This window comes from Wolffia australiana, chromosome 1, assembly GCF_029677425.1.
Source record: "Wolffia australiana isolate 7733 chromosome 1, ASM2967742v1".
NCBI lineage: Eukaryota > Viridiplantae > Streptophyta > Magnoliopsida > Alismatales > Araceae > Wolffia > Wolffia australiana.
Genome location: NC_135835.1, coordinates 26,285,288 through 26,357,376, shown reverse-complemented (window position 1 = coordinate 26,357,376; position 72,089 = coordinate 26,285,288). Strand labels below are relative to the sequence as shown.

At 41.8% G+C, this 72,089-nt stretch overlaps 1 protein-coding gene across 1 annotated transcript; it reads left to right on the top strand.

Annotated features, from left to right (window-relative positions):
- Window positions 1–16,028: 16,028 nt before the first annotated feature.
- LOC144712758 (Carbohydrate-binding-like fold) lies at window positions 16,029–64,424 on the top strand. The gene is made up of 27 exons (XM_078587061.1): window positions 16,029–16,284; window positions 16,401–16,466; window positions 16,712–16,798; window positions 19,842–19,898; window positions 19,989–20,053; window positions 20,138–20,307; window positions 33,178–33,239; window positions 33,310–33,393; window positions 34,561–34,720; window positions 40,154–40,269; window positions 42,289–42,417; window positions 43,951–44,022; window positions 44,098–44,193; window positions 44,330–44,407; window positions 51,881–52,009; window positions 52,127–52,303; window positions 53,257–53,454; window positions 53,608–53,721; window positions 53,802–54,049; window positions 58,273–58,318; window positions 58,414–58,662; window positions 59,877–60,107; window positions 60,211–60,302; window positions 61,774–62,002; window positions 62,333–62,689; window positions 62,769–62,842; window positions 64,145–64,424. The coding sequence occupies exons 1-27, from the start codon at window positions 16,189–16,191 to the stop codon at window positions 64,254–64,256; spliced, it is 3,594 nt and encodes a 1,197-aa protein (XP_078443187.1). The 5' UTR covers window positions 16,029–16,188; the 3' UTR covers window positions 64,257–64,424.
- Window positions 64,425–72,089: the final 7,665 nt, after the last annotated feature.

Genomic DNA, 72,089 nt, shown 5'->3' with positions numbered 1-72,089 from the left:
CAAGAGAAGTACAATGAGGAACTTTAAAACAGTTTAAGTAGAGCATTGCCAAGCACAAGGCACTCCCATGAGTCCAAGAACTAAGCTGTACCTAGACATCATTGTTCGAAGTATTGACTCATGCATGTATAGAAGAATGATTGGATCCCTACTATAATTGACAGCAAGCCGACCATACAAATTTTTTAGGGTATGTCTTTATGTTAGGCTTCAGAGAGATTCCAAGGAATCATATCTGAAGGCCGTGAAGAAAATACTATGGTAACTCAAAGGGACTAGTGATTTAGGGACTAATGATTTAAAGAATCAAAGTGAGACTCAGGGGGAATCCTACTCGTAATCTACACAAAATGTCAGTTTTTAAATGTATTTGTATAAGATTTTTGACTGCTTGGGACATATCGAGAAAGTGTGATCTTCATAGAACCTTGTAGCATCAATTCATGTGCCAAATGATGATTTATTTTCCAGGTTCATGTTGATGCTCCCAGATCCGTGTCTTGGATGTTACCATTATCATATTGGATCTATCGATGTATGTAGATCTCTGATTAGTAGTTTGACTTGCCCATCTTTACAAGAACCTAATATTTTGATTAGGTTGATCTAGTGTTTAAGGGGAGTTAGAGCTTAGGAGGAGCTAGCACTTAAGGGGAGCCATCCTAATATTTTGATCATTTTCAAAAAAGGACACAGAAATACGAGTGTTGTGACATGTTTTGACATTCATCAAAAGGGAGAGATTAAAGATTTAGCTTTAAGGGCATTTTATAAAAAACTTTAATATGTGTTTTGATGAATGTTTAAAGTAATGCATCCCTTGATAAGGGTTGCGATGAAGCACAATAGGTCCTTAGTCAACTAGTTGACTTTGTAAGTAAAGATAAAAAGTGTCCTTTCTTATATTGAAAGCCTACTTAGTCTGACCAAATGGTAAAAAAGTAAAATCACTGATTTAGGACTTGAATTTTTTATGACATGAAGATAACCATATTCCTAACGCTGTCCAAATTTTTGTGTGGATTTGACCTTGTTTGATTTGTTCAATGACTTCGTCTAATTCCTTATTACTACCTTAGGGTATTTAACGCTGACTTTATTTATGACTTAATAAAGATTATATACATGAAGATATTATTATCCACTGGACATTATCTTAAGTAAAATTGTGTAGTAAACATAATCAACATTTCTGGATTTTTTAAAGATGAGGTCGTTGGCATACCAAATACTTTTTACTCTTAACACTTGAGAGGTGTTTTGAACTTACGGCAAAATTGTAATCATAAAAGTTGAAATTAGGAGGACTCATATTTCATATTTTCTAATCATAATCAATATATTTAAATTTTAGACCCATTATAAATTAACACTACGCCCTTTCTGATTTCTAAGTCCATATATTTAGTTTTAAACCCTAATTTCGAATTTCCTTCTCTATACTATCTGAAAATCACAATCGAAAGTAATTTTCAAAGAAGTTTTAAAGTTAATTTGTTGTTAACATCAATCCAAGTCCCAAGGATTTAGAATTGTGTTTTGTCATTCAGCGTGATTCAAAGGGAAGAAAGCTGGCATCTGAATTTTGCACGTCATGTGCCTTTACGATAAGTTAGACATATTTAATATACGTTTTGGGTTACTTTTAAGATTTTTATCAACATATAACTAGTTTTCAACATTCTGAAAAATCCATAGATTTTTAATCACATCTTTTGGTTGAGTTTTGAAAGAGTTGCAAATCTTTGAACTTGAACAGAGAGGAATCAGACGGTTGACCAAGAATGTGGAAATATCAACATTTAGAGATCAATTCAATCCATCTTTTGAACATTTTTTTGGAGATTAAATTTTTTGGTAATAATGTTAAAATCCATATAAGTTAGATTTATATTATTTGGTTGAGGAGTGAAAAAGACATTTTAGTTTTAAGCATCAAATTTCAAACACGAATCAACGATTTTATCCAAAGAGAAATGTGGAGGAACAGAGGACATGAGGAAACTGAGTTATTGATGATTAGAAGTCATAATTAAATTTAAATTTTTTTATATCTGAAGTAAAAAATTTTCTGATTTAAAAAAGTTCTTGCTGAAATACATGAAATTACGCATTGTCTTGAATACAATTTAATGAAACTGTCAATGTATACTAAGTCTTGTTGAGGAGAAATACACACTATGGCGAAATATATTTTTCTTCTTAGATATGTTTGGTCAGTCAGGATAAGGCAATGGGGGCCATAAGAAGAAACTTTGCGGGCAAAAGTAGAGGAGGCTTCAAGGGCCAAATTGAATCAGGTCAAGCGATGTTTCTCTATGGAAGACTTTAGAGGTCGAGGATAACAAAGCTTGAACGGCTTTTTCCTTATTTGGTATACTTGTTAGGCCCAATTTCCAAGTGATTGCTCAAGGGCATTCACACAAACACAGATAGGGCACATCATCACCTTGGGATGGATACCCCCAGATAACATTGAGGATTATCCCAAGCTGTCTAAAATAAATAAATAGCCCACCATTTCCTCTGCTTCATTTACTAGTTAGAAAATTCCTAGTTTACATAGAAAATAAAAAGATAATATAGCTAGAGAAGCTAATTCTCCAAATCCCCCTTAGGTTATTCCTTGGCCACTTAAACTAAAATTTTCCATAAAAAAGGTTACAAAAACTACCATTGCCATTGCATGAGTTAGACAAATATCATGAGTTTTATGATTTGTTTCTATTTGGATTGTCTATATCCTTATCTGATATCCAACAAATAGGAATGTTGAGGAAATCATTTGTAATGGAAATGTTAACTTATTCTAAACATGCTAACATGGTATATACAGTATTAACATATTGTTAATATGATGAATGTGAGACTAACTTATATTTTCATCCCAATTATATACCTCAAGTTTAATATTTTAGGCTAAGACTAGTAGGAAATATTTAACACTTATTAAGGGAGATGTGAAATAAACCTATTGGCTTCGATTTCAAAAGGACACTCAAATTTTACATTATTACAAAGTGATGGTAGGGTGTGGAAATATCATGTAACACTCTATTGTCACTTCACAACCCAAACATTGTTACACTATCAATACAATTCAATCATGATAAATAGTAATCAATTACTTGTTGCAATGGACCATGCACTATGCATATAAGTGAAATTAAAAACTAAAAGTTTTAATCATGTAAACCAAGTGGGAATCATTTATTGAGCCCCATTTTCATGCTAGCATGTTTATATTGCATAATAAGTGATTTTATGTTGGGATATAAATGTATAAAAACTAACTCCCTCTCTTTACTAATAATTTGGGAATATTCATAGAAAATTACAAACAAAGAAGTCCCTAGTAATGATTCGATAATTTGTTAACACTATATTACAATATGAAAAAATTATTTATGTTCTTTTACTCAAAATCACTTTAAAATTTGACATATTTTCTCTGTGGTGATTTGAGTTCGATCCATTGGGATATTGGCCCAATCATTTAAATGCAAATATATCTGATGGAAAGATGCATAAACCTATTGGTGGTGGAATTTAAGCAAAATATCACAATGCAATAAAAAATTTAAGGTCATCTAGTTACCTGAAGTAGAAATAATGAATGAATATTGAGAGAGAAATGCTAACAAAATTTATGTGACAGAATATGGGCATGTTTATAGTCCAAAACTCCTGTTATCCAACATGGGACATAGCCTCAATTCTCCATAAAGACATGTAACCCTCTTAGTATTTATCAATATTTGGCTGCAAGGGTGTATCTTTGCAAAGACTGCACTAACATTATTCCTTTTATTTTTTATTTTCTTCAAGAAATCTCCACAGAATACAACTACCTTGAAATCATTCACACCAAGAATACCCAGTTTGTATTGTCTCCTCCAAAATAAACCTGACCATGTGTTCCCATAACTCTCAGTAAAGTAGTATTGCCGAGCTCAAACATTATCATGTCTTAGATATGCCTCGCACTCTTCTATTTATTAAGGGAGTTTCAAAACAACAATGGCCTGGTTCCCTCCTGTCCTCTTATTATCTCATCAATCATTAGGCTTCCCTTGCTGACCTCTTCTCTCTGCCTGTTCAAGTATTTGAGTGTGTGGCCTTCATCCACAATCACAAACCATATACAAATAAGTCACCTCATTTCTCTTCAAAAGTGTGCTCATTGGACCCTTACACACTCAGAAAGACAATCATGTATACCTTTCATAGCAGGCCAAGTATATCATCTCTTCTGATATAACCTTCTTCAAGTATGCTCGCTATTTCTCATCTAATCCACCACTTCCCCCAACACCTCCCACACCTACACCTTTTACACTTTTGATGGATCTTTTTCCACTAGTGGATCCCACAACTCTTCCTCTGCGATCTCATCCATATCATCCCTTGTTATTTGAGGGCCTTTTTGATGTAACACGATCGGGTTCTCGGATCGAACGACTCGTGTTACGCCAAAGGAAGGACTAGTGCGGTTATATCATAGAGCAGGGACGAGTAATGATGATGTCATGTTAATGATAATACGGCAATAAACTCGATGAGAAGTATGAATTCGGTGTCGAGAAGCGCCAACACCCACTAGGCTACGGCAAGCAGGACCTGGGAATGCCACTAGGCTCCCGATGATCCGGATATCGGGTTGAAAGCCGATGGTGCGAGCTCGGCTACTGCCGCTTTTGCACACACCCTCGACGGTCCCAACCAAGGACGTCTCAAAGGAAATCCTAACCCTCAGAGTTTGAATCCTATTTATCATTAGTCTAGCCCCGGCGGTGGAGAAAACGTTCGGAGGCACTGAAAGAAATAATATAACGCCGATGACGAAGTCAAAGAGCGTACCAGGAATGATAGGCTTGGGGGTGTCTTCTTCGGCAACCGTGGAAGGCGAGCAACAAGGTGCGGCTGTACCACAATCAGCCGAGATTGTATGCTGGGGCTGACCGAGGCGCGGCTCGCGGGGCGGGCACGAGGCATCCAAAGGGAGACTGTGGGGCGCCTGCAGGATTGGACGGCACCCCCGAGAGGACGGCGGCCGGATGGCCGAGGGGCGGTTGCGCGCCCGGCGATCTAGGGACGGCGTCCACGGTCGGCCCTGGCGGGCGCGGTCGGCTTGGCGGCCGCGGTCGCCGGTGGCGCAGGGGAGGCTTGGGGCGGCGGCGGTGGCTTGGGCGGCCGCGGAGGCTCGGGCGGCCGCGGTTGGCCCTGGCGGCTGCGGACGCCGCCGGCGGCCGCGTCGGCTTGGGCGGCCGCGGTGGCTTGGGCGGCCGCGGTCGGCCCTGGCGGCCGCGGTGGCTCGGGCGGCCGCGGAGGCTCGGCGGCCGCGGTTGGCCCTGGCGGCTGCGGACCCCTGGCAGCCGCGGAGATCTGAGGTGGCCGCGGTGGCTTGGCCGGCCGCGGTCGGCCTTGGCGGCCGTGGTTGACCCTGGCGGCCGCGGTAGGTTCTGGCGGCCTTAGCGGCCGCGGTTGCCGCTGGCGGTCGCTGGTGGCCGTGGGCGGCCGCTGGCGGCCCGCGGCGGCTGCTGGCGACCCTCGGCGGCCGCTGGTGGCCCGGAGGGGGCAGCTGGCGGCGCTGGGCAACCTTAGGAACGGTCGCCGGAATTCCGGCGACGGTGGCGGAGACGGCGGTTTCCGGCGATAGCGGCGGCGGTTCCCGGCGATCTTTAGGATTCCCTCTCTCTCTCTTAACTTCGCAGTGGCATTTTCGTAAATATGCCGAAAACTAAAAAAAACAATAAAAACCATAAAAATAGCTAAAAATCACATTTTCTTGAATCTTCTTTTCTTCTCTTTTTCCAATGGGCGGTCCCCACCTTTTATAGGGGCAAAATTGGGCCTTGTCCCCTTAAAAATAAAGGGGAAAAAGGCCCAATTAAAAGTAGGGCCCCCTAATAGGAGGGAGGGAGAGCGTCACACGACTATACCTGCACGCGCGGTAACACACACACAACGTGCAGGTTTGTACAACGGTTCAGACACGCACGAATAAATAAGACAAACAAATAACTGGCCGACGTACATGGCCTACTGAACGGGAAAATGCAAGAAAAGATAACGTCAAACCTTGTTGGGCCGTTGACGAGGCCGGGTACTCCGAAGGTTGGGTCTTATGCGTGAGCCTTCACGTGACGAAGTGGATGAACGAGGGCTTCGAAGTGGATGGTCCCCCATCACTTTCTACAGACTCGATTGCACCTCCATTACCACTACCTACTCCCAATATGTCCATTAATGTAAGAAAGTTATTCAAAACTAATATAAAATGAAGAAATAAGTATTTTTATATATGTTATTTGAATTTGATATATTTTTCAAAAAAATTAATGAGAAATAATATTTAAGGAATAACTAATCTTCCTTCACTGGTGCCCTTAAGTGTTGGGTATTGGTCACAGTAATATCTGGCAATTTAATAATGACCCGACAGAGAAAGGGAGTGGTAAATATTGTTATCCAACTTATTATCAATGTTGTCCTTCAAAAAAACATGTGTAGCGAGCTGAGTGTTATTTTTTCTTCATTCATGTTAAGCAACTCTCTAAAATTTTCTCTCGAGCTGTTATTTGGACAATAAAGGAAATAAGGAAAGTCCTGAATAATTTCCTAACAATGTTTTTACATCGATGGGGGACCAATTTACAGATCTGATGGATAGTGGACAAAAATCCAAATCTACTCTCAAAATTTGAGCCCAAATATCACTCTTGATTATTTGTTATTGCATTAGAAGTTCAACATTTCTAGCTAATTCATATTTCTACCCCATCCTCAAGTCATGGATGACTAGTGAATAAATGGAATCCTTAAAATCATACAACGTTCCAAATCAAAATGTAAATGTGAAATGTTAGTTTTTAAGCTCGGATACATCCATCATAAATAAAAATCTATTCCTCAAAATCATTAAAAAGTGCACAGATAATTGTGAAGCAAATATACATTCATGCATCGTATCAAAACATGTATTGACACATGGAATCAAAAAGAAATGAGAGAAAAACTTAATTAATGAGATTTTACGACATTTTCTCCCTTCTTCACTTTGCCTTTCACTGCATGTATGATTCATGTTTTATGAATTAGATGTATTTATTAAAATTTAAATAATTTCTTTTTATTACTCACCGTCTCATATTTATTATGATTTTAATTGTGCATTTTTTTAGTTAGTTTGGGAATTTACTCTGAAAAGTCAGTTATGATTGGTGCATTATGACATTATGACATGTGATATCGTCATGGTCCTTTATGCAATGATTCACACAGCCAATGATTGGACATAATTAATTATTTGCCCCATAAAAAATGAGTATACCACATCTGCCAAAATGATAGACAATTGTAAGAAATTTTAATAAAATATAGAGGCCTTAAAATAATAATGAGAAAACATATTCTAGTTTTTAAAATTATTTTTTATATAAATATGATGTAAAATTTTCTGAACAAAATTTCCAGAAAGTCTGAAAGATTCAAAATAGTACTCTAACAATACATTGGATCCTTATCATCCCTACTAAGATGCATATGTGATCATATAATGCCAAATAAAATCATAAATATATCATTTTAGTAAAATATTTAACTATTTATATGTGATTATCAATATGATTTGTGTTAGTGCACATTTTACATACAAGAGATATTTCGTAAATGTATGAATGATAATGATTTTGATGGGAATCATTATGGAGCATAAAATTAGGACAGTGAAACATATATATAGAAGGACAAGAAGTAAAAAGACAAGTGGATGAATCAAAATAACTTAAAAGTTCATGCTTGAACTATTCAACATTACATTTATAGTGCTTTCCAGTTGATTTTAGATTTTTATGACATGTTGTCCCTTCCCTTTCCTACTAGGTTACGGTTTAATAACATAGATCCCAAAAAAATACAGATGCTCAACATTGACTTGTGGTAATGTATTTTATTGTTATTATTAATAATATAATTTTACTTAATACTTCCAACTAGTTAATTTTCCCAACTTTGGATGAAGATAAAAAATACAAAGACTCACATGTGCCTTCTCAACTTGTGTAATGAATACTCAATGGTTTTATACTATAAAACATTAGAATAACCCTGTTTCGTCCTTATTATTTACCTTATTTTAAACTTCTTTGGTATTTACAAAGTATCTTATTATAGCATCCTCCTTTTTTCTTATTATTCTTTTCCTCCATATATATATTCTGCTAAGAATTTAAGGCTCCATTACTTACCTAAAAATAATGAAATATAGTTGTTAAAAATAAATATGTGTGAAATAAAAATACATGAACAAAAGAAAAACTGGGTTGCTTGAATATTTCCCTTATTTAATATGATATCTGGACTCTATTTTTATCTCACTCATTTAATTGTGTGTTTGGTTTATTTAATGTATTATTTTGAATATTTTGAGCACACATATTATGTTATCTTAAGAATGAGAAAGGTATCAGAGTTGAATTTTTGAAAATTTTAGAAGACATCATGAAGATTGATGATAAATCTTGATAAATTTAATAAGTAACATTTAATGGCCAAATAAGCATCAAGGGAAATCAAATAAATAAAATAGTTAATTGGAAGAAAAGAACTAATGGGGGTGTATCACAATATGTTATTCTTGATGCTTGGACATAAATGAATGAAAAGCAACTTGACAACTTGTTTCATTGATTGATGAAGTCAGAATGCATAGCTGCTACAAACCATATTGCATATACAGATTCAAAACATGAGAAATACACAACGTAGCATGTGGGAAATCAAATGTTCTACCCTAATGCTTTACTCTCACTTTGCACAATTAAACATTGATGCATTGTTCATTGCATTATTAGAAGTGACAACATGTAACTTTGGAAAATTTTAAACAATACCATTTATAAAACAATTGAATTTAATAACTACATGCTAAAATCGGAGGAACAAGTTTAGCTTGCCAGATATCCCAAATTCACGTACTACTTCCACCAATATGTTTCCGACCATTGCCCAATTATGGTGGCCAGAAAGTACCTCCAAGTTCAGGACACTCTCATACAGTCCACTGATTCTCCATCTAGTGGACTTTTATCCCTAAAAGAAGATATTGATTTTCAGATGTACAACAATCAATGGTAACAAAGATTCATCGCACATGCTTGAGCTTGTTTCACGATTTGCTTTCCCATCCTTGAAATGTATTCTGAACTGTTTTTACACAATGAAGACTCACTAGGCGTGGGGAATAATATGATACAAATCTCTTCATTGTGTTTGAGCTTGAAAAAATGGATAGGCATGTTGTGGGAATGACAAATAGGGCAAGCTGGTCCTCACTTGGTTCCATTGTTAAGCCATTAAACTGAAGTTCAACATGTTTCACAGCTGAAAACAGTTGAATGATGGAACACAGATCAATAGAGGTGTCTGCAATTTTATTGTGCATGAATGGATGATACATTTTCAGATGTCTCCATTTTTATGAACACCCTTGTTTCTCATTTGATATTATGACTTTGGCTGAGTATTCCAGTGATTCGCAAAACTCAGAGAAAAATCCGTCTACCACTTTAGTAAAATATTCAGCTATTTTAGATACTTGACCACCATTTTTAAGATCCACTTTTGATAGTGTCTATCACCCTCGTAAAAAAAAAAAAACCCAGGTAAATAAATTATGGGTAATGAGTAAATGCAAATTTTTAAAAATAAGGAATTCAACACATATATTAAAAAATATTTTAAATGCAGAAATAAGAAAATGGAGAATGAAATAAGGAAGTAGAAACATAAATTAAAAGTAGTTTAAAATGCATAAATAAGAAAATGAAGAATGAAATAAGGAAGTAGAAACATAAATTAAAAGTAGTTTAAAATGCATAAATAATAAAATGTATAATGATATAAAGATGTAGGAACGCCAATTAAAAAATTCAGAAATAAGAAAATGCGTAATGATATACGGAAGTCGAAATATAGATTAAAATTAATGGGTATGGGATAGACAAAAATGTTAATAAATTGAAGAAGGTAATAAGTAGAAACAAGTAATAGAAGTGATGATGCATTGCTTTGGAAATGAACTTGGCATGGCATTGATCCTGCCCCCATCCAAATGAGAGAGAAGTTTTCAAAATCTCCATTTTTGGAAATTTATGGGCTTATATAACATACTAATGACTCTCAACAAATTTAAGTAGATATCAATGAGGAGCAATCTAAGCAGTATCCCTAGATTCAGATATGCCTTTCGCACACCCCAATATTTTTCATAAAACCTACACATCTTAAGACTAGACTCTTTGCTCATTTTTTCTTTGAGGAAAAGGGGGACCCATCAAATTTGGCATCAATTAGGATGATCAGTAGTCCTACATTTAGGTACACCTTTCACAAATAAACCTCAATATTTGTCATAAACCATACACATCTTAAGACTAGACTCTTTGCTTATTTTTTCCTTTGAGGAAAAGGGGGACCCATCGAATTCGGCATCAATTAGGATGATCGGTAGTTTTCACTGGTTTTTGTTTCCATGCAAGTTTCATTAGTTAGCTCCACTCCCTGGAAACGCAGAAGATTAGAGAGGATTTTAGAGACTGGAGACTATATGAACAGTCCTAGCATGCTGACAGCACAATGGAGGAGCAAGAAAGAATATGAATGGGGAGAGGATTCAGAGGAAACAAAGCTGAGAGCACAAAGTCAATGAAAGTTGTGATGTGCTAGGCTAGGTTGTTGTACAAAGTCAAATGTCTTTCAGTTCGTGTGGGTCATGCACACACATTTTGTGCATGTCAACCAAACATGAAAGCATTAGGCATTGTACACGTTGCATGGTATCATAATTCATATCAAAATAAGAAAATACAATAATCAACTAGGTTGCTTCTGATTTGATGCCTTAAGAATAGATGATAAGGATGCCCCAATCTGATCACAGATATGTATCCTTTTTTTATCCATATCTGGAGCATAGGTACCAGTCTACACGTTAGGCCATATCCACAAAATGTGGAACTTGTATGAGCAAGTCATGAGTGCCTAACAAACTTTATGCAGGCCTTGACCGCACTTTTCTGTTCTTTGGACCTTATCTGATTCGTATCACGATTTACAGTTTGCCCTTTCACCAATGTGACTCCAAATTTATCATAAAAACCTCCAAACTCCTTATATTCAAATAAAATTCAATACATAGGCAAGATTTTACTGTTGAGTGGGATTAATTTCATAAGAAATAATTATGAAGACTCATATATTATAAGACTGAAGTGGTAATTTTATCTTTATTTAATATATTTTCATTAATTTATGTAAATTTTGTGTCCATTATTTTAATTTTTCATAGGATATTAATACAGTGATTCATAGATAATTTATGACTATTTCTAGGCAAAATATTGCCAATTGTTTGTATAAACACTAAGGATCATCTATAAAATCCCCATAAGATCATCAATACACTATATATACATCAATAACATGCACCTTTGTAGGGTTCTGTGGACATTATCTAGTCTAAATAATAGTCACCTGAACATGAAAAGGTACCAAATGGGAGGAAAAAGTTGTAGCTTATGGATACTCGTGATGTAAAAAAATTTGGTCATACATATATTTGTTTTTGAAATAGAAATGTAGGAAATGGCCCCGTAATCAATGCACACTCCCTAAGCCCATCCACTATTTTGGGTATCTTCATCCTTGTCATTATTTGAGATGATAAATCTAGCTTATTTTTAAATGATATGTGTTGACCAAACCCGTTAACTCCCAAAAATGGGATAAATGATATCACCATTTACTAATTTAATACGTGGGACTTCCAGGCATGTTATGAATTTTCCTGAAGAGAAGCTTTGCGTGTGGACAAAAATTTATCCAAACCTCAAATGTCCTTTATGATGCCATGAGTCTACGTCACAAATATTTTATGTAATTAGAGGCCAATGGCATGAAGTTGCGTCACTCCTATTTATGGTAAGAATGATGTTACCATATATATTGAGTGAATGTCTTCCCTCTGAGTTTATTCATGAACAGTTGAGCTTTAGTTTCATCAAGAAGTATTGAACCATATAAATAACTTATGACATAATGGGATATGCTTGATGGCACCGAAATTGGTATGGCGATGTTCACTTGATCGAAAACCATTAAACATCAGGTCATCACTCTCTAAGTGATGTATTTTGTAATTCCGCAGAATTTAAAGGTATGTAATCACTGTTATGTAAGTGCTTGGTTTTGGATCATCTATGGGATGCCCATTCTCCATTAATTTTCCCTCAATAGAGTCATATTTTCTGGGAGCGTAGAGTGATTTTTTCCTTAATCATGATCTTCTCGACTGAAATCTACTTTAGATGGAGTCAAGACATTGTCGTACTCCAATCTTAAATGACATGTAGGTCTTGTAATACATCCATATTGATGTGAAATTATTTCTTATTGTGCAATTTATGAGGGCATGCTCCAATAATCCTTTAATTTACTGCTGGTTGAGATGTCATCAAATTGGGTAATTTGACCTTTTCTTTTCTATGTTCATATTTATGCTTTGAACCAACCACATGAGAGTTTTAAATTCTCTATACAACTGTTTTCAGCTACACTAGTATTGGAGTCATGTTATCTAGGGATGAGAGGTGCGGTGAACTGCTCGAAAAGTACATAACTTGATGATCTGAGGGGTTTCAAGATTTGGTGGATGAGACTATAATATTCAGTTATGTATACTTTTCTTTCATAGTCATATCTAATATATAATGCATCAATTACTAGACTCTTAGTTTAGGATAGTTTGTGTATGTTTTTTCACTCTTTGATGGCGAGGACGCCAACACACCACCATTGGACGCGTCACCACGGTCAACCAAAGTCAACGTCTCCGCCACGGATACGCCGCCACAGTCAACCGACATCATCACTCCCGCTACGGGCATGCCACAACCGTCTCCGCTATGCACATCTCCACGCTCGCACGTCAACACTCCCGCTACGGACACGCCGCAACCGTCTCCGCTACGCACGTCTCCACGCACGCACGTTCCTTCACGCATCATGACACGTCGCCAACGGCAGATCAACAACTGCCCCTTGGCGTGCATGAAGCACTTCTCGTCTTTAATTTCTCGTCTTTAAGTTGTATTTTCTCTTTCCTCCAAGGCCTATATGTATAGGCCATTGTTTCAAGAAACAGTTAGGCAGTCATATTTCAAGAATTGAGTTTTGTTTAACTCTTCTTGGAGGACAGCCCAAGCCTCCCTATCTCTCCAGCCCTAGCACCGCCGCCGCCGCCGCTGCCGCCTCACGTCGTCGGCCTTCCACCCATCGTTCTTCCTCTCTCTCTCTCTCACTCTCCCTCTCTCTCTCACACACACTCTCCCTCTCTCTGTCTCTACCGCCCTCCCAGGACTTCCGCACAAGGCCGCCCAGGCCGCCCCTGCCAGGGCTGCCCAAGGCCAGCCCAAGGCCGCCCCAATAGGGCAGCCCCAGACCGTCCCAGGCCGCTCCTGGCCGGGCCGCCCAAGGCCAGCCCTAGGCCGCCCCAACAGGGCAGCCCTAGGCCACCCCTGCCAGGGCTGCTCAAGTCCAGCCCTAGGCCGCCCCAATAGGGCAGGCCTTGGCCGTCCCAGGCCAGCCCTAGACCGCCCCAACAGGGCAACCCCAGGCCGTCCCAGGCCACCCCTGTTAGGGTCGCCCAAGACCAGCCCTAGGCCGCCCCAACAGGGCAGCCCCAGGCCGTCCCATGCCGCCCCTGCTAGGGCCGCCCAAGGCCACCCCTGGGCCGCCCCAACAGGGCAGCCTCAGGCCGCCCAAGCCTCCCCAATAGGGCAGCCCCAGGCCGCCCAGACCACACTTGCCACGACCGCCCAGGGCCAACCCCAGGCCGCCCCAACATGGCAGCCCCAGGCCTCCCCAGCCAGGGTCGCCCAGGTCTGCCCCCAGGCCGCCCGCTTGGGCTGCCCACAGGCTGCCTAGACTGCCCCGCAAGAACCGCTAGGATCGCCCCCGCGCCCGCTTGTGCCACTGACGCCGGCCGTCGTCAACGCCGTTCGACGCTTCAAGCCGCGCGCGCTCTGCGCGCTTCGCGTGCGCGGGTATCCACCTACGCCTGAATTTGCGACCACGACATCAACTCACTACCAGGGCCGCTCAACGCCCGGAACGTCCAGATCTTCTCGTCTAGTGGGTCGGCCAATGCCCAGAATCGTCCAGTCTCGTCATGAATCAGAATTCCCCGCAGCCTCTTCACGCACTACGGTGCCGAGGTATGCCTGAACTCTTTGGTGTCGCCGTGTTCTTCGTCCAGTATTCCACGAGAAGTTTCCACCGCCATCAGATTAGATTTGGTTTGGATTTCCCCACTTTCTCCCTTTCTTTCGAGAGTCTCCTTCGCGACGCAAATTCGGGTATTGATTTCGATGCTTAGGCATCGTCGCGGTGGGTGAAGACAGTACTCCCGCCCTCGACAAGGGTCGGAGCTGCACCACCAGTTTTCCATCGGTTTTGAATTCCGAATCTGACCGTGTGTATTTCTGTGGGCTGTTTTATCCCTCCTGTACCCAACCCATCCACCGTCGTCCATCCATCCGTAACCTTCCCCGTACTCCAGTCATCCATTCCTTAGTCGTCCTACGTCACTCTTCCTTCCTTGCATCGTGACGATGTCACTTTATTTGCTAAGGTCACATGATAAATGTATATTATCTGATATTCCCTCAATCAACTATAAATATTCACCCAGAGAATTTATCATTGAAATACCCTCCACTTTCTACATCAAGTGGATACCTATACTAGTTAGTTCCCCCATCCCTCAAAGAGTTTCTAGATTAATTTGTGATCACATAATGTGGACACTACATATTCTAATCCTTCATTCTCTCCCAAGCATCATACAAAATCTCACTTTCTCCATTTCTAAAATGACTAATCTAATTTTCTCAGTGTAGAGTTTCTTTCTGTTTCACTTTGAGGGGCTAAACTGAGCGACATACCAAAGACGGTTGTAAACATAGAGTAAATCACAGGCACTTGATGGTGGAATAAAAGGGGACGAGAGGTATGATGGCTTTCATTCCACTTTATATTCCAAGGTAAAGACGAATGACTCATGATAGTAAGGGACATAACATATCAAACCTTAATAGTGGACGTCGGAATGGAAACATGATGAAATGGGATTTTGGTCAGCCGTCTGTAACATATACAAGAGTTTTGCTTTACTGGCATCTGAGCAACTAGACTAAGCAGAAAAAGGATGGTTATAAACCTAGAGTAAATCACCCACACCCGACAACACAGTTCTTTCTTTGTTCCCCATTCGGAGGAATGCACAGATAACCGATGAGTTTTACTCTACTAGCGTCTGAGGGACTATACAAAGCAGACAAAGGATGGTTATAACCCAAAGTAAATCACCCACACCGAATAGCACAGTTCTTGCTCTGTTCTCCATTAGGAGGACTGCATGGATAAGTGATAAATTTTACTCTACTGACATGTGAGCGACTAGACTATTCGGACAATGGACGGTTATAAACCTAAAGTAAATCACCCACACCGAATAGCACAGTTCTTGCTCTGTTCCCCATTCGGAGGACTGCACGGATAACTAATAAATTTTACTCTACTGACATGTGAGCAACTAGACTATTCAGACAATGGATGGTTATAAACCTAAAGTAAATCACCGACACAAAATAACACAGTTCTTGCTCTGTTCCCCATTCGGAGGACTGCACAGATAAACGATGAGTTGTACTCTACTAGCGTCTAAGGGACTAGACTAAGCAGACAAAGGACGATTATAAACCTAGAGTAAATCATCCACACCCAATAAGACAGCTCTTGCTCTGTTCCTCATTCGGAGGACAACATGGATAACCGATGACGGTAAAGGAGCCAAAAAAGATGACATAACAATAGATGGAGGGACAAGGCACTGAGGGATAGATTTACATTTTATTAATCTCAAGGGGCTGTCTGCCTCTACAGATAAATTTGTATTTAAGATCTTCAGATCCGCCGTTTTGAGGGAAAGGTCCACTTTGAAGTATCCCAGTTCTGAAGCTTCTTCTTCTTCATCCGTTCTCCTTCTTCTGGATTCATCGAATCTACTGCGTTCTGGGAGCGTATCTAGGGTTTTCCCTGGCTCGATCGGCCATTGGCGGATCTCCAATGGCGGTAGAAGGCCTCCTTCCCGTTCTCTTGATCCTCCTCTTCGCGACATCGGTCGCCGCGGACTCGATCCATGGCTGCGGTGGATTTGTCCAGGTGAGCGATCCTTTTTTATTTATTTTAATTTTGTGTGTTTTCTGAATGTGGCGAGTGGATTGTGAGGTTTTTTAATGTTTTCTCGCGTTTGTGGTGTTTGCTTGTGTTTGAATCAGGCGAGCCCGGCTTTGATCCAGACTAGAAAGTCTTCCGACGCGCGGCTGGACTATTCTCACATCACGGTATGAATTTTTTGACTCGAAATTAGTTCGTTAAAGTGTCTCCCTTGTAGATATGGTGAATTTTGTGGTTTCTCGAGGTTAAGAGTCTAGGAATTCCCGATTCGTTGATGTGTTGGTTGCGTGAGTTGTTTTAGTGAGCCAGGGGCTTGATGATGCCCGGCGATGGGTTACCTTTCAGTTGTTTCTGAGTTGTGCTGCTGTATTTTTTACCCGAGTTATTTATGAAATGAATGGTTTTATGGCAGGTTGAGCTTCGCACTGTTGATGGGTTACTGAAAGATAGCACCCAATGTGCTCCAAATGGCTATTACTTTATTCCTGTGTATGATAAGGTATCATTATCATGTAGCTACAGTATGATTCTAAAATTGACTGTAATAAATGTGACTGTAATAAATGCTGCGTACTCGTCACATTATTTGGGGCTCATGCTAGAGATAACTATTATTGTCAATTTTAATTATTTATTGAATTTTACCTCAATCCTGATTTATCTTAGATATTTCTACGTTATGGTTCTTACTCTCAGACCTATAATTCAAATTTTCTTCCGGAGAAAAGTAGTTGCCTTTGGATTTCATCTCTTTATTTTTCCCATGGACCTATACCATTTAAAAAAAGGAATTTTGGTGTCTACTACTTGGCGTAGTGGTCATGTTCAGGATCTTGCATGATTTTATGAGAAATTTGTCTGTTAACACTGTCACGCTAAAGGACACATGAGACTATTAAGAGAAATGTTTTGATTTTATTTTATTTGAACCTAGTTCACTATGGACATGTTTTTATCTTGCATCTTTTGTTGGCCGTGATCTATGCCTAGCTCTATTTGATTGCTTTCCTTTTTGCATTGTATCTCTGCTATTATGGTATGGTTTTGATGATACCTTTATCTAGAGTTGTAATTTTCAAAGTGGAGATCTAATCTTTATTTTCATTGCTTCCTACCTTTGGAATCGGTTAACTGTTACCTGATGTTACAAAATGAGAAACTTAATGCTAAGTTGAAGTAGAACTTGACGATGGGCTTTTTCTTCATGGATCATGAAAAAACTTCTATGGTGTAAAATGTGCGTGAGTTCTTTATCAAACGCAACCAACAGAGTGCCAATAGAAGATTCAACCTTGAAAACATTTGTTATGGAAGTCTGTAAACTGCATACTCTGAAGAGATGCTATGTTCTTAATGGATTTTTTTGGGACAGAATCCCGTTGCAGGTAGAACAAACCATAAGCGTGTTTTATTTTGAACAACAAGGAAGACCACCCGAAACCGGTGGCCTACCTGCTATCATTAACGGTAAAGATTTTGTACAAACAATATACAATCAAACTCAAATAGGCTATCCTCTCCCTCCACCCCAAAAAGACATCAGGGCCTCCACATCATGAGCGGCATTCTCCACCGAAACCGCCCTTCCTTTAAACACTACCTCGTTTCAATGCAGCCATATCGTCTAGAGCACCGCGAGCAAGCGCCTCCAATCCAGTCGACTTCTGTGTCTCCCGTCTAAATCTGAAGTCCAAAAGGCCTTGTCCGAGTAGATATCCACCCCCGGTAAATGCTGCAATGCCCAGACGCCCTGTGCGAACTGACACGTGAAGAACAGATGGGAGCAATTTTCCTCAACCATGTCACACATGGGACAGTCAATGGGAGCCGCAGGGGACCATCTCCGCCGATAGACCTTGTGACCAGCCTTTGTTGCCTCAGCAACCAACCGAAGAGCTGCACTTTAAGGGGTACTTTGCATGTCATCAACATGTGGCAGGCCTTACTGGTTGTCTCGTCGTCCCGAGCTGTCCCTCGGATTTTCAGATATGCATCTTTCACCGAGAAAGACGGTCCCCGCCACATCCAACCATCGTGGGAATCAACTACCGGTCTGAATGGTAGAAGTGTCTCGTGTAGGCCCAACAGCTCCTCAAATCGTGGCTCTAGAGAGGAATCCAGGGGTCACGGTCAGGGAATGTAGGGACCCAAGCGTCATCCCAACATTCCCTGACCGTGACCCCTGGATTCCTCTCTAGAGCAAATAGCCTTGGGAACCTCAAATTCATGGAGCCGTGACTGGACCAGTTGCCCATCTCCCAATTTGGACTCAAAGAACTCACGAATGCGAGGTATGGCTTGACGCAGACCGCTCCAGAAGGGGACTCTCCTCTGACTCTGGCCCAGCGTCTCTCTCAATCTATCTTGGAGCCATACCTGTCTTTCAGGACATTGAAAACCAGCCCCTCCGCTTAAGTCGCAATCTGTTCCACCCACTTGGTCAACAGTGCCAAATTCATTGATTCCAGATGAAGGATCCCCAGCCCTCCATGCTTTACTGGTCTGCATAGAATCTCCCATGTTACTAGCGGCACCCCCCTTTCGTTCTTCCTCTCCATGGCCTCCCTAGAAGAACCGTCTCATCGCCCCTCCAGTCGATTAACCACTCCTGCTGGTATTTTAAATACCGATAAGTAGGATATTGGGATCGCAGAAAGCACCGACCGTAGAAGCACCAGCCTTCCCTCTTTCAAAAGTACTTTGTTCTGCCAACCCTCTAGCCACCTTTCTACTTTCTCAACCACCTATTGCCATTCAGCTGCTAGAATACGCCTCCCTGTCAGTGGGAGACCCAAGTAACACATCGGGAGCGATCCTTGAGGCGTGCCTAAAGCTCTAGCACATTGTGTCTCTTCCTCTAAGGTAAGTCTGAAGCCCACAAAAGCAGACTTAGCTCGATTGAGTTGCAGCCCTGAGAAGTCCGCAAATAGATCAAGTAATGCTGATAGAATACGAGCTTCTGTCATCGAGCCTTCAATGAAAAACGTGGTGTCATCCGCATACTGCAGAAGCGGGATGCCCTCAGGGTAGCTTGCCGTCTGAAAGCCCTTGAAAAGGCCTTGTTCACAGGCTTTGAGTGTGCAAGTAGCCAGGGTGTCCACCGCGACTAGAAACAGCAGTGGTGCTAACGGGCAGCCTTGTCGGACTCCACTTTGTGGGCGGATCCATCCCTCCTCAGCTTGACCATTGACCAGTATCGAGAATGAATGAGATATAACACACTGTTTCACCCAGGTCACCCACTCATTGGGGAACCCGTGTTTGCGCATAACAGACCATGGGAATCTCCAGTTGAGCGAGTCATATGCTTTAGCAAAGTCGACCTTCCTTATGAACTTACACTCACTATCAGAATAGTTAGGAGCCTCTAACTTTTATGTTTGAAAGCTGACTTTGGCTCAGTCAAGATACAATAAAATCGGATGATTTTGTGTAATCAGGTCAAAGTTGAATTGTGCAATTTTATTGCAACCTTTTTATAAGAATACATCCTGTGTTTTATCATTAAATTCATATCTTTGACAACATGGTAACTTTCACAGGGTTCATTTATCATAAGAGCCCAGGGACCTGTCGGTTGGTCATGGGAGCCAGAAAAGGTGAGATCTTTCTAGATCTGTAAAATTCCATTCTTCATTATTAGCTTCATAAATTGTCATGTTTCCAATCTTTAATCAAGTGGTTTACAGGTCTCCGTTGTGATTGATCAAAGCGGATGCAATGCAAATGCGGATATTAATTTTCAGTTCACAGGGTTTGTGCGTCTAGCTCTGTCTATCCTTTCACATGACAGGCTCTGATGGATTAAGTTTCTTAAAAAAGTTATTCTTACTGGCAGGTTCATGATATCTGGGAAGGTTACTGGAACAGTGGGCGGGGAAAGCTGTGCTGCCAAAAATAAAGGGCCACGTGATGTAAAAATTGAGCTGTTTTCCTCTTCGGATGAACCAGTTTCATCAGTCATGACATCTGAAACAGGGACCTACGCATTCAGCAACATTATTCCAGGTTTGAGATACTACATGCTTTTCTTTCTCATTCTTCCATTAAAACCAAATCTATCATTATCTTTCCTTTGTTCACTTGTGACTAATTTTTCAACTACTGGACATGTCGCCCATGGGCCCGTACTTTGATTTTCTTTTTGATTTTCTTTAATTAAATAATGAATGGCCTATGAGTTCTTTCAAAAAAAAATGAATGGCCTATGAGTGCTACTTGTCTCGGAGGCAACTGTCAAACTTTGGATGATATTTTTCTCTACAAGGATCCAATCGCCCTGGGAGCAAGGAATGAACCCTAGAAAAAAGTAGAATAGCTCTCTTCCATTAACATTCTGGCTTTGATAGGCAGACAGACTATTGCACTTCGGAGAAAACACTACTAAAGCCAGGAATAACAGCAATACCCTACCAGCTGTCAACAATCGTGCTCAATTAGTGGGAGCATATCATTCTAAAAAATGTTAATGAACCCTGCAGTTTGTTTGCCTTGTCGGGTTTTTTTTATTTCTAGCAGGTTTTTTATAGTAATTCACTTATTCTCAGAAGGGCATTCATACAGTATGGGATGAATACCGGCTTAGTAAAAAGAGATAAACTAAATGCTAGTGCCTGCTGACAGAAACCTCATTGGACCAGGTATTTCTTATGTGGGAGCTTAGTCAATTCGTGAACCAGCCATGTCAACCTTCAAATGGCATATCCTTTCTGGTATATGTCAACAATACTTTGATCAGAGTATCCTGTTCACTCAAGATGGCGATGTATCTGTGGAGATATACTTGGACTCGGATGGTGCTCGGTCAACTTTGTATGTATGATCAACATCAGGCTATCTTGCCTCCATTGGATAAATTTTTTTTTTCAAGAAATCAAGGAAGATCACCCAAAATCGTTGACCCTCCCGATGTGATAACTAGACATGATTGTTAAGTACACTTAAGGCTTAAATGGCCACCGCGCCCCCTGGCTGTGGCCCTTTAAACCATGTAGAAGCAAATTGCAAGTGCTTGTACAACAGCGTCCAGCAATGTCTCCCTTCTGTTGTTGATAACCTTGTTCCTATGCATCCATACTGCCTAGAGCACCGTGGAGGGTCAAGCACCCTTCTTGACCCCTTAGTGGACCACCTTATATAGAATCTAATAAGTTTCCTCTAAGGAGAACTGCACCTTTGTGTATGTTGGTGGGCCCACACTGTTAAGGAAAACGGATATTCAAAGACGAGATGTGCAAAGTTTTCTTCACTACTTGTGCCCATAACACATTCCACTGATGCTTCTAAGAGCCACCTCCCGGATGACCTTCGTCACTAGTCTTCCCTTACAGGATGCTTATGCGAAGCTCAGCAAATAAATTGTCAAAGAACTGAGGACCATCCGTCATGTGTCCCTCTTGGTGGACGTAAGTGTAATAAGGTCTGCTGCAGCCTTGTATACTTATCCACTCTCTGGTCGTTTAGGGGTATTAACAAGGTGTGGATTTCACCTTCCATCCTAGCACTCCAAAATTGTGGCCTAAGGTGTATGTGCAAGGGCAAGCAGATGTGGGATGCTAGAGGGGTCAAAGTATACACTGATCCGCCCATTGTCTAGCCAAAAATAGAATATTCTGCCATCCCCCAGTTTGGTTCTTAAGAATTACGTGAGTTGAAAAAACACCTGCTTCAGCCCCTGCTAGAGCATAGACGACCTTGATCGGATTGGCGCCAGTCTCTCTGTCCAAGCTAGATGCATGATTGTCTTTCAGGATCTATTTAACCATGTCTTCTCCCGGTCCCCACTCGGCCAGTAATGCTACGTTTAATTGTCCTAGCTACCTGTTGGACTGGTCTGCATACTATGTCCCATAATACCAGGACCATCCTCCTCCCTTCCTCTGGCCCTGAGCATTTCCATAGGAATCTTCTCATCCTACCTTCTAGGCACATGTCAACCCCCATACATATCTTCACGACCGAAGGTAGAAGATGAGCTTCCCCTCCGCCTTCTCCAGTTCTGGCTGTGAATCTGTGTTCTTGAGATGACCCCCCGGTTAATGGCTGGCGCAGATATTTCATGGGTAGTGTCCCAGTCAGCATCCCTAAGAACCAGCAACATAGGCCTCCTTTGACCCAAAGCCGACAAAGGCTCACTTGGAACGGTTAATATGAATTTCTGAACAGTTTGCAAACATGTTTAGTATTGTTGATGGATTCTTGGCCTCCTCTGACTCCCTATAAAATACGTGGTATCATCCCTTCATTGTAGTAGAGGGATACCCGCCGGGAAGCTGAGGCTCCGAAATAAATGTTTACCAGCACATAGCAAGGCCTTCAGCAGGCCTTTGGAACTTGCCTCCATGGCGCACATAGCAAGGACATCTGCTGCTAAGATAAAAGGCAGCAGTACTAGAGACATCCCTGTTTGACTCCCCCTTCGGGAAGCAAATTCACCAGCACTGAAAAAGAGTGAGATGTAATACATCTCTAATTCCCCCCCACCTTTCTGCTTGAAAGCTTCGGTGCCACATAAATGACCCTATGGAATCCCACTTGAGGTAATCGTAAGCTTTTGTAAAATTCTCCTTCGTTTACCCCTTGACCTTCTTTCTTCTTCATGGCGTCAAGATCTCTGTCGCGAAGTGATCCTACAATGTCTTCCCAGAATAAAGGCAGACTGGAATGGTCCTTGTTAACCTAGGGAGGGGGTGGAAAGGAGAAGAGAGATGAAAGAAAATAAATGAAATAATGTACCAAAGATAAGAGAGAGGTATATATATATACCTAGTGAGAGAAGAGAGAGAAAGGGCTAATGGGAAAATAGCAGAGGGGCCCCCCAGTGCCCGATATAATATATATACTACACCCCCACCATAGCGGTATGCGGATGTCTTCCATGAGCTTGGACACCACTGCGTTGGAGAGGTGGAGAAAGTGTGGTGGTGAGGTCGTCCGCCCCGCCGCAGCGGCCATGAGAAGTCAAGATCAAATCAAAACTCCCCCAACGCTCCTTAAAGAAAGAGCGATCACGCCTCCATGTGCTTTATCCGTCCCTGGCCCGGTTAAGGCCAGTGCAATGCGCTGACTTATTGTCAAGTAAAATGGATGGGGCCAGGGACTCCACCCCGAAGATCGTGGGAGGTGAAATCCACTGACCTTCCACTGGATGCCCCGCGCGTCTCGGCAGCTTGCTGAACTCGGCTGTATCTTGCCTGCTGCTGCTTGCTGCTGCTTGGCCTGCCTGAAGCTGACTAGAAGATGAGTGTGCAGTACCGGTGTGCATCGGCACCGCCACAACTCAATCTGCATCAGTGTGCACTTTCACTTTTCTGTCTCCGAACTCCGAAGGAAGAGGAGTCCTTTTCCGGCAAACCTTTAGCATGCTAGGTATGCAAGCCTGGCGGCGAACCCCTCGGCGAGTCGACTTCTGAGTAAAGTAAGGAACTGAGCTGGTGACTGCAAAGCCGAGTGTGGTCGTGTGAGAGCCATAGAGCACTTCCCACCAGATGATGGGATAGTGGGACTCACTGAGCTTCCTCCATTTGACAGTGGAGGACGATGGGGGATCAATGGAGTGCACTCGAGCACACCCAGTCATACCAGTAAGGTGTCCAGCAGCAGGCCGATCATACTTGGCGAGCAGAATAAGATTGAAGAAAGCGGGATCGGGCCAAGGGAAAGGCCAAGAGAGGCCAGGGAGTCTTAATCAGAAACGGACCTGAGGGCAGCACTGGGGCGGACAGACAGGCAGCACGGAACGGAACCAGCGGCAAATATCGCAGATACATACAGGATATATACACGCGGCGGAAGATAGACGGAAGAACAATGAGGAGGCTGAGTGACTCGAGACCGTCAGGACTTCGGAGGAAACCTGGAGACCAGCTCCGAGGGTGGAACGAGGAGACCGAGGGACTTCGAGGACCAACAGGGCTTTCCAAGGGCCCATAGGGGGACCCGGGATCAGCTGGTCCTCCTACGCCGGTACACCTCCTCGCTGCCATGACCCGCTCCTTCAGATCGCCATGTGGAAGATGCCCATGCCAATCAAAAATAGGCATCCATGCCAGCAGCCGGAGAAAGAAGCCAAACCAATAGATTTCATCTTCGTGCCTGGGTCTGATGAGGTAGACCAATCACCCAATCCACCAGGCCATCCAGCAGGTGAGTGGGCAGCGGACTGCTTGCCCCACACCACGGCAGTGCCTTGGAATCCGATCACATCCCTCACCACCCCAAGTCAGCATGAGGGCCACTCCCATCTCCGCGCCCATCTCTCAAAAGGACTCGGAGAGGCATCCGCTACGCTTCGTCTACGAGAAAGCTAGCGATAGTGATACGGCGCTCATGGGGCGGTCTCGGTACCCTGAGAAACAGGAAGGGAGTACTAGCATATGGATAGAGACGGAGGCGATGGGAGAAGGCGGGGGAAGAGGAGTAGCGGCCAGGAGGCGTGGGAGCGGCGATTGCGCCTCATAGAGGGCTGTTCCTCATCGGAGGATGAGGATCAGGGGAAGAAGGAGTGAGAGAAGGGGAAGAGGGAGAGGAGGTGGGAGTGAGGGGGGAGGGAAGGGAGGCTCGGATGGGAAGAAGAAGGAGGAAGAGAGGAGAGGAAGGATGAGAGAGAAGAGGGGAGGGATGAGAGGAGGAGGCCAGAAGGACGAGGGGCTGAGAGTGCCGGGGAGGAGGGAGCAAAGGCCCGAGGAGGAGAGAACCGGGGAGGAGAGAAAGGAAGGGGAGTGGGAGTCACGGACCCGACGAGAAAGGAGGATCAGGGAGGGGAGGTGAGGAGGAAAAAAAGAAAGTGGAGGAGAGGGTGGAGGAGGGCGAGGGAGAGGGGGGCGAAGAGCAGTGGGCTCCCCACTGGGAGGAGGAAGGGCGGAGTCCCGACGGGATGAAGAAACGAGAAGAAGTGATGAGGTGCGAACCGGCCTATGTAGGGAACCGAGTGTGGCAATGAAGGCGGAGGGGAGATGGTAGAAACGAGGCCGAGATGGAGACCGTGGATGGAGATGGGAGATGAGTGCTGGAGGTATGAAGGGGCCCGGGCGTGAGGCGGAGCCGAGGGTGTGGACGAGTTCGTGGGCGGAGGGGGGCGAAAAGTGTGCCATCATCCGAGAAGGAGATGGAGAACTCAGAAATATCCAAAAGTCGACCATTGGGTCCAGGGGTGGCGTCTCCAATGTAGGGCGCGGTGGGTGCGGAAGAAATCGGCAATGCACAAATGATCCCTCACACTCTAGTGGCCCAGGCAGCGCGTTCTGGCACCAAGGGCATACCATGGCCGCGGCGCATATACCCGCCGCCGGCGTAGCTACCCCTGAAGTTTCGCTCTGCGCGACCGATCCGACATTTGCAAATCCGTGGGGAACACGGAGAATGCGTGGCACGGCCCGAAGTCAATGTCTATCAAAACCACCGCACCGATCCGGTGGACCGGGTGGTCACCAAACTCGCACCCGGACCCGATATGCCGGATGACGCCATCAGACCAAAAAACCCAGTCTCAGACCCCATCGCATGCACCGGGGGGCCCTCCCTCAGATAAAGCGGCGCAAATGAGGTGTGCCCCCTCATACAGCGGACTCTTCATAAGGCCGATCAGAGGGAGAAAAGTAGAAGATTCAGCTTCCAAACAACTTTCGAGGGAAGAAAGGAAGAACGATAAGTGTGCTTCGAGAAGTGAACATTCAGAGGACAACAACATGAGCAGTAGTAGAAATGGGGCGGCTGAATAGAAAAGGGCGAGGTGTAGACGTAACTGCAGTGCGTCACTGTGGCGCCCGTGCACCAAGAAAGTGAAAGTAGGCGTTCCCGCCTGGCTCAGCTCGTGCACTTCCGCAAAATCGGTGTCCCGGCCCCCTTCAGCAGGTCTTCCATCAAGCGCCACCAGACCTTGTCAGACGGAGGCGTGCACATAGGCAAGAGCTGAAAGCTGCGCGGCAAGGAGCAGCAAAGGGCCATCAACAGACGTTGAATGACCCGCCTATGGGCGGTGCATCACGCACAACAGCCCCCCGATGAGGCCACCCGGAACCGCCCGCCGCCCCCGCCCACGACCACGTCATTGAGCGCGCCGACCACTGGCGGCCCGGATTTTCGGGGTCGGGTATCTGTGGAAGGAGATGAATCACCGTGACCCCATCCGCACTCAGACGAGGTGGATGAACCGTGAAGCCGAGGAAGGTTGAAGTGGGAGAGAGGATGGGTCTGGGTACCGAGAGGAAGGAGCAGGCTGGGACGGAGACGGGCTGAAACACGTGGACGTGACTGGGCAGGGATCTGCTTCCAGGCGGTGAAGCGTGAAGCGCAGCCATGGTGGATCGATGGTGGAAAGCGGAAGAGCTGCGGTGACTGGCGCGTGGAACTGCCTGTGGCGGTCAGTCTTCGACCCAGTTCTGCAGTGCGTGCGCAGCTGCCTTCTTCTCTTGCCTCCTCCTTCCAGAGAGGCTGAGGCATGCCAGCGGAAGTGTCAGTTTCCTTTACGAGAGCGCAGTAGTTGCGGGAGGGTGATGGTGGGCAGGAGTGGGCCGCCGAGTCGGGCGCCATGAGGCGCGCGGTGCAGTGGGTCTTTCCTCCTCGCATGGCCGTCAAAAGTGAGGAGAGTGTCTTTCCGCGGTTCCGGGAGGAGCTCTGCTGATGGTCGGGCGTTGCCATCTTTGTGATGCTTATGTCACATGGCTGAGAGGATTTCCGCCCCCAGAAGAAGAAGAACATCTTTCCAAATTTTGCATGTCACATCGTCCAATTGGTTAGTGCTGGGCCGCGTCACACTTTTTTGTGCGGCAAAGAGGCAAAGTCATGGTACAATGTACTGCAAGCGTTCATTATGCAGCCTGTCCACTAACGCCAAGCAGTCGCCGTGAAGTAGTGGCCCGCCACCACGGACGTCTCGCTGCCAGTAAAGCCCTTCACACGGTCGGTTCTCCTCCACCGCCTGCCGGAAATCATGGAAGCGTGTGCATGTAGGGCGCAGCAGCCAGAGCAAACTTCTCTTTCTCCGCTGGGTGGTGGGGATGGAGGGAGGGGCGTTTCCGGTTGCTGCGAGATTTGAAAGTGCTTGAACGATTCCAGGGTGGTTTTGGGCGGTTTGTCGGTGGAGGGCCCTCAGAATGGTCGATTCGGGGAAGACAGGGCTGGGAGGGGCCTGATGGGAGGAGGTGAGAGGCTGAGGCGAGATGGATAACGAAATGCGGCATGATGTCAAGTTTTGAGTGGGGGGAGGGCGGAATGGGGAGAATGCCGGGCGGAGGAGGCGGCGTCGGAGACAGGGCCTGGAGGATGAAGATGGGAGGTCCGGGGCCAGTTGGGGAAAATGGATGGGCTGGACAGTCTCGCGATGACGGACGATGAAGATGGGGGATCCGCCTGGATGAAGGATAGCCGGACGGGCCCCGGATGATCGCCATGTGCAGGGATAATGATTCTTGAGGTCGGGAAGATATGTTTGAGATCGACTCCGGGAGGCGCCGGGATAGCATGACGAAATGCTGGGAAAATTGCGGAATGCGGCCGCCAGGAACGGAGAATCGCATGAATGGAAAGGATGGGAGTTGAATGAGGAAAATTTGGGAGAAAAAAATATGGAAGAAATAAGAATTTAAACTGAAAAAGAGAAATTGAAAAAGAGAGTGGGCGGAGCGGAAGGGAAGGAAAAGGAGAGAGAGCGAAGAGAGAAGTGGGACGCGAATGAACAAGAGTTGAGGAATCTCTGGAAGAGAGAGAGAGGAATGGGAAAATAGAGTAAGATAATGAGATGAAGGGAGAAGGATCAAGAAGAGTAGTAGAGAAGGAAAAATGGAGAGAAGATACCAAAGATGTTAATAGAAGAGGGTATATATATAAGAAAGAGAGAAGAAAGATAGAGGGCTAATAATAGAGGCAGAGAAGGCCTGAAATAGGAGAGATAGTCTATCCTACAATGTCACTGATCACCGCCCTAAGCCAGTTGGCTAAGTCCTTGGCCATGATAACATATATAGAGTAGGGCAATGCAATAGGACAAAGTACCCCACTCTGGTGGGTTCTTGATATTTTGGAAACAAGACGAAATAAATGTTTATTCTCTCCAGTACAAAAGTTCCTTGCTGAAACTCCACCATGGCCATATGTTCTGCCTTTACTGTCCCTCAAAATGTGATATAAAGAAAACATTAAAACCATCTGGCCCTGGGGGCTCCTTCTCCGTTCAATCCCTTGATAGCCTCTCAGACCTCAGCCTCTGAGAAGGGGTCCCCCAACTCTCCCTGTTGTGCTGGCCTCAACCGAGTTGTGCCCCTTTCTTCTCCACCTCCAGTTATGTCTAGCCCTCTCTGTGAGAAGTTCCTAAATTATCTGACATCACTCTACCAACTGCTTGGGCTCCCACATATTCCCTTTTCCCCTGCCTGGACTAATGCGTCAGATCTCCTTCTATTTCGTACCTCCTTGTTTTTTTTTGTAAACTCCCTGAGGTGGTTGTGTTGTCCTCCACTTTTATTAACCACCTTTATCGTTGTCTATCTTCTCCTTGAAGCCCACCTTGAGGAATCAGGATTTGTCTATATTGAAGTATGTTAACTTGAGAATCCAGCGAGAGAGAGAGAGAGTGATCAGGATGAAAGAAAAAGATAGTTGATTCCACTCAAAACGACAACATTACAATGTACACTGTTTGGAGTTTATAAAGAGCTCTCAAACGGCTATTTCCTAACGGCTAGTTAACGGCTAGTTTGACTAGCCGTTAGCTGGCAATAGTGGGCCCGAGAGAGCCCGATAGGGAGTCCAGTAGGGCCCGATAAGCTTGGAGAATAATCTCAATATACTTGCATCTCTTAGCTTGCATCTTCAACAAAGTATGTGGATGGAAAGGATCTCTCCTGTCATTGCCAAACTACCTGAGTGTGATCAGACGGTGGTTGAGGAAGCGATTGCACATCTGCCAGTAGGAGTCGGTTGAGGAGCTCCACCGAGCATATGAAGTGATCCAATTGTGATAGGGTTGTAGAGATTGCTGTGCTCCTCCATGTGAATATTCAGTCAACCAACCCCATTGCCTTAAGAGATGTCTCCATAATGAGTGTCCAAGAAACTTTTGAATCCGGGTCCTGTCCCCCTGCTTTGTGAGGTTTGTCTTCTGCCACTAATGTCATGTTGAAATCACCACCAAACATCTGTGGCAATTCCTGGAATTTCAATATGATCTCGCCATCAGGGATGTCCTAAGTGTTGGGTTTGCCAACCCGCAGATTGAGATGACCACCAAGTGAAAGCCATCCATTCTCTTTAGTTGTGGTGCTGTAGCGAACTGCCCTTTCCAATAGTCTTCATTGGAAAACAAAATTTGTTCCAGGCCACCATCAATCCACCAGATATTTGTCACGCATTCGCAACCAGGTACCTTTTGAGGAAGTCCCTGCCTACAACCCTCCAATCCCATACCTCACACTTCTCCGACTTGGCCTCTTGTAAGCACACCACGTTGGCACCCCATTCATGTAGATATCTCCCCACAATTCCTCTCCTCTGCTCATCACAGTAGCCACAGACAGTCCATGAGATGCACTTCATGGGCGGACTGCATTTGCTCCCCTCTGCTATGCCTTGGACTCGTGTGATGGGGATCATATCTCCCTCCATCTGGCGTCCCGCAACCATGATGACCTCTGTCACCTGCTGGCCTCCTCTCTCATTCCTCACAAACCAAGTATTCCTTTCACATCCATTGAATTTGCCTTATATATCCCCCTTCATATAAGGTCTCCTCATATGCAATCTCCTCGGTGCCCCAGTCTTGGTTCCTCCCTCCGGTCTAGCTCCATTATATTCTGGTTATCGCAGCAGGATGTCTGTCGTCCAGGATGACCACAGCCTCCTGTACCCCAGTGTCATTTCCTTTCTCCAACTGGTTACGTGGTATGGATCCTTCTGTGGTGTTATATTCATCGGTGGAGTTTGGGTTGTCACTAACCTCTGAGAAGCACCTTAGTTGCTAGAAGCTCATTGAGGACCTCTCTGTTTGCGACCATCACTTTGCCGAGTTCTCCATCAAGCACCTCCACCATTAGAGAAGCCACTAGTAGTTGAGGGATACAAGCATGGCCCAGTGATACCCCAGCGTTTCTATTATGCAACCTCTGTCAATACGGCTGCCTTCCTGTGGTGCCCTTCTCTTTCCCTGGCCTTGCACTTTTCCCTTGGAAACTCTTTTACAGGGTCAGATCGGTCAGCCCTTGGATGGGAGAACTATTGGTGCCCAACTTCTTCACAGCTCCTGCACCTCAGTGAATCTCCATTAGTCCCTGGCATAGTCCCCCAGCTAGGAAACGGAAACATTTAAGTTCCCAATCCTTGCCTTTGTTTGATCAGGCCCCTCTATCTGGCCTTAGTCATGTTCTCCTGTGGGACCCAACCATCCAACCTGCTGTGTTACAGTCATTTGCCGTCCTCCCTAGGTAATGGGTGGATTAGTTGATGTTTTTTGTCTCCCTCATCTGCATTGGCTAGTTCCCCATTCCGTTGGAGTCTGTCTCCTCTTGGCTGGCACGATCTTTGCCCGATTGTTCTGCTCAAACCCATAAGGAAAGGGCCAACCAAACCTCCTTCATAATGATGGTCTCGGGATCTGCTTCCTTGGCGATCACCTCATTCTAGCTCCTGCTGCACATCTGTGCTTTCAATGGGCCGTACACCCATTGCTTGTACCATGGAGGACTCTTCTGGGAGTATGGTCTCATCTTCTTCTTGGACCGGGTCCATTCTGGGAGTGTGCTTTCAATGGAATCATGGCAACCGGGTCCATTCACATCCTCAATTTCTCTTTCTTGGACCTGGCCGGCAATGACTTGGGCTGCCCCTTGTGTGTCCCTCCGCTGCAGTGGAATGTGCCCTTGTGGAACATCCCTGAGGATTCAATGATGGCGATGAACGTGGAGCATGGAGGTGGGGCAGCTCCCCATTATTCTCTTTATCCATCCCTGCTGCTCCACTCTGCTCTCCAAACATCAAGGATTGTGGCTAATCCGATTGGTGGGGTTGACGGGGGAAAACTGAGTTGCTTCTGGCATGTGAGCACACCTCCAACAATTGACACTGAGAGCCCTATGCATCACTCCTTTCTTTTACTCCACCCAGCCGCCCTGCTCTCGGTCTCACGTGGACAAGCATGGGCAAGCGCTGCTCTGTACTTCCAGCGAGCAGTGCCAAACCATCCGTGCAAGCTCCAGTTTTGAGTTTCTGTCATGCAGACGGTTTGGCTCCATGGCTTTGTCAAATTAGCCACCTGGTTCACGACGTTGTCTGGGTAATGCCCCCATCAGACAGACGGTGGAGACAATTCTCTGCTGTGGCCGAGGTCTGCGTGGTTTTTTTGGGAGGGGGTTGCTGTATGGGGTTGGGGGTGATCAGAGAAGTAAATGACATCGGCCAGCATAGGAGAAAAGAGGTAAACAGAAATAAGAGTATAAATAAGAGCAGGGAGGAGCTTATGGGGGATCTTGAATTCAGTTGCGGCAGCAGCAGCCTGGAATGCGGGAGCTTCCCGATCCAGAGGGAGGGTGGTCGTATTCAACCCCCTAGTTCGAGTTCTCTCTTTTCCTTCCTTCCTTTACGTCTACCCTTGCCTCTACGTTTATCTCTTCTCTCTCAATTCTTACTACTTGGATGTTCGTTCATGAAAGGCATTCTTGAATTTCTCAGTCCATTCCGCTATCTAGAGAAGCATATCAGCATCCCTGCAGCTCAAGCAAAACCCTTGCCTTTGATGGAGGATACATGATTGAATGAACAAGGATGAAACATAAAATCATGGCGTGCTGGAGTGCGGAAGCTGAAAATGTGTCATGCTTGGATATGTGAAGCATTATTGATACAAGCACTTGTGGGAAACATGAAATGATGCACTTCTTCCGTTTGGTCTCATGAGGTCGTATTCAGAAGGGGATATTAACCTTCACTGCTACCATCAATCTGCTGTATCTATTTCTAACATCTGGGTTTAACATGACTGGCACTTTATTGAGGAGACGGCATTATAAATCTAGTGTTTGTTGGATCCTCAGAGCAAACGGCTGATGTTTTCTCCTGAGGATTGCCAGAGCCACGCATCCAAAGCATAGTTTCCAATTTGTGCATGACCAATATTCATACCCAACTTTCGGATGAAGGTTGTTAGTCATGTCCTTATTCCAGCTTGCTTTCAAAGTCTTGTATGAAGTGCCTACTTAGGGTCCATATGTTTCTATTTTACCAACATGGGTAAATGAAAAATATAAAACAGACTGGTTTGAATACCAGCCCGTGTGAAACTGGTGTTCAAGCTAGTCTAGAAATTTAGGATGCCTTTTTCGTTAAATTCTTTATGGACGAAAAAGAGGCTGGGCAGCATTTGAGGGTGCAGTCACTGCCTTCTCATATTTGCTTTCTAGGGTTAGCTCAACGTTTAAAATATTTTTTTGTGTTTCATTGAGGGTTAGTTTATATTCTGTGATATCCCAATTCTCTTTCTGTTCTTTCCTCTTTATCTTCCCTAACAGCTGGTCCCTAATTTCTATCAATGTTGCTTCTCAAAGAGATTGGCTCAAGACTCTTTGACATAAGCTTGCAAAGGTGAATTCCAGATAGTGCTGTTAGGATTTGAGTTGGTGGCATATAAAATATAACTCAGGTATTCTTATTTTACTATGAGGTGAACTCTAGTCCGTCATCTTTTCTGTATCCTTTTGTATTGAGTATGGAGACCAGTTTTCTTGTTCTTTATAAAATAATTATTGTTACCTGTTTTTTAAAAATTTACTAAAAGTGCGTGGATTCTGTGGTTATCCCAGTTTTAGCCAGAAATACTGATGTTTCTTTCTCAACTTTGACCTTCCGTGAATGTGATGCAGTGAGTAACCTAATATCTTCTTTGTAATATACTAGGAGTATACAAGCTACGGGCTTCACATCCAAACCTTGAGATTGAATATAGGGGTCCTCCAGAGGTTTCACTCAGTTATCTTATCATTTGTTAAATTCATGGGCAGAGTCCCAACTAAATTTTTCTGTTTGTAGGTCAACTTGGGTTTTGGAAATGCACAAATGGATGATGTTTTCATTGTCTCAGGATATGAAATTCAAGGTTCTGTCATGTCTCAGGTGATTATCCTTTTTTTTCTTAAAAATATCATTCAGGTGATTATCCTTGTATCTGAATTCAAACTCATTACGATGGCCGCTGTCTATTTGAAATGGAATCAATTATATGTCTACAATTGTATAATTCCATTCGTTCTGACAGACTCTATACAAAAGGGTTCCTCAATCAAACAAAGAGTAGGCGAAAGCCCAATGAGCCAAGCCCACGTGGCTCATAACAGCTCCCTCTATCTAGAGCATGAATGCCATTTAAGAGCAAGGGTGAGATGTACTGGAGAGATTGAGTTATTGGTCTGGAGAGACATGTAGGAGCAAGAAGTTGGCCTTGAATACTGTTGCGAAGGAAGTGATTGTTGACTTCAATATGCCTATTTTGTTAATGTAACGCTAGAGTAGATTCTGTTTGAAGAGCCATATGTTGGGGTTAAAACTCCGGTAAATGTGCAACAACAAAGGTGTAAAGGCCTGGTGGTAGCTGCAGACTTCTATATTTACACTTTACTTTGTTTGGTTATTTTTCTTTCTTTAGCTTTGTTTTCTTAAGTCAATGATGGCCTGTTATGATAGACCCACCAATGTATGGCCCGTATTAGCACCCCTACATATATAGGGTTGTGTATTAGTACCCCTATATAAAGAATCTGTTTCTGTTTTTCATCCCATTGGTCTGCTAGGGCTGAGGCGGTCCAGATCGGTTGCCTGGTGACAATAGAGATGGAACTTTTGTGTAGGAGCTACCCCATCCTTTCTTATCTGCCCTCTCATCTCTTGCTTCTGCATTCACTTTTCTCTCATGCCCTGTTGAGTTTGATGCAGAGATGAGGTTGAAAGGCGAATGGTTGGGTTGCGGGAGAACCCAGCTTCCCTCATCACACCCATGGGCCAATGGAATACATTTTATCCATATCATCTGCAGTAAATAGGCTGGACTGGAAATAAATTTTATATTACCCGTATAGGGTATACAAGTAGAAAACAATTAGTTCGGCGTGGGGGTGTCTGCCTTTCAGTGTACTACTCCTCGTGTTGGAGTGTCTTGTACATGAAAGTATGGCTGCAATAATGATCACTTTCTGACCAAAGATCTGTCACAATGTATGGTTTACATGTTTTTTATATTAAATTGTGTGGTTTTTCTTGGTGCTCAATGAGTTACGGTTAATGCAGGGCAACCCTATCCTAGGGGTTCATATATATTTATACTCGGAAGATGTTTCGGAAGTGAACTGTCCTGAGGGTTCTGGTAAATCTCCAGGAGATAAAAAAGCTCTGTGTCATACCATATCTGATGCTGATGGAAAGTTCAAGTTTAAGTCAATACCATGTGGTAGAGCTCTTGCTTCAAACATTTAATCAAATGTGTATTTGTTTAAAATTTAGATAATACCTCATGCTGGTTTTCTTTGTATCTATGTGTAAAATGTTCTATTTCTTCGGTACCCAAAGTTCCTCAGTATATTAAAATCAATGTTTCACCATCAGTGTATGACAAAAAAGAAACAACATTTCGGCTGACACCTCCCTCCAATATTTTCACTGGTACTGAAAGAGGTGAGTTAAAATACAGATACTGGAACAAGAGCTGATGGTGAAACATTGATCGTTATTACTCAGTGAAAATAATCAATGTTCACCTTTCTTTATCAGCGCATGTCGAAGTACAACTTGGCCTATACAGGAGGCTTATTATTTTTAGTCTGTCATCCTTGTGTTTTCTTGATTCTTGGAGATCTCTTGGCGCATTATTTCTTGATTCTTGGGGGAGAGGGAGCCACGGCTTCTTGATTCTTGTAGATCTCTTGGCAAATTTCTTGATTCTTGGGGGAGAGGGAGGAACGGCTTCTCGATTCTTGTATATCTCTTGGCAAATTATTTCTTGATTCTTTATCGTTAATGATAGCAAGTAGGCCACCGGTTCCGGGTGGTCTTCTTTATTGTTCAAGAAAAAAAAAATTATTTCTTGATTCTCGGGGGAGAGGGAGTTACTGCTTCTCGATTTTCAGAGATCTCTTGGCAAATTATTTCTTAATTCTTGGGGGAGAGGGAGCTACGACTTCTTGATTTTCGGAGATCTCTTGGTAAATTATTTCTTGATGCTTGGGGGAGAGGGAGCTAAGGCTTCTCGATTTTCGGAGATCTATTGGCAAATTATTTCTTGATCCTTGGAGGAGAGGGAGCCACAGCTTCTTGAACGAAGGAGTGGATGCAAAGCTTAGGAGACACCATGCTACCCTGTTTAGGAGCTATAGACCATCAAACATGACTATGAAAAATCGAGGTGTTCACACAAACGCTAGGTGCGGGTTGAACCATGCAGGAGGAATTGTGAAAAATCAGCCCACTGCCGTTCGGAGGTTGGATAAATGCTACAAGTGTCTAAAACAAGGGCATCATGCTTGGGAATGCTAGGGTCCTGTAATCTGCAAGAAATGCTGGAAGGCTGGGCATCGGCATGCGTTTTGTCAGTATAGAAAAAGAGAGATTAGTGACATGAAGGTCCCCACGACGAACTGGGGGAATCAAGGGACAATCCACAAAAATGAGGAAAGCCAAGAGAGCAAGCGGGATTTGGAGGCTCAAAATAGTATCCTTAGGGGCTTCCTAGTTGGAGAAATCCTGAAAGGAAGCCCGGATTTTGAGGAGGTGAGACAGGGACTCTGGGGAAAGTGTTCCAAGCCTGGATAGGGTGGAGCTATGGGCCCTGGAAAACAGACAGTTCTTTATCCGTGGAGCCTGAATGGCAGCCTACATGATGGTCAACGGCTGGAAGAAGCTGGTCAGTGACCATGTGGAGCTGCAATGGTGATGCGTACTCTCAAAGGACGGAGCACGAAAGGGGTTGTGCACTACAAAAATACTGGAGGCTTGAGATACCACAATGGGTTATTGGATCAGGCAAGCGTTGGAGGCTATGGTCAAGCCATTCAGTATGCTCCAATGTGTCTTCTGAACTGAACTTGTATCTGGGGACCCAAGTTGCGTGATAGTGGAAGTGGATCATTTCAAGGGTGCCTTAATACCACCTATGATCAGATCGTGGATCCGTAGGGGATTTTCGAGATCAGTACGTTTACACATTTTCACATGCCGCTACCACCACCACCAACAGGAACAAGGAAGAGGCTGAAGCAAGTAAAGACACAGATACATCATGAGAGAAGGGGACCACAAGATTTGAGGAGGATGACACTCAGGAAAGTCAAACGCAAAACAATGGGCAGAAAACACGAGTGGAATCCAGTGGGCAAACCAGGGAGACGATATGGCAGAAATGGAACCCAGGGATGCAGAAGACATGCAGATAACAGCCACAAGAGCTCAGGCTGAAAATGAGGAGAACATCAGACAAGAAGAGGTGTCGCTAGAAGAGGAAACACTACAACATTTGCAGAACCGAGACAAAAGAGCAACAACCACATGCCTGATCCCTCAACAAATAAATATAGTGAAAAGTACAAGGAAACAACAAGAAGAGGGGAGTAAGAAGAACACAGAGCAGCGTCCAGTGCAAGACAAAAAGGTAGGAACTTTGCTGGCCAATATAGTCTATAGATGGAAGAAGACAAAGATTAAGCATGATTAGGAAATTGTGAAGTGGATGACAGCCAGGAAACAAGGCCGTTTGAAGTTAATAGCTGGGGGAAAGGCGAAGAGCAGCACGAAGAGGACGGTCCACTTGCTGACTCCTGGCTCGTGAGTACCAGACATGTAAATAGATGCTCACAAGAGAGATGGCGCACAGGAAGGAGGAGATAAATGAAGGAGGCGAAGATCCCCTACTTAGCCACCAAGTAGAGGAGGTTGCTCAAAGGGTGGAATAGTAATGGATCCAGGAGGGATAGGGGTAACCAATGCTCTATCATGATGTGTATTTCATGGAATGTTTGTGGGCTCCGAAATGAGCAGAGAAGAGGGGTGATAAGAAATCACCTGAAAAAATGGGAGCCACAGTAGTATACCGGCAAGAAACTATGCTGTAATGTTGTGAAGCTAGAGTGTGCAACACAGTGGCCAAGGATTTCTTGAGGGATTCTTTGCAGTCAATGCAGTTGGACGCTCTGGTGGTGTGGTGGTAGATTGGAATGATACAGTGTTTTCTAAAGAGGAAACCTGGTTGAGCCAAGCAACTGAACCAGTCAAGCTAAGAAGGATAAGTGATGATTTTGAGATGGTAATAGTATGAATGTATGGCTCGGCAATCGCCGCAAGGGGGAGCACATTATGGTGTGAGCTGGCAGAAGCGGTATCCGACTTCCAAGGGTTGCCAATGCTATTCAGGGGCAATTTCAATGTGAGGCAAGAGGCAGGGGATTGGCCAAATGATAGGGGAGTGCTAGACCTAGACTCGGCAGACTTCTGTCATTCATAGACAATGCAGACTTACGAGAAATAGGGCCAGTCTACTGTGTGTACACATGGAGGAGCATGGTTGGAGGCGAGATGAAATTTAGACTTGAGAGGTTTCTATGTTCCCAAATGCAGATGTGAGATCACTGCCAAGACCATTATCAGATCATTCTCCCATCTTGTGGGCGACTAATGAGACATTCAGGCGATCCACATATTTTAAGATGAATAAATCATGGTTCCATGAAGACAATTTCAGGGATGAGATAGAGCTAGCGTGGACCGCACAAAGATCAGAGTTGGACATAGAGACGATGGCCGAGAGACTAAGACTGCTGCGGCAACATTTGATGAGGTATCAGAAATAGGTTTGGGAAATCAGGAAGAAGAAGAGGAATGAAGCTCTAGCCAGAGTAAAGTGACTGGATGAGTTGGAAGATAACAGAGCTCTAGCGGGAGAAGAGCCTCAAGAATGCTGAGTATGGCAGAGGGTGGTGGCAAAGGAAGACAAGAAATTGGAGATGGACTGGAGACAATGCTCGAGACAATTATGGCTTTGTGCAGGCGACGTTAATACAAGATACTTCCAACAGGCGGAAAATGGAAGGAGACATACAAATCAAGTATTGAGAATAAAGGTGGGACATCGGGAACACGTTGGATCACAGGCAGTGGGTCAGGCCATTGCAGACCGCTTCCGGTCCTTTCCAAAAGGGGAACGGAATCGGTAGAAGATGGATATCTCTGACAGTATGTGTTGCAGCAGCATCAATCGTCCTCCCCTTGACAGCACTCTGGTTTGCCATCCCTCCAACATCTGCTCTACCTTCTCCACTACTGGATGTCAATTTGCAGATTTCATACAACCCCCTCTCAATTTCTGATCCAGATATTTATGAGAAGCATACCCAGATAATTTCCTGTACAAATCGTTTTGAAGTATGCCACAGAAAAGTTTGGGGAAAAGTTCTGTTAGTAGGTGCATGATTGCAGTGCTCAAGATGGAAAGTATGGAGGTAAGGAATCATACCCTGGGGTTGGATAGCCCTGGCACTGGGAGAATCTCAAAATATGCTGAATTCTTCACCCCATTTTTTGAACTGTCTTCTCATTGTTAAATTCTCCATCAGTCACTTAACTTCTCATTGTTATCTTCTTCTTTTTGAAATATCTGTAAGGGGTTTTATAAAACAATATTAGGTGCTTTTTTTATATCAGTCAACCCTTTGTTTGTCAACCTGCCCTGAAAGTGAGCTTCATCTCTTGTTCCTTCTCTGCACATTAGAGCGGCTATCTCTGTGCTCTAATTCACATGAGTTGTATTGAATCCATCCGTTCTTTTTATTTGAGGTGAAAATTTTCGGTTTGCAAAAGTTCTTATTTTCTTCCAATGGGAAGGTTTCTGCTCTTCTCTGATATTGATTATTCTTGGCTAAACATATCAATATTCTATGGTTTGCATAAATGCTGAACAGAAGAATACTTCAGTGGAAATTTTCTGCCTGTTAAATGACCTTCCTTTGACCCTATCGTAGCATTTAGCCTACTGGACAAAAGGATGAGCTTTATTAGGGGGAAACATTTGAAATTTATGCTTTATTCTTTTTCAAAATTGGTAGGTTGAATGCCTAAGCAATACCATCAATTTTCTAAAGGCTCGTGATTGTCCAAAAATGGAAAATAAACTCTTGAATATATTTTGAATCCTCCTATGATCTCCTAAGGTTCTCCTCTCCCTGGTCCTCTGCTGGAAAGAACTGCCGGCTGTGAACAGACCAAAAAGACACATTTTCTCATTCGCATGACTGGTTAAATACCAGCCAATAAAGACAGTGAGTGGGGCCCACTCACTTACATCACTTATTCTTAGAATAAGTTGCGTAATACACTAAAATTTGGGTCTCTTAATGTGTGACCTCATACAGCAGTTCAAATCTAATAAAATTAAAAAAGGAATATGGGCCACTCATTATACGTGGCCCATTTACAGAAATACGTTGAAATTTAATGCCTTTAATAAACATAAACATAGACCATTTTTCGTCTGGTGGTGTATGTTGAAGGTGGACTAGGTTTGTAGTGTACCAAAACAAGAGAACGGAAAAAGCTGAAGACAGTCCAGCATAGAGGTGAATACATTTCTTAAAGCACCTCTGTAGTTGATTATACTCGAGTGTCCATAGGTTTTTGGCTTTGTGTTTTTTATGTTATTTCCAATTTTCTTTGACTCTAGGGATGGCTGGCTTCTGATTGGAATGGTTAGACAAAAAAATTTGAAGGCGACTGTTTTGCTTAAAATTATTTTTTCTACGCTAGTTGATTGGTAGCATGCTTGACTACCTGTTCTTTGAGAGAATAACTGGTTCCAACCTGTTTTCTAATGTTTAAATATTGAAACATATTTCTGGTACAGGGCGCTATGAACTGCTACCCTTCTACAGTGGTGAAAATAATGTGTTTGATGTTTCTCCACCCTCTCTGAGTGTCTCTGTTGAGCAATACCATACCTCCATTTCCCAACCATTTCAGGTATTATCATGATTTTATATTTAGGTTATTCTCATTTGCTGGTTTCACATCATTGTATTTGAGAATTAATTGCTGTGAAAGATATTGTGCTACATTTCTATCAGTTTGACTTGATCTAAAAGCTCAGTATATGATGCTTCTTGTATGTAAGGTAATTTCATTATACTCAATCATCTATTTGAAGCCGCTCCTTAAAGTGGACAGATGGAGAGCAGCACGTTCTCTAAGTGGAGAAACAGAAAAATCTAAGTCTGTGAAAGATATTCTTCCCTGTTTTCTGATTTGATCCCTGTATTATCTGGGTTTAGTTTTGTCATTTAAGCCCACTAGGGAGATTTTGTTCATTTCCTATTCTACGTGTATTTCATTTAAAAAGGGCAACCCTCCCTTTAGGAGGGCAAACAAGAAGTTGTATGAGCTGTATTCGTATTGCTAAGAGACCTTCAGGGTCTTTGATAGAACCTGATCCAGAAGACAATTGCTTGGAGATCTCAGAAACCAAATGGTAATAGTTCCTCCATGACAAGTCTGTTGAGAAATTGGCAGGAGAGGATAGACATGAGTTGCCACACTAGGTCAAAAGATGAGAGGGAGAGTGTAGAGAAACTGGAGTGACGGAGGTTAGGACAAGGTCAGATCAGAATGTGGAGGTTTCAGTGGATATTTTGACTCACTAAGCACCTTGTCCTCAACCTGTAAATTATAGAAATAATGGAGGAAGGATGAGGCTAATTTCCTTGTAGCTTCGAAATACAGCAGATCCTTTGAATGAGTGAGCACCAAAAAGCCCTCGCACCAAGGGTGAAAATCTGATATGTGGTCCGGGTTTGACGCATTACTCATTTCCTTCTGATAAGGAAGGCGACAGTGGAATTAAATTTATTTTTATATAAATTATAAAATATACAGCAAAATTTTGACATTCTATTTTTTTGCCTATTGAAATTCAATTCTTATTTATGGTTTAAATTTATCTATATTTTTATTATTAATTTAAATATTTAATATATCTATAAATATATAAATTAAAATAAACTTTTTTTTGGGATTACATAACCTGTTAGCCAGCACGTAGTTACTTCCTTGTCTCCCCCCTTTGATGTTAATGGGCCATATCTTATAAATGGCCCGTATGACTTGTGATTGGGTTGCTCATTCTATGACGAGGGATTAAGTGACCCTTAGTCTTTTGTCATTTAGTCACTTATTTCTCAACTTTATGAGAATAGAGACAAGATTTGTCGGTTGTGGCCCACTAACATGTAATGCTGCTACTTTAACTGGCGAAATTCAAGACTAGAGTTTCAGAATATTCTTTTCATACCCCTAATCTATTCTTGGGGGCCTTGCCGGTTTCTGATCGTGTTCTTCATCTTCATTAAGAAATTCTAACATCGTATATGACCTGTATCACCTGGGATGAACATTCTAAAACCTTTTAGAAATCTCCATAACATTCTAGAGTAATCTAGAATCTCAGCAGTTCAGCTTACTGGTATGTAATACATTTTATCTCCTATCATTTCATCTGATACCATTGGATCGACTAGATCATCATGACTTTGATTACTACTGCAGATTCACACTTGATAGAACCTTCTGGTTGTTGGCTTGAAAACTCATGATCTGGCTTTCCGTTTGATTAGATTATTTTATTGATCGCAGAGGTTTGGTAGATCCCTTGTCCTGCTCTCACTAGGATAAAAAAATTTCGCCCTCTGTAATGACCCGAGATTTAAGTCGATTACAATTCCTATGATCATACCCTGAATTGTAGTGAGTCCTACATGATGGAATTATCCCTCTATGTCAGTCAACAGGACCCAATATCTGTAGATAATTTAAGCATTGCACACCTTATAATGAATGTCTTTCCTTCTATAAAAAAGTTTTTATGGCCACGAGCCTTTGTTGAACGGATCTTAACTTCTCTGATTATTGTATCTAGGCTAAAAGAATCTGTTATTTGGTGAAATCAGGTGGGTTTAGCTTACTGCATGTTTGTGTCTTCTCTACCAGGTCACAGGATTTTCTGTTGGTGGTCGTGTGGTGGATGACAAGGGCTCTGGCATTGATAAGGTAAAAATAATGGTGGATAATCAGTTGAAGGCCACAACAGATGTGCGAGGCTTTTACAAGCTTGATCAGGTAATTTAATTTCTTTTTATATGATGCATCAATTTTAGTCATACTATAATTTATCTATTAGGACGCTTTGTGTTAAAAACTTGACAAATGGTCATTCAGTTTTTTTTTCTCTCCATGGAGTGTTTCTTTTGTCTTAGAGAGCATTTGCAAGACAGTCCTGATAGGGATAGCATGAATCGGCCTGACAATTCTGAATTCGTATCTTGTCAGGAGCCACTTATTTGTCTATTATTCTATTTCAATAAACTATTTGTCATGTTCGAAGGAATCCAATCTGTCGTATTGTCATGAGTTTTCTCCTGGCACATGTGTGATATTCATAAAAATAAGTTCAAATAAGTTTATCAAGTTGTTACTATTTTATTCTTATCTATGCTGCCTTGACCCTTGCTTGCTGCACCCCATGTTTTCAAAAGCATAGTATGATCTGACATAGTTGTTGATTATTAGGCTTTTGGTTTGAAAGCTCCAGTCTATGGTTGGGTCCAGTAGAAGTGCTTTTTTAATGGTGAACGTACCTGTCTCTGTCAGGAGATCATCAGTGTATTTATTCATATCGCTCACTCCAAACAGCAAGATGAAACATAAATACATCGACCTTCATATAATGCTTTGGATTGGAATGGAAATGACAATGAAATGCTCGAGCATCCTTTTCCCAAGTAAAATAGTCCCAAGTAATAGAATTGCTCCACTGAAGGAGTTTAATGCCATCAAACTTGTACTTATCTGGGACCTCGTGAAGCTCTCAAAATATACGAGAACTCTCATAAGTAGGATTCTCAGATGATGACTTGTATCTCTCAGTCTACATGTACCAGAGCTTATGCTTTAGTCTTCATGAGAAAAACATTTTCGATATGCAATTCTTGAAGATCTTAGCTTCGGTTTACATTGAGAGAGCTAACACTTTAGGGTGTCGGATTGGAGGTAGATTCTTAACAGAATAGTGTTTTTTAAATTGGAGATGGAGATGAATCGATCTAGAAATAGGAGGGATCCATTATTGGCTGTACGGCTGGTGGGGATCTGGTGAAGTGACCACAGAGAGGCAGGGTATTGTTAGCTGTGAAGGGGAAAGATGAAGATGATATTCCTGCTGTAAGAATGTCACTGAGAGTGGAAGACGCCATATTTTGGCTGCCCTCTCAACATTAGGACTACATCTGCACTTGAATGCTGGAGATGTTTTGATCGACTACTGACTAGATGCAGTATTCTTTGAGGTGGCGTAATTAGTTGACATGTGGTGAAGCTCCGCATCAGCATGATTCATCTGGCTGCACCCCTACTTTTTGTAGAAGGTTCTACAAAAAGAAAAAGTAATAGTTATATATAACTGCATTTAACAGCAGTTCAAAGAGGTTCTAGTCACAAATAATGCTGTAGAAGGCTCAGGATGCTCGCCAGCTGACATGATTTCTTAAATATAATATTATCTGACGATGGATGTTGTCTGATAAATTCGATTGCAATCAGTTCAACATCTCTGCTATTGATGCATAAATAGATAACCGTTGCTTATTTACACAGGTAACTTCAAAGAGGTATCGGATTGCAGCTGAAAAGGAACATTATAAGTTCAGTAGTCTGGAGAACTATCTGGTATGTGTGATTTCTCCTTTCATTGAATTTTTTTGGCAACTCACTGACGTCCTTTTCTGTTCGGATCTGCTAAAGGTGCTTCCTAACATGACCTCCCTCGAAGATGTCAAGGCAGTTGGCTATGATGTATGTGGTGTTGTTCGGTTTATTGATGCTAAAACGAAAGCAAAGGTATTCTCTTTTATGATGGTTGATGGATTCACTTTTAGGCCATATTTTCCTTCTTTTATGCTCTAGATTTATTCATCACCGAGGGGATACCTTTTCATTGCACATTTATTGCTTTTCTGTTGAACTCTGTGGTCAGGTCTCTCTGACTCATGGGATCGGGAATGTGAAGCCCCAGGCAGTGGAAACTGATGAAAGTGGAAATTTCTGCTTTGAGGTATTTTCATCTATTCCCTGGCCTGTTGTTTAGCCCACCCAGCGGCCCATTTCTTTATTCCTATCTATAAGTGGAGGTTTTTTTTTAATTGGCTTCCTCTGTTTTCAATTTATCCTGGCTCAGTAAAATGTGCCATTCAGCATAGTGTATTTTTTGACATTTGTGCCGGATTCTGAATATGTAGAATGTCTTGTGCTTAATTATAAAGTTGACTCTAACATTCGCACATCCTGATGATGTTGAAGGTTAATTGATGGCATTATTGAAAAATAATTGATGGTTTGTCGGTGACCACATCAACGCCATCAACTGTCTATGTTGCTGTTGATGTGAACCATTCAACATCAACTTTAAAAATTAAAAGGCCTGTGCTTGTCATGTGATGAGGAAATCTCCCCAGGACGGCGGTATTGAAAATAGCTTCACCTCGTATACCTGGAAGATAATGAGCTGGGAAGAACATCATGCATGAGCCACAGATGGAGGAGGAAGTGGATGTAAATGGGGAATGAAGGATCCAACCATTCATTAATTCAGTCATTGGACTCACTAGACCAGGGACAATCAAGCGGTAAGGTCAAATGGGGCAAGACAGAATTTCATGTAAGAGGATCTGGGGCCTGAGCTCATCTCGTCATTAGCAATGACATTCCAGTATGGTGCCGTCGTATTGGGAGATGGTGACTATGTATCTGGTAGAGGAATATTTCAGCTGGCGACCCTGGACCTACAATGTCTGAGTCATGGAAAACAACTTACCCCTGCAGCCTGCCAACATTGATTTGACCCTGGACCCACAAAGGTCAATCATGACAAATTGTCGATGACCTTTGTCGTGAATGGGATTCATGTAAGCCTTGGAAGGTGGCTCAATCCTGGGCCACCACAGAATTTCCCTATACCTATTGACTCGGCAGTTCTCGCACCAGGAAGGAACAGTGGAGGAACCATATCAATTGAAATGTGAGGATATGCATGAGGAGCATAAGGGTGAATCATGTGCCTGGGAGAGGGAGCTCTGCTATGTCTGGCAAACCGTCTTTGAGCCCTCTCTGGGTTTGTGTCCTGCCAGGTACATTGGTCACTCAATCAACCTCAATCCTGGCTCATCACCACTCAATGTCCACCCAAATTGTTACCGTCATTTGGAGAAGTCAGACATGAAGGCCAGGACTTACACAAGACTCGAGCAGACCCTACTCGAGTCCAGTACTAATATTGAAGAAGAAAGATGAAAGATGGGGCATCTGTGTCAACTACTGTGCTCTCAACTATCTCGCTATATCAGATTGTCCCATCCCATGGGTTGACGATTTTTTTGATGCGCAATACTGCTTGTTGATCTTCTCTTGCCTGAACCTCAATTCAGGCTGCCATCATATTCGTATGCGACCATTTGATGTGGCCAAGATGTTGTTCCATGGACTTCACTGGCACTACAAATTTCTGGAGATGCTGTTTTCCGTCAAAAATATCCCCCAGCCACTAATTAATCAGATCTTTGCTGGCATCCTTCTTTAGTATGATTTTGTGTTTTTGATTGCATCTTTATGTACAAAAAGACTGAAGAGCTCTACCGAGAGCTCCAGCACAAAGTAGTCTTGATCTTGAAGGAGCATCAACTCACAAGGAACGTCAAAAGTGTGCATTTGGGTGAACCAAGATAGGTTTTCTTGGCCTGTTGGTTTCTGCCTTATTGGTGGAGGTGGATGGTGACAAAGTGGAGGCTATGACCCAGTGTCCTACAACAGAAAATGTCTGTGAGTGACAACGCTTCCTGGGATGAACTGTGCAATCCAGCGCTGTCACGAGTAATGGGAAGATGCCATGGCCGCTGACCCTCCAGTTCAAGTAGGAAGCTTTCAGATGGAATGACACAGCAGATGCTCCCTTTGATCAACTCAAGACCACAATGGTGTCGACCTCAGTTCCGGAACTTCCAGATCTCGTCTAGGATCTTGTGACAGAGACTGATGCATCCAGCCTATGTCTTGGGATGCTGCTCATGCAACAGGTTGATGGCTTGCATACTTCAGCCAATTTCTATCACTCAGAAACTTCCTGGACATATCAATAAAGGGCAGTTGATGGTGATCATGTGCGCTGTGCAGAAATGGTGTCTGTTCAAAGTTTTCCTTATCAGCTGAGGCTGAAATATCTAGTTGAACAGATACAAGTCCTGCTGCACTATTGTCTATAACAGGGGTATGAGAATAAGATTGCCGACGCTCTTCTGCACACTTCCACTAAGGCGTAGTTGACTTCCTTGGCCGTCTCATGTATCTGCTGACTGTAGATATGACCCAGATGGCCACCAAAGTAACTGCAGACTTGAAGCTGAGCCTGCTCGTGTCAGAGCTAACTCAAATCGCCAAGTTCAGGCCGTTACCCAATTTCTCAGAGGAGGTTCTGTTCGATGACCGCTGATTCATCATCCCTGACACATCAGCCTTGATCCCCTGTTACTTAAAGAATACCATGACAGCCCAGTGTGGGACACTTGGGTAGTCTGCCCACGCTCTGACACTTGGCCCAGGATTTATACTGGAAAGTAATGGGACAAGTCCAGGCACACCTTAAAGCATGTGACATTTGTCTGCCGGTAAAGTATTCCATTCTCTCCCTGGCCGGCCTACTGTAACTGCTACCACCTCCTGATTGAATTTGGGGTGATGCCATGATGGATTTAATTGAAGGTCTGCCACAATCAAAAGCCTTTGGCACGACATTGGTGGCCATTGTGCAAGTATGCTTACTTTTTTATCTTGCTTCAGTGCTGTCCTCTTTTGTAGCTCTGCCTCATCTCTAGATTCTGGTTTCAAACCCAAGAAAAACTCATATTCTATTTCTATTTTGGGGATTAAATACCCCTCTATACATGAGGGTTCTAAGGCCCAAGAAAATAGCCCTCTTCTGAACATACTATTAAGGAAATAACATTTATTGTGTGAGCAGACCATAAAGACTGATGGGAAATACAATGAGACAGACTGACGTGAAAGTCTGTAAGAAGAGAGAATAAAAAGTAAGATGAAATATAGGAAAAACAGATAACGATTCTTGGTAAGACTTACTCTATCCTCCTTAAGCACCCCTTCTCTGCAGGAAAAGTTGTCTGTGCCTTCATTGAGCAAGTGGCTATCCCATTCCCAGGGCTTAGCTACTGAGTTGAAGTCTTCACCACCACCTTTGGGGAATAGCTATCCCATTCCCAGGGCTCTTTCTTGAAGCGGAGCACGGCCTATCACCGACAAACAGACTGAGTGCCAGAGAGGTCCTCAACCCTTTCCTGGAAGATTAGCTTCAGGCAAGTCCTGACTTGCTTAGGCCGGGTATTGGCACTTATGACCTTTCATGCTTTCGCAGGTATCATGTCATTCCATGCTGTCTATGGAGAGGACGCTCCCCCACTGTTGAAAATTGGAGCAATGACAACATTACTCAGGTTTATGGACCAGCAGCTAGTAGAGTGCAAAGACATCTTTGTGGAGCTCAAAGATAATGATGTAACACAACGGTCGGAATTGATACTTCGTGTTACGTCTGTAGGGTAAACTCTAGTTATTCTCTCAAATGTGAATAATGTATATGATTTGAGAGAATAATAACGAGAAGTACGTCAGTCGTCGGATGACCCGAGGCATAACTCAATTAGACGACACGAGACGGGTTTTCTCACAATCAAGCTACCCATGACCCGTGTGAGCAAATTGAAAGATGACGATTGGGGAACGGTTTTTTGTGCAAGAGCGTCCGCACCGTCAACGCAATCAATCAGTTCCAAATACCATCATAGATAATTTCCTAACATGATGGTGGTGGCTAAGTCCTACATCAATTATTAAATCACTCGAGACAGCGGAGCACGTGAGGACGGCACTGGGAGAGATAATAATACTGATAATGAGTGGAGAAAATGGACCTGTAGATTGTGCTCCAACAGCTTATGGCAGCAACCGGTCGTCGTAGATGAGAATAAGTAGATGTTCAACTGATCAACTGATCATCGTGTTCAACTGATCAACCGGTCGTCGGAGAAGATTGTTCAACTGATCACAAGCAACCTGGCTCTGCGGTTCTGGGTCCAACCATACAGAATGAGTGTGAGCGTGGCTGTCGGTTGAGCCGGTACACAATTCTGGAAACCGTTGGTGTTGTTCAGGAATAGACGTCAATGCAACAGAGAGACAGCCTCGAGTAGCGGCTGGAGTGTATTGGTGTTCTGATCAGGTCGTGTGTGGGCGTCGTGGACAGGGATGTCCAAGAGCAGCATGCCGAATGATGGAAGAAATAAAAGGGCTTGGAAAATATCCATGTGGAGAGGAATCATACGAATGGATTCCACAATCTTGTAGTGGCGCAGCGGCGTCAATCAGTGTCACCGTGACTCTTCAAATCTAGAGCAGTGTTCGACGTAGGAATAGGAAACCAGCCTTTCGGGAACGATGAGGTCTAATTGGTGGATAGGGAGAGCACGAGAAAGATTTCCGCTGTCAACAAGAGAGGCAGTGATTTTGTCACAATCGTTCAGCAGGACGACAGTTTCCACTGGGGATCGGTGATCAAATCATCGTACAATGGGCATTCAAATATCACTCATGGGAATGGAAGTTCGTCCTTAGAGTCACAAATCAACATTTTTTTTTTGGATATCTTCAGCAACACGGTCCTTTCCAGAAATCATCCACCGTTTCTTTTTTAGAAGGGGAAGGAACGACGATATGATTGAAGATTCAACCGGCAGGAATGACCGTGGGGTTCCTTACCGGTTAATTTCTGAAGGCTATAGAACAGTTACGGCAAAGATAATAGCTGATATGCGGCAGATCTCGGCGGTAGAAGTCAAAGAAGGAATCCATAGTAATCTTCAAACGCTAATAAGCTTCAAGAGGAACTTGATGTACGACATATGATTCCACGATCTGGATCGGATCCGATTGGCTTGACAACAGCCTATTCCAATCTGGGCCGGAGAATAATAGTTGATGCCTAAGGTTGGAGAGTCAAACCGCACGAGATACTTCTTTCCACGATTGATTTTCCTTCCACAAAGGACGGGAGAATCCCAGGATGACGTTGAAGGAACCCTGAGAACTTCGCAGGGAAGAAAATGCTTCAATCTCTGAACACGGTGATGCACAATCTGATCTAAGAGACGGGAAATCGGGGCCTAAGGCTCAACGACAGAAGTCTCTTGCTTCCTTTCCTTCTTCAACGCCCCAATAGAGCGATGAACCAACAGGTCGACGGAATGGAATAGTTTGGGCGCACTATTCCACTGTGATGATTTCCAAATCAAACTTGAGAGGTAAACCCAGAAGAACAAGGAGTCTTCTTCTTCTTCAACAGAACACAAAATAATCGCTAATAACACAAACGAGATATGGAATTTTCAACAAAGACAAGCCTCCATCCCACTTCCACTTCTCCCCCTCTTATAACACAAAAGGGAAGTGGCAGTTGTGGGGTGGCCAAATTGGGCCCCTTTTTAAGGGGAAAGCCTATTGGCTTCCCCTTAAAAGGGCTCTTTAGGGGGAGAAGAAAGTCCAACCTGGATTTCCTCCCCCTAAAGATGGCACTAGACTAAAAATTAAAAAAAATGCACACGAGGCCGGTACTTACACACGAGGGGCCTCCCAACAATCCAAAGACGACGAACTGAAAGAACATAAAGATGCACAACTCGAAGCAAGACGACGACGCCGCTTCTCAAACCTGATAATGGAACTGTAGATTCTTCACGTCGGCTCGGGCTCCGCGACGTGGCTGGCGACGGGTCGGGGCTTGATCTACGGGATGGTCCTCCATCAGATAACCTCAATAATATCAACATGCATGAAAGCTTTTGCTGACAAGGAATGATGGAGAATACTGTATGAAGATGGGGATCGAGCTCATCTGAAGCTCCAACCATACCGGATGAACTGGCTGTATGCATGGCACAATCTGAAGTTATCTCTTTGATAGCATCGACTATATTGCAACACCGTGAAGGTGGGCCATGTTGCTTATCAATTGGATATCCCTGAGAAAGTTCTTGTTGGGCACAGGACATCAACAGGATCAAGGTGCTCATTAAGTTGTCCTATCTACCCTGCTCAGAGGCCACCTTGGAGACAGCTGGCGAAATTGGGCTGCATTTTCCATCTTTCCTCCTATAGGACAAGGTGGAATCTCAAGGCAGGCGGTAATGATGGGCCCACAGCTGAGTATAGCAGCGCAGAACATGGAGACATCAATTCATCACATCAGGAAACTATTGCAAAGACACCAAATTGGTGCGACCAACCCAGACTGATTCAGACCAAACTGGACCGCGAGGCTTAAATAGGCATTACAACAGGAGAGAAGCATCAAGGGATCGATCTGAAGAGTTTTTCTCTCTAATTAACCGTAATGGCAGCACATCTGCGGAGCTTCTGAGAATAGCCCTTGCCCATATATCTGTTTGTCATATCTCTGTTTCTTATCTCATCTCTTCATCCATCCTGCTCCTGACCCTAAACAACAAATATCTCTATTGTTTCTCGGAACTTACATCATTTTGGTTGACCCACTGCCCTTTAGCTGTCTATTTTGGTGAAAAAAATTTCCCCATTGCATTTGGCTCTTATCAGGTATTCAACCTTATAAACCTCAAAAATCAAGGGGCAATTATTATCTTTCTCAGTCTTCTTTATTTTTTTCAATAAATTCCCTCCTGTCGTATAAGATTTCTGTCGAGGAACTGGCCTTGCATTTACATTATCTTCGACTTCGTACTGGTCGACCTCAGTATCAAAACTGAAAATTCGAATTTCCGTCCACAGTTTTTGGGCTATGTTTTCACGTTTCTCCTTCATAGGAGTGACAAATTGCCTCCTGTAATTGTGGAAGCAGAAAGTTCCAATTAAGGTGATGATTTTGGTTGGTTCTTGATGAGGTGGCAACTAGTGACACAAGCTTTCCAAGAAAGAATGTTCCTGGGTGCCTCAGCAGAATGTGTTATGTGCATAAGTGACAAGGAAAACTGCTCGTGTCTCTTCTTTGAATGTCAGTTTGCCCAGGTGATATGTGCATCGCCAGATCCAAGTAGTGGATATCTGCTCTGACAAGGACTTTGGGGAGTCTATCAAATAAGGCTTCTAGCGGTACTATGGGCAATCTGGCTGCACCACAATGATGTAGTATTTATGGGGAGGGCGACATGAACAGACAACGCTCTTCATGTCGTGGCAACTCTTATGGCTTATTGGTTTAGAAGGGTTACAAGGAAGGACCATTCTGTTCATCGTGTGTATTGGATGTTTATCTATTTTAATTTTATTAGCATCAGGTTGATGACTGTTCTCTGGTGATCTTCCTTATCTATTTAATTTTAGTTTCTTCCCTTTGTTTCTAGTGGCTTTAGTGATGGAGTGGAGGAAGTTAGTTTCACATTATTTTCTATGTCCGTCCATTCTGTCAATAGCATGACCTTGTTTCCGGGTACAGGTTCCACCTGGTGAGTATCGCTTATCTGCTTTGGCAATGAAATCACAAAGGACTTCTAGAATCCAGTTTTCTCCGCAGTATGTTGATGTAATGGTCAATAAACCTGTCCTTAATGTGGAATTTCTCCAGGTTAGTTTCATCTGCTATCTGATTCACTTGTAGCATTTTGATATTTATGCGAGTTCTGATGTTGGAAAAATGAAATTGAGCCTGACATTAAGGTTATGTTTTCATTTGTAAAACCAGGCGCAGGTCAATATTTATGGTAATGTTGTTCCGAAGGACAAGTGTAGCTCTTTAATATCTGTTGCACTGTCAAGATTAGATGGTAGGGATCTGGATGACAAGAAGACTATTCATCTTAATGAGGCAAGCTGTGATTTCGTCTTCAGCAAAGTATTTCCTGGAAAATATCAAATTCAGGTACTACTGAGATATTATGGGCACTTTGAATTCTCCAGCATTTCTGTTGAAGGCCAGACGTGTTAGCTTTGATTATGTTTTTTCATTAATTTATGTTTCTTTTGGGGTTTAAATGGAACAAAAACTTCTGCCATCTGTCTTTCATAAGTTTTCACTCATGTCCTATATGCTCATTCTGTTGTATTGTATCATAGGCCATACATAATTATGTTTTCCATTAGTTTTATAATTCATGATGGGGTTAAAATAGAACAAAAACCTCTGCAGTTTGCTCTTTTTAACTTCAATTCATGTCCTGTACGTTGGGTTCATTCTTCTTAAGAATGTATCAACAACGTACCAATAAGAGATCTGGGGCTTAGATTACACTGGAGGAATAAGGGCACATGTGATGGAAACCTAAAAATAAAGGAAGGTGGGGAGTAAGATACATTACAAACTTTTTTAAGAAATTCAGTTTACTTGACTAGGCAGCAGCTGCTGAGGGCTAACGCACTTGAGAATCCTGTGATTAGAGGGGGGAAGAATCCATCAGTCCTCATCTGTATCTCTTTATTCTTTCCATTCTTCATTTTTATTTTTGTCCGCTGACCCGATTTTATAGCACTTTTGGGAATATATCATGCAAGGAATATACATTGTAGAATCACCGACATTGAACCTATGATGGTATAGGTGTTCTTCTGTTGTATTGTATCATTAGTCAAACATGATTATATTTCCCCATTAATCTTTCATTTCCTTCTGCGGTTTAAATGGAACATAACTTTTGCACTCCGCACTTCAATTTTTATTTCATAACCCATATTTTTCCGTTTAAATTTTCATGCCCTGTCTTTGAGTAAATTTTTTCCATTAATTTGACATTTCATTTTGGGTTTAAACGGAACAGAACCTTTTGCAATCCATACTTATTTTTTAATGATTGTTCTTTCTATTACATTTTATCACAGGTCAAACATGAAGGATCAACGGGTGCTGAGGACAACTGGTGTTGGGAGAAACGAACTTTTGATATTGATGTTGGTGTCGAAGACAAGAAGGGGGTCGTTTTTGTGCAAGAAGGCTATTGGATGACCATTTCTTCAACTCATGATGCTGATGCTTTTATCCGTCAACCTGATGCTGCAACTAGACACCTCAAAGTTAAGGTACAATATCATGGTCGGTGAATCATATTTTCATACTATTTAATTTCATTTTCCTGGTTTTTATTATTCTCTGTGATACGCATTGGCATTTATTATCCAAACCTAGGCTTGGTATGTAGTTTGATTGAGGAAAATGTTTTGTTTGTTCTTCAGACTGGATCGCAGAAGATATGCCTTCAAAATCCAGGGGTTCATGAACTTCACTTTGTTAATGCATGTGTTTCTTTCGGGAATTCATCGTTCATGTTTGATACCTCATACGAGTCGGTGAGTTTGTTAACTTTCTGGTTAGCTTGTATAAAAAATTTCATTCGGTTCTTTATAGAGATTTCAATGGTTTCTTGCAGACATTAAACCTGATTGGAGACAGGTATCTCGTTAGAGGAGAAATTCACATTCCAAGCACAGATTATAAGGCATTTGGACCATCAGACTTCGTGGCTGTAGATGTTACAAGCAATCATCGGGTTGGAATTGATACAATTGATACTAAATGGCTCTCTAGAGTTGACGATGGAACTGATGAACTGGTTTTAGAATACTCTACCTGGGCCAGTGTAGGGGAGGAGCTTAATTTTGTTCCTCAACACAAAAGGTGATTTCCGGCTTCTTTCTTCATGAAAATATGATATTGAAAGGGGCTGCTCTTTAAAAATATCAACTATTATTATTTTTTACATGAGACTCCATGGTAGCAGTTGAGATTTTGTTCACAGAAATCATTTTCAGCATGATTTCTTCTCTTGCAAATGGTTTCATTTTTCTGTGGTCCTTTGTTGATGTACATGTTATATTCGATGTTGCACAATTTACAAAGTGAGAACTCTGCACGTCTCTGACTCCTGCCAAGATGTTGACTCACATATATGAAAGTTATTTTTGATGATATGATCTCATGCATCTGGTTCGGACACCAAAATTTTAGGGTTTTAGGTTGTTGAGGGCCCAAACTAAATTCTCATTCAATACCCAACTTTTGTTGCGAGTATATAGAAATGGATTCGTATTTATTTCTGCTGCCCGAGCGCTCTGGGGCCATCAACGTGGGGGATTTTAGGCCCATTGAACTCTCGAATTCCATATACCTTATCATCGCCAAGGTGTTGGCGAACAGGCTAAGGGTGGTAATTGGAGACCTGATCGGACCATTCCAATCAGCTTTCATCCCTGGTAGACAACTGGTGGATAGTGCGGTGGTGGCAGGGGAGATCGTATCCACGTGGAAGGCGAAGAAGAGTGAGGGTTTCATATGGAAAGTTGATTTTGCTAAAGCATATGACTCACTTGACTGGAGATTCCTATGGTCTGTTATGCGCAAGCGTGGATTCCCCGATGAGTGGGTGACATGGGTGAAACGGTGTGTTACGTCTCACTCATTCTCGATATTGGTCAATGGTCGAGCTGAGGGGGGATGGATCCGGCCACAAAGGGGAGTCCGACAAGGTTGCCCGCTCGCACCGCTGTTGTTTGTACTTGCGGTGGACACCCTGGCCACATGCACAGTCAAGGTGTGCGAGCAAGGCCTTTTCAAAGGATTCCAAACAGCAAGCTACCCCGAGGGCTTTCCGCTTTTGCAATATGCAGATGACACCACCTTTTTCATTGAAGGCTCGATGACAGAAGCTCGCATTCTATCAGCATTACTAGATCTCTTTGCAGACTTCTCAGGACTGCAACTAAATCGAGCTAAGTCCGCGTTTGTAGGCTTTGGGCTTACTTCAGAGGAAGAGACACAATGTGCTGAAGCTTTAGGCACACCTCGCGGATCGCTCCCGATGTGTTACTTGGGTCTCCCATTATCAGGGCGACATATTCTAGCAGCTGATTGGCATTCGGTGGTGGAGAAGGTAGAGAGGAGGCTGGAAGGATGGCAGAACAAAGTACTTTCGAAAGGGGGTCGACTGGTGCTTCTACGATCGATGCTTTCTGCGATTCCGATATTTTACTTATCGGTACTTAAAAATACCAGCGGGAGTGGTGAAGCGGCTGGAGGGGGCGATGAGGAGGTTTTTTTGGGGAGGTAGTGGAGAGGAAGACCGAAAGGGGGTGCCGCTAATAGCGTGGGAGATTCCATGCAGAGCTGTAAAGCACGGAGGGCTGGGGATCCTACATCTGGAGTCGATGAATTTGGCATTATTGACCAAGTGGGTGGTAAAGATTGCGACTTCAGCGGAGGGGCTGGTAGTCAACATCCTGAGAGACAGATGTGGCTCCGAGATAGACTGGGAGAGACGTTGGGCTAGAGTCAAAGGAGAGTCCCCTTTCTGGAGCGGCTTGCGTCAAGCCATACCTCGCATTCTCCAGTTCTTTGAGCCCAGATTGGGAGATGGGGCAATATTTCGGTTTTGGACCGACAATTGGTCCAACCACGGCCCAATGCATTTGAGGTTCCCAAGGCTATTTGCGCTAGCACGGCATCCCGAGGCCACGGTCAAGGAATGTTGGGACGAAGCTTGGGTCCCTATGTTGACAGAAGCTTTATCAGAGCTGCGGTTTGGGGAGCTGATGGAGCTGCAAGATAATTATTACCCTTCAGACCGATAGCTGATTCCCAGGACGGTTGGATATGGCGGGGGTCGTCCTTCTCGGTGAAGGATGCATATTTGAAAATCCGAGGAGCAGCTCGGGACGACGAGATGACGAGTAAGGCCCGCCATATGTTCATGACGTGCAAAGTCCCCCTTAAAGTGCGACTCTTCAGCTGGTTGTTGAGGCGCCGAAGGCTTGTCACACGAGTCTACCGACGGAAATGGTCCCCTGCGGCTCCCACTGGCTGCCCTATGTGTGACACGGGAGAGGAAAATTGCTCCCACCTGTTCTTCACATGCCAATTTGCACAGGGCGTTTGGGCATTACAACAATTGGTGGGGGTGGATACCTCCTCAGACGAGGCCTTTTGGGCTTCAGTTTCTGACGGAGGACACGGAAGCCGCCTTGATTGGGGACGCTTGCTCGCGGTGCTCTGGACGATATGGATACATCGTAACAAGGTGGTGTTTAACGAGAGGCCGGCTTCAGTAGAGAATGCTGTTCATGATGTGGAGGCGCTGAAGTCGTTTTGGGGTGGAGGGAGAGGATAGCCTCTTTTGAGTATGATTGTATATCGTTTGTATGCAATTTTTATCGTTAATGATAGCGAGTAGGCCACCGGTTCCGGGTGGTCTTCTTTATTGTTCAAAAAAAAAAAAATAGGAATGGATCTCACTTTCAGTTCCTTTTCTAAATAAATGATGTATGCTTGACTCGTTATAGTTTTATTCTTCCTATATTAATTTTTCCCTTTGATCTACAGTGTCAATCTTTGACACTTCTTTTTTATAATCATCCACATGATTCAAACTCCATTAAACTCCCATCATTGAAAGTACACTTCTTGGGACGAAGCCGCTCAAAAGTCCTACATGAACCTGTTGGGCTCAGTTCATCTTTGGAGTTTCTCAGAGCTGCTCCAAATATGTAGATGAATCTACCACCACGAAAATGTGATATCTCGTCTGTGAGGGGGACAACTTTGTCATTACCATCTTTGTTGCATACAAATGGTGAAGATGATTATGATTTGCCGTCTCCCTCATAATATGAGCGAGTTTAACCGAGGAAGAGTGAGGAGAGGGAATGCCATAATAAAATCATCATGATGATCCTATCTGCAAACAAGATGCTGATGATTTCTCCGTTGGCTTGGACAAAAGAAAGTGATGAAGATGGCTCATTATCATCCTCTTGTCATAGAAAAGTAGACGGGATGAACAACCGATGAACCTGTGAACCCCCCATTTGGACCTTACAGTCCCTTCACCATCAATCCAATCATATCCAAAACCTCCCCTCTCCACTTGTCGCCCGCAGGATCCATGTCGTCTTTGAACCCTCCGCGTCATGTATAGCTCCTGTGAGCTTATCTGACCTAACCCTAGGTCGAGGAAGAAGAGGAAGAAAACAGAACAAGAAAACTCCGATTGGGCACTAATGTCTTCCTGCGTAACCTTTATATAATGGGTACATGGATTGGTTACAGCCATTAAGACTTGTGGGCCTGTAATGGGTCCATTACATATTAAGTAAACAATAACAATATAAATAAGGCTCTTCAGTTAACAGCTCCATCTGTACAAGCTGCTTCCCTGAAAATCACCTCGTTTTGATGCAACCAGATGGCCCTGATACGAAACTGCTGATTCGTATCGGTGAGAAAACGAGAAGGGAGGGAGAAGGCGCCGCGATGGTCATCGGCGTGCCGGGATGGACTACAGCAGGTGGGGCAGGCAGAATGGCCGTCGCCTACGAGAGGGGCCCGGCGGAATGGACGTCGCCGGAGGGAGCCAAGCACATTCTTGTGATACTTCTTGGCTGCCCTCCTCAAGGGAGGGCTGCTCTATTTAAAGGGATTACAGAAGTTCAAATGACTAAAATGCCCCTATTGGGCTAAATGATGAAAAGGGCCTTGATACGTCGGGGTCGTATCAGGCCCACACTACTGCAAATGCTTGGCTTCCATCTTCATTTCCTCTGCCTCTGCAGTTCTGGATTGAGTCCTTGAGAGTCTCTTCGGATGTCACCTTCACCCTTGATAATACCTGGCTGGCCCAAATTGTGCGAGCAAATGAGTACGCATAGAAGAGATGATTGCAGTCTTCTTCCCCATTAGAGCATAGCAGGCATTGTGATGATTTTTTTTTGAATTAGCCTTTTGCAAAAGACTCTTGTCATAAGTCTTCTTCTGGCTAGCCAAGCATTGTGATGATGTGCTCAGACTGTGAACAGTATTTCAAACCAACCAAGAATACCTGACCTCTTTATTTTCTCTGCCCATCTCAGGAACGATGGAAAGGAAACTCTTCTGTTCTATCCCCGAGATCAACATGTGAGCAAGTCTTGATTAACGATTTGTAAATTAGACTGGTTAATATTTTCTTTGTAAGGCATAGTTTTTACTCTTCTTCTCTTGTGGATCAATAGGTTTCAGTCATATCCGACCAGTGCCAACCAGCAATCCGTCCTTTTATTGGTCGGAAAGGACTGTACATTGAAGGATCAGTCTCCCCTGCCTTGTCCGGTGTTTACATCAGGATCATAGCAATGGCTGACAGCATTAATGCTCCGTTGTTGAAAGGAGGGACTGCTCTGGAAACTGTAACTAAAGAGGATGGATCTTTTGTTGGGGGTCCTTTGTATGATGACACTGCCTATGAAGTTGAAGCCTCTAAGGTTTGTTAAGTTTTCTTTCCAGTGCCATTACTCGTGATTTGGGTAGCAGATTTACTTATTTGGTGATTCACAGTTTATACATTATCTTTTTCACGAGACTCTGATTTGTGGGTCTGTACTTTTTTTTTGCATTTTCTGATCCCATACCTATTTTTTATGCATTTTTTTTCATTTTAGATTAGTTAAAATTTCGTTGAATATCTTTTCCATCTCTTTAACTTCTCATTTTCAGTTCTTGGTTTCTTCATATTCGAAAATATTAGGTTCGAGTTTATTTACTCCTGATGTATTTTTGAAATAGTTGGTTTGAAGTATCTTGTTTCTCTATGACTTTTGTGGCAGTTTGTCTATCTTGATAGCAACTTAAATTTCCCTTCGTGTTTTGCCTGTTTGATCTAGAGGTTTCGAAATGATAAATGATCGGGGGGGTTCCATACCTCAAACTAATTGTGTTTTGGGTCGCAGAGTTAGTTATAGTTGATGGTGAAAGGTTCTCCATTTTCTTAGAACAACAGAGATGAATCTGTCAGACGTGGCTTTTATTTTATTCGCATGTACCATGGCACACTATACTGGCCCATTAAGACTCTCTCCTCTCTCCCTATAAGTATATTGAAGCTAATCCTGATTCCGTTTGTAAGACTGTATTGAGGTGAAACACCTATTCTCTTTGAGCTTTGTCTTCTCCTGAATCCTGTCTTCTTCAGAATCATCACATCGGTCATATTTTGCTAGAACACCACAATGTTTTGTGACCTAATTTATGGATAAGAGCGTTATTATTGTTGTTATATCAAAACATTTGGCGCTAGCATAGAATTCTACGTTTATGACATTGGTTGCGTATGCAAACAAAGTTTTGGATTTTTGATTGTGATAAATTCACGTACTAAGTATAGCTCTTGTTCAGCTTTAATGTGTGGGAATCTCCTGATATCATTGTTGCTTTAAGGGGTCTCACTCTTGCTTATGTCTATCTCTTCTCCATTTCTTCTGTTTGTTATTATTTGATCTCTGCTGGGTATCTTCATACCTGTCTTGCTGAGGACCATAGTAGCTTGAATTGCGATATAAGTTTTTTTTGTATCTATTATTTTGACTGAGGTTTCTAGAATTTATTATCTCATGAAAAACATGTGTTTTCATTATATGTTTAGAAATTTCCAGTGAACTTAAATGTACTTACATTGTCATTAATGTCCTTGTCGATGCAGCCTGGTTACCATGTTAAGCGTTTGGAAGGTTTCACATTTTCTTGTCAGAAACTTGGTAAGATCTTGGTCAACATGTATGACAGAGAAGAAGCTCAAGATGTGTTTCCCTCAGTGTTGTTATCCTTAAGCGGTGAAGACGGCTACCGAAACAACTCGGTTACTGGTATCGGTGGTCGTTTTGTTTTTGATAACTTGTTTCCTGGGAGTTTCTATCTTCGGCCTCTTCTCAAGGTTATTTTATTTTCCTATATGTCTTAATCTATTTGGCTTTACAAGGGAGTTTCCTTCTGCTTCCTATCTATTCTCATCATGAAGTTGGTGTGTTGTGCTTCAGGAATATTCTTTCTCCCCGTCTGCTGTTTCAATTGATCTAGAATCTGGGGAGTCTAAAAGCATAGTCTTCTTTGCCACACGGGTTGCTTACAGGTTTGCCTCTTTCTCTCTCTATGGCTTCCTAATGTATCTCTAAAAAGTTGCTTTAAGAACCAACTTTTTAACTTCGCTTTGGAGATGAGATTGCATTATTTAAAAACAATGTCTTATGTGTGTCACTTGTTGCTTACATGTCCGCCTCTCTCCCACTATGGCCTCCTGTTTATCGCTATATAATATTGCAAAAGTTTGATTATTTTTGTCATACATTTTACTTCAAAATACATCTTTAGATTTCCATCTCTGTTCATTCGTTTTCCATATCTATCTCTCTCTCTCTCTCTCTGGCTTCCTCTTAGTATCTGATACAAAACCGAGAGTTCTCATTAGAGAAGATAGGTATAGAGAAGAACTGATGGTAAGATCATTCCCAAGAACTACGAGAGAGGGAGGGTGTCTGATAGATCATCAGTAAAGGGAGGTGATAAAAGTCATTTCTTCTCCAAAAAATATCAAAGACAGAAAAGGACTCAGGCGCAAGGTGCTCACGTGCAAATAAAAGCTCCGAACGTGTAGGGGAGCTTAAGTAGCGACAGCGGGAGACCAGAAGCACATTCGGCGTTTATTTTGGCAGAGGCAGTTGCAACTGCAACTGAGGGCTGGAAGCAGGATTGGGCCTGCGACCAGAGGGAGTGTCCCCGTGCGGGAGCCCTCACAACGTTTTTCTTCTTCCACTTCTGTTTTCTTCATCTCTTCTTCCCCCACCTTCTCAATCCCAGTGAACTGTGTTGGAACCACAGCTTATTTTTCGTTTTTCTTGGAGTACATTTGTCGTCCTATTAATCGGTAGTTCTTCACCTCCTCACCCCGTCAACTGAGAACTCCGTGGGCGATATCAGGAGGCAGGCGGCAGGAAGAACATCTCTAGACAAGGAGATACAAGAACCTGCAATTTCCATTTAATTCTTGACTGGCCTCCTTAAGGGAAGACTGCCCCTATTAAAATAGGAATATGTAGAGTGAGAAATGATGAAAATACCTCTATCAGGTAAAATGACTAAAATACCCAAGATATGATAGAGATCGTACCAGTACCTCTCTAAAATGTTGCAAAACTTTGATTTTTTTTAGGAAACTTTGATGTAAGCACCCAGTTATTAATATTGTATATATATGACATTGTATTCTTTAAATATGTTTTCTTTGCAACTCGTATTGCTTACAGGTTTCCCTTTCTTTATTTCTGTCTTATCAGAATTCTGATCTGTTTATTATTAGTTTCTCCATACATTACACTGCAATCAATTCAAAGGCTATCTTTAAATTTCCGTCTCTTTTAACTCATGTTTTATTTCTTAGACTTCCTCTCTCTCTCTCTGGGTTACTTTTTGTATCTCAAATAAAAGTTACATAAGGGTGAATTAAGCGCAAACTCTTTAATTTTGCATTAGGATGAGAATGCATTCCTCGTGTCAGAATTGCTTGATCACTGCAATTAACGTGTACTATCCTTGATATCCTACAGTGCATTGGGAAAAGTCTCTCTCTTGTCTGGTCAACCAAAGGGGGGCCTCCACGTGGAGGCAAGGTCCGAATCTAGAGGACATTATGAGGAAACAACATCTGACAACTTTGGCAACTATCGACTGAGAGGGCTCTTACCTGACACAGCCTACGTTATTAAAGTCACAAGTGGGGTTGGCCCTGAAAATGTGGACTTTGACCGTGCCTCTCCAGCCTCCGTTACTGTCCATGTGAGTAGTTTGCTTCACCTGTTTTTGTTGAGCAAGTATTCGAAAGATTGATTTCAGTCTAATCCGTCTTTGATTATTGTTAAATTACATCCAGATGATAAGCAGAATTGTAGATTGGAGAGAGAGAGAGAAGAACAACAACAGGGCCGACCAAATCAAATCAACGTCCTAGGTTCCTTACCATTAAAAGGAAACAGAATCCCAAAATAAAAAAAATTACAGAAATGCCCCTCATTTTTAAAAGTTGTCTCCTCTATAAATTCTTTGTGTGACTTTCCTTTTCTTGTCTTCATTCATCGGTTAAGTTCTTATTTCATGTGGTTGTTTCAGGTGGGGAATGAGGATGTCAAAGGGTTAGATTTTGTTGTCTTTGAGTATCCAGAAATTACGATCTTGACAGGCCATGTAGAGGGTGAAAACCTCAAAGATCTGCAGCCTCATTTGTCCATTGAAGTGAGATCGGCTGCTGATCCCAGCAAGATTGAAATGGTGGTTCCACTGCCATTGTCGCATTTCTTCCAAATAAATGACCTGCCAAAACAGCGGCATCTATTGCAGCTCATGTCTCGGTCTCAGTCGTCGACCCATAAATTCATGTCTGATGTTCTGGAGGTTGACTTGGAGAGGAGACCGCAGGTCCACGTGGGCCCCCTGATCTACAGGCTTGAAGAGTACCGCCAGAAACAGGTGACTCTTCTTTCGGAGACGTTTTAAGAGGCAGTAAGGAGTAGGAGGTTGAAGAATTTTGGTTGTGATTTTCTTGCAGGAACTTACGCCTGCTCCGGTGTTTCCTCTGGTTGTGGGTCTGTCTGTTATTGCTCTGTTTGTCAGCATTCCCAGGTACTAAAAGAGAGATTTGTGGGAATCGTTGTCTCTCTCTCTCTCTCTCTCTCTCTGTGTGGCGTGCTCTCTCTCTGTGTTTTGCTCTGTCACTCTCTCTCTCTCTCTGTGTGTGGCGTGCTCTCTCTCTGTGTTTTGCTCTGTCACTCTCTCTCTCTCTCTGTGTTTCACTCTGTCGCTCTCTCTTTCTATCTGTCTTGCTCTTTCTGTGTCTTGCTCTCTCTCTGTGTTTCACTCTGTCGCTCTCTCTCTATCTGTCTTGCTCCCTGTGTTTTTGATCGGTCTCCGTCTCTATCTCTCTTGCGCTCTCTCTCTTAATCTTATTCATTATTTATCTCTATCCTTCCCTGGCTCAAGTATCCCCTGCTTTCTCTTCCTGTTTTCTCTCTCCTTCCACTCTTCATTCAATCATATCCTTTCTCTTCTTTCAAAAAAACCATATCCTTTCTCTTACATTTGCTTCGCTTTAACCTACCTCACCTTATCGAGATTTATTTTATTTCCCTAGTTTTTATTTTCATCTGATTGATTAATTTCTTTTTATCTTTTCCGTTTTAATCTCTCCCCTTACATCATCTATGAATTTCTCTTCTCTTTCCTTTTTCTCTATCGCTCCCCCCCCCCTTTCCGCACCTTTTATATTCTCTTTTTGTCTAATCTTTTGGTCTCTTCTCCAACCTAGCCTCCTATAATTTTCTCTCTTTCCTTTTCTTATCACTATCATCTCCACTCAGGACACAAACAGAGAGAATGATACTCAGGTAGCTGTTCGTTTTTTCTCTCTTCCTTTTCTGCTCTTCTTCTTCTGCACCTCATGCTTCATTTTCTCTCTCTTCCCCCATCCTCTCCTTATGTATAATTCTCTCTCCCCTTCTTTTATACCCACTTTCCTTCCTCTCCTTTACCCTTTTCTCTCTTTTTTTTCCCTTCTCTTGTAGTTTTCTCTCTTCTCCTTCATTGCTTCATGTATAATTTTCTATTCATTCTTTATTCCCGTCCTTCTCTCCGTTCATTCCCACCTTGTGTATCATTGTCTCTCCGCTTCTTTCTTCTTTTCCTCTTTCCTGTCCCACCTAATATATCTCTTTTTTCCCTCTTTTCCTTTCTCCCTCTTCCCCAATCTCTTGTATAATTTTCCTCTCCTCCGTTCAGGCCTTCCGTATTCTTTTATATCTCTCTTTTTAATATTTTTTGCCCCTCTCCACTATATCTTTCTAAGCACCTGTCCCTTAACTATATCACTAGACTTTGATCAATGTTTTACCCTAAGTTCTATCTTTTTATGTTTTTCTCTTCTCACAGGTTGAAGGACCTATATCAGTATGTAGTTGAGTTTACTCAGGTAGGGTCATCCCCTGCATCTGGCAAGAAGGATACGATCCGTAAACCCATTCTAAAGAGGAGAGCATCTTGACAGGTTAATTCTACTTTGGTATAATTTTCTTGTAGTCAGTTGCAGGCAAGCGTATAATTTTGTTTGTGTTATTCTATTTTATGGAGAACTGCATGTCTCTCTCACCCTCCATGCATCCATCCACCAATGAACATAATAATAGAGGTTTTTAATGTTTATTTCACAAAATACTGGCCTTGTGGTAGAGGATTTTAATCTTTATCAGTAACAGTGAGTTGGTTGGGATTAGATGTCTTCCCTACTAATCCATTAGTTGAAAATAAATAATTTTTTTGATCTTTATTATTTCAAAAAAAAATAAACAATTTTTTTGAGGACCCTGGATCCAACTGAAAACTAAGTTGATTAATGTTCAAAGTTTGAGGAATTGTGATTTTTTCGAGTGATACCATAGAAGATGCTAGTAACTGTGACGCTGCATTCGTCAAGCTAGTGTTTTATGAGCATTGAAATGCAAAGTAATATTAAATCCCATTGTGTAATCCAAAGTAACTTATGCAAAGTAGCAGTATTAGACAATTGTTTGATTGATTATTAATGACATGCATTTGGTGTCAAGGTATTGAATATTTCTGAGAATTGGTGTCGAAGATTGATGCCAATGTATATTTAAAAAATATTGTATTCTCTTAATTTTGACTAATGCATTATTCTTCTTAGTAAAATCATAGGTTTGCATCATGTTAATTTTTTTCTTTAAATCAATTGTATGAAGTGTGGACTAATTCCACTGTGAAAAAGAATTAATATTATGTAGGGATCTATCCTTCATGAGGGTACAAATCTGGCAGAAACCAAGCTGGGGTCAAAAGAAAATTTAGCCGACGATGACAATGATGTTTTAGAACATAATTTAGTCATGCTTTGATTAAATTAAGTGGGGTACTAAATGAGTTTGAATGTAAGTTAGGATTCTATTCTCCAGAATTTAACATCGCAAAAAATGACACGTAGTTAATGAGTAATAACAGAATGATTTACTAAGTACAAAGCACTACTGCTGTCAACTGTCAGGTGGTATGCATAATTTTTGTGTAAAAGGGAGCCAGAAGAGAGATTTTACTGTCTACTTCTTGCATTGATTTTAAGAATTCTCTAATCTTGGCTAAGGTGGACTGCTTCCTTCAGCTTGGGTTCCAACAAATCCTAGTCAAGTATAGCATGAGTAAGAGTTTGTTAAATACCTTGGTTTTTTAGCCTCTCTACTCATAAGCTACCGCTCAACTATGGATTAAGGTTAAAGATTGTAGAATGCTAAAGATTTAGGTTAGGTGTTACCAAGCTGTGATGGAAATGATCAGTTGAGGATCTTAGCAACTGATGAGAGAATTTTATTCGACTCTTCTGTTGGTTCCACGGTTTTGATCTAGTGTGAGTTAAGCTCTTATTACAATTTGGGGTTCTCTTTGTAAAGTCACAGAGGGCCTTCTGGTAATAAAATCGATCCAGAGGGCACAAACTAGAAAGCCATACAATTGTTACACATCTAATGCATATATTAATGATTCAATTATTTGCATCTTTGTCGATGGAGTGCACATACTATTGAATAGTTATGAGTCTGGAAAATTAACCAAATTGTAATGTCAGACGATTCTACCTGCATCGACATGTAATTAACCCATTTTCATTCTTCATCAAATCTGAATGATCAGACAAAGATGTGCATTATTCATCTGTATGAAATCATGTAATGTAATTAACCATAAGAGACTCCTGATGTTTATATTCAATTTCTTGGGAATTTATAAGAAACTTAAAAAATTTTACTGAGTTGGAAACAAGGGACTTGAGACTTCATCTGTATTGAAAAAAAATCTTTTATTGTTATGAATGTTAAATTTGGCCGTGAATTGCCATTTTCAATATTTTGGCCCTAGCAATTTTTTGATTAAATTGTTAAAATTAGTCTAGTTTTGAACTTTTTGAGTCACTAGACTAGTCTTATGGATATGTTATGATTTTTCACATAAAATTTTTAGCCACAATGACCTAGATACTTCAGCTACCACAAATCAAACTTGGGTTTTAATGACAGCAATAAAAAAGCTGCAAGATACAAGAGAGATATTGTTGCAGTATTACATGTGAATTTTAGAATCTTCTTAATTTGAAGCCAAGTCCCAAAGGGTAATCCAATTTGAGCATGATAAATTTCTACTTGATTACAAAAATTACTGCTGGTACTTTGATGAATTTAAAGGTTTTTAGGGATATAATGTTTACGGGCATCTAGGCACTACAATTCTAATTGACATTCTAAAAGAAATAAAAGGAGAATATTTATTTATTAAAGGATTATGTATATTGGTAGGAATTATGGAACTTTGATCGACAACATCTGAAATTTATTGCACAGTGGAATATTGTATCAAAAAAGGATTTAAAAGCTGGGAGACAGAAAACTCATCACCTTCACACTGATAAACTATACAACTGTTTGGTTCCTCTAGTGAGGATCTTCAAGCTATTCAAATGTCAAGGCTTTAGAGGTTTCCATGGGATCTTGAGAGTACTTAATCTCCTCTTCTTTATGCAAATTATGCTGTTAGGAATCAGATTTTCTCTCCATCTAATCTCCACTAAAAGCGACACTAAAGGGAGGAGAAGAAAAGAAAGAGGGAGGAACTGAAGTAGACATGCATGGGTATCAAGTGCAGGTGTCCCCTTTATTTATGCAGTGGGGGGAAACCTTCATACAAGTCCCTAGGAATTTTTAGAAAATTCTCTGTCCTGTAGAATGATTAATAAAAGTCCCAAACTTTAAGTATATCCTCCAACATCGAAAAACATTGTGTGTGTGACCCCTTAGGCGCATGTAGCAGTCTAGTTACTTAATTAAATGGCCCAATAACCTTTATTGGAGTGACCTTAATAATTTACTCTATCCCATATAAATTAATTAAAGAAGGATCAATTCAATCCAACTGATTAGTTAATTTGTCAGCCCATATGGTGCCAAGCTATACCTTGTGCCCTAGAAGATACAAATTAGTATGTCAACTCTCTCATAGAACATTTACTATCATTAGTTACAATGTATATATAATCCCTCATCAGCATGCGGCTCCCAAATGACTTAGGGTATGGTGAGCCATCAAACCCTATTTGGTCATTCGTGTTATTACTGATGTAACAGGAAATCATCAGATTACATCTTCTCTAATACTTCCACCACCCTACCCTGTGATTTTACTACATCATCTTCCTTGAGTCAATCTCCTCTAATATCGAGGGCAAATGTTCCTATCTTGACAACACAATCACCTTTGTGGACATGTGGCTGCATCTGAGCTAGGATGGTTTGGAATGCCCTGATTAACGACTCATAGGCTATAGTCAAAACACGCGTTAATCCGCAAGGCATCTTTGGTGTCTCAAGACTAAGGACCGGTTATATTATTGTGACACAAATGAACGTGAATTACCATTCAAGGATTCACATAGATGAATTGAATGAAATATTTCCCTTAAGAGAACCCACTATAGTCCTTAATGTATCAAGACTAATGGCTACTAGATCAGTCTTAGACATCATATGACAAAGACAAGACAATGTTATTCAATTCAGATATTTCGATGTTTTTCTCGAGTATACTTGAACTATGAATGTTTAGAACACATGCTTAAGAACAAATCATCACTATTATGATCCCATCTAAATTCAATTAGTCATTACATATATTCATGGACTTCAATTATGAGTATCACACATCATTATTATAAATATATATTGTATCAATGAATACAAAAGAGACATGGAATGTTCGATTGTCTATCAGGCCACATAGACTTGGAGATTCTAAAACTTATTTCAAGCTTAAAGTAGGTTCTCCAAGGAAATAGCAAGTTAACTATGGAACTAGTTTAAAACATTTGGTGTGTTTCTATGATGTATGATCACGGAAGGTTACAATTTTTCTTTGGGCAAAAACCTAGACATGAAGACCAGTCCAGTCAGGTTGACTGGTAAAGATCAAAGTTAGAGTTAAAAAACACAATTTCATGGATTTCAAAAAAAGAAAGCTCAGAGGTAACATTGAAAAATAAAGTACAAGAATTAATGGAATAAATCAAACAACATCTTGACATGAATTTCCATTACAAGGGATAATAAATGATAATATTTTAAAGACAATCTTAGAAAAGAGGATGTTCTCATTTATAAAGGTTCCGCTAAATATGGTCTCCCTTTCTCCTACACTTCTTGCCTTTGCCCTACTTAATCATCTCACCGCATCTAATTGGAAAACTTTTTGGTGTCACCTCAGGTGCCAAGTAGTGTTAGGTCTTGTGAACCTGAGAGAAGGAATCAAATGTATTGCTATTTACAACATAACCTATAATGAATAAAATTGAAAATAACTTAAAAATATCTGAAAAAGTAGTCATTCGTTTTTTTCGTTCTTCTATTTCATGTTGATGTCCTACACTTTACCTTTTTCTATTTAATGTTGATGTGAGAAAGTGAGAGAGTGAGAGAGTGAGAAAGCAAGAGAAAGAAAATGAGAGGGAGATTGTAAGAAAATAAGCAAGTGAGAAAACAAGAGAGTGAGAGAGTGAGAAAGCGAGAGAAAGAAAGTGAGAGAGTTGGCACTGAAATCCCTGAAAAATCAGGTAATATAAACAACAAATCATTCCAAGAAAAAGTAGGTGCTTGGAGATTTGTGCCAAAGACTTCATTTGGTGAGATCTACAGACTAAAGGTATACTCCTAAATTGTTCTACATCATAAATAGTATTTAAAAACCATTGTTCTTTTCTTATTCATATCATCCCTCACAAATCATAGAGGGGCAGTATAAAGGAGTGTCAAATCATAGATTTTTCCCTGGAAAGTCATGATGTTATCATATATCTATTTTACTATATTTGTATGTCATAGTATGAAACCAATTTTCCGCTTAGAAAATTTTCCCGAAATATTAAAATATCTTCTTGAAATTACCTATTTTCCTATCTTAAAAAATAAATACTTCAAAATTCTCAGATTTCCTCTACTTGTACTCTGTGTATCCTTTTATGTCATTTATATCTTAATATCATTTCATCTTTCAAGCCTAAAATCCTTGATGTTTGAACACTTTCCCTATCATAAAAGTTGAGTCAGAAGGGTGAAATATACAAATACTATGGATAATATCAGGTAAATCAATTTTTTACCCTACCTGAATTTTAATTTATTTGATTACTTTGAACAGCATGCTGATGGTTTGGATTTTAATGGTTTGATTATATTATTTATTGAGACATTCATTTGAACACAATAAATTGTTTGACTTTTATTGGGGGAATCAAATTTGTGGATTTTATACATTGGAGTGTAGTTTATTATTGATCTTACACATAAAAAGGATCAATAAATACTGGTGATCGTATTTAGTATTTTACACCGAGACGTTTCCTGTTTAGTTTCCAAATAGAAATTTATGGAACATAAGGATTTAAACTTTGTGACGTGCAGGATTAATTATTTCAATCTTGTATTCTATATGAAGCAAAATATTAAATGCTTGAGGAATTTGTGACTCTCTTATCATATATCAGGACCATGAAAGGCCATTAGAAAAACTTGTATGACACATTCATTTTTTTGTATTTCTTGCATCTCCAAAAAAAATGAATATGTTGAGACAATCATATTTCACTTCAAGGGAAACATTAAATATTTGAATAAGTCTCTATTTCTGAAACATTTTTATAGACTGTGTAGAAAATAGCTTAAGAATTAGAAAGCAATGCACCTTAGTCAATTAGGTTAATGAATATTATTCCTCATCTATGCTTCCGAGGTACTACAACCTTCAGATTTAAAATCAAGCATTTTCACGCATGATATCACATTTTAAAATGTTGAACCAATCAGAATTTTTTATTAATTCAGTTCGTGCTAGAATTTAAATCCTAAGCATTCAGAGGAGAAAATGTGCATGGAAAATATATATCCGTACGCACTAGATGACAGCTACAAAATAGATAGTGTTTGGAAGTGGGGTCAGGTTAACAACCCAACCCCCCTGAAAGGGCTGTTTGTAAGTTGGGTTTGCCTAATGGACTTCTTACTTGACAAAGAAAATCTGGCATAATTATAATGGATATGCAAAGTTAAGCTGAGATTATATATAATAGGCAACCCAGGCTGTATCAAATCTTTGGTGTTACATCTCAAGGAAGATAAATAAAATTATATTAAAGATTCAGTATTCTTAAATTATTTAAAATTATAATGTCAAATTCCCAAAAAAAAAGACAAACACATCTACTACTATATTTATTTGATAGCCTGAGCTTTTAAGAAATCAATATCCACATCAAATATTAGAGATTGATTCAATATATTTCTCATAATTCATGCAATGTAAAATTAGAATTTTATGGTTGAAGATTTAAACCAGCTATTATATCTCACACGAATAAATAAATCATTGTCTAAATTTAGGTTACTTGTTTGGTTTAATCTAGGAAATCAGACGACATGTTGTTATGAAAATCACGGAGAGTTTTTATACTTAATAGATATCAGATAAATACAAACTATTAATGATAGATTTCTGAAAATACTTTTCAGTAATATATTTTAATAAAAAATGTGGGGATACGCTCAGCTTATTTCGAAAAACTTAAATGATATTAAAAGAAAATGTGACATATGGCTAAAACAAGATTCTAGAATTTATATTTATAACTCAAATATGTACTAATGAAGTTTTCTAATTTAGGAGAATCTAGAAATGCAGATGAATCTTAAGTTACAAAAATCATGAAGACATCAGAAACTTTACAGAGATGAGATGAACATGAAATTTCAAATATAGCTTTCTGAGAATAATTTCTGAAATTTTCAAAAATAACTTAAATAAATTTTAAGTAATTTTTTTAATAATTTGTGATGAGACATTCAATATATTGATCAATTTTTATTTAACTTAAAAATATAATATAAGGCGTTAGTATGATCAGAGTAAGAGTGATATTTATTTATTCTTGTTAACTATGTGAAATTTTGTATCCTTTGTATTTTTTATATGGGTTAGGATAGTCGGTAATGCTATGGTGCAGTATCAAGCCTGAGGTGATGATGATGCATAACCAAGTGTTTATATCATATTTCTTGTTGATGAAGGCTTAGTCCTTTATGTTGATAAAGGCTTAATCCTTTAGGAAATCAAGATTCCTAGTCTGCAATACTGCCACTTGCTTGTAACTTAAAAAAAAGCTTGAATAAACCTTACAAAGATACTATCCAGAGACATAAAATATCTTGAAAGGGCAAGATCTATAGTTTGCTTTTGTAGTATAATTTTTCACCAATAGAAAGAGAAGAGGTAATCTGAAATTAGAGCTCAATTTGCCAATATGGGTTCCAAAAGAGAAAGGAGAAAGTATTTAATGTTCAAAAATAAAAATTTCAAATTAATTTAAATGAGAGAAAAAACAAGGTGGCTGATTTAATTTCAAAATGGCACAATTACAACTTTTTGATTCAGTCCATAAGCCATGATAGATAAAACAAATCATTGCAGTTAATTGTATTTTTAAAAATTTTATGATCACTACATTTCTCATTTATATTTATGTGTGATAAAATAATCCGTTGATTAGGATATTAATATCTATAATAGGTAGATAATTGTACTTTGGCCATGAATTGTCACTGGTCAAATGATGTCTGATAGATATAAATATTGGAGAAAGTACATAAAAAATGGTGATTGATATAGCATACAAAGCTTGATTCCTAACTTGATGATTTAACCCATTGATCAGAGGATCAAACATGAGATGTATTTATATACATATAGGTATTTATCCAATGCATATGCTAGTTCCATA

Excerpts from the sequence above, each read along its gene's own strand:
- LOC144712758 (XM_078587061.1), top strand. The coding sequence starts at position 16,189 with ATGGCGGTAGAAGGCCTCCTTCCCGTTCTCTTGATCCTCCTCTTCGCG. Across the intron at positions 58,319-58,413 it reads TCTATCCCCGAGATCAACAT|GTTTCAGTCATATCCGACCA; the intron begins GTGAGCAAGTCT and ends GTGGATCAATAG. Across the intron at positions 62,690-62,768 it reads AAGAGTACCGCCAGAAACAG|GAACTTACGCCTGCTCCGGT; the intron begins GTGACTCTTCTT and ends ATTTTCTTGCAG.